Here is a 72,089-nt window from a genome sequence, read left to right as displayed (position 1 = left end):
TCCTATTGAGTCAGCCCTTTCGGTCTCGTTTCATGCCAATTTTGCCGTCTTCCCTTTCTCTCTATCTTCCCATCCTCCCTCCAGTCAAGAGTTGCCAACACACTCTCCCGTGTCCACCTGATTTAATTAGCTCACTCTTCATCAGTATCTCTCTCCCCCCACTGACCAGTCCCTTTCATGTCTGATGAGTTGTCTTCGGGGATGGTTCCTGTCCTGTGCCATCAGAAGGTCTGGGGAGCATTGCCTCAGGGATTCCTCTAGTCGCAGTCATACCATTAAGTATGGTCTTTTTATGAGAATTTGGGGTCTGTATCCCATTTTTTTTTTTATCCCATTGGTCTCCTGCTCCCTCAGGAGTTGTCTGCTGTGCTCCCTGACAGGGCAGACATCAATTGTGGCCGGGCACCAACTAGTTCTTCTGGTCTCAGGATAATGTAGGTCTCTGGTTCATGTGGCCCTTTCTGTCTCTTGGGTTCTTAGTTGTCGTGTGACCTTGGTGTTCTTCCTTTGCCTTTGCGCCAGGTGGGTTGAGATCAATTGATGTATCTTAGATGGCCGCTTGTTGGCATTTAGGACCCCAGACGCCACATTTCAGAGTGGGATGCAGAATGTTTTCATAATAGAATTATTTTGCCCATTGACTTAGAAGTCCCCTCAAACCATGTTCCCCAGACCCCCGCCCCTGCTCCGCTGACATTTGAAGCATTCATTTTATCCCGGAAACCTCTTTGCTTTTAGTCCAGTCCAATTAGGCTGACCTTCCTTGTATTGAGTGTTGTCTTTCCCTTCACCCAAAGCAGTTCTTATCTACAGATTGATCAATAAAAAGCCCTCTCCCTCCCTCCCTCCCTCCCCCCTTTGTAACCACATAAGTATGTGTTCTTCTCCGTTTTTTCTATTTCTCAAGATCTTATACTAGTGGTCTTATACAATATTTGTCCTTTTGCCTCTGACTCATTTCGCTCAGCATAATGCCTTCCAGATTCCTCCATGTTATGAAATGTTTCAGAGATTCGTCACTGTTCTTTATCGATGCGTAGTATTCCATTGTGTGAATATACCACAATTTATTTACCCATTCATCCGTTGACGGACATCTTGGTTGCTTCCAGCTTTTTGCTATTGTAAACAGAGCTGCAATAAACATGGGTGTGCATATATCTGTTTGTGTGAAGGCTCTTGTATCTCTAGGGTATATTCCGAGGAGTGGGATTTCTGGGTTGTATGGTAGTTCTATTTCTAACTGTTTAAGATAATGCCAGATGGATTTCCAAAGTGGTTGTACCATTTTACAACCCCACCAGCAGTGTATGAGAGTTCCAATCTCTCCGCAGCCTCTCCAACATTTATTATTTTGTGTTTTTTGGATAAATGCCAGTCTAGTTCTTGTGAGATGGAATCTCATCGTAGTTTTAATTTGCATTTCTCTAATGGCTAATGATCGGGAGCATTTTCTCATGTATCTGTTGGCTGCCTGAATATCTTCTTTAGTGAAATGTGTGTTCATATCCTTTGCCCACTTCTTGATTGGGTTGTTTGTCTTTTTGTGGTTGAGTTTTGACAGAATCATGTAGATTTCAGAGATCAGGCGCTGGTCTGAGACGTCATAGCTGAAAATTCTTTCCCAGTCTGTAGGTGGTCTTTTTACTCTTTTGGTGAAGTCTTTAGATGAGCATAGGTGTTTGATTTTTAGAAGCTCCCAGTTATCTGGTTTCTCTTCATCATTTTTGGGAACGTTTTGTATTCTGTTTATGCCCTGTGTTAGGGCTCCTAGGGTTGTCCCTATTTTTTCTTCCATGATCTTTATTGTTTTAGTCTTTATGTTTAGGTCTTTGATCCACTTGGAGTTAGTTTTTGTGCCTGGTGTGAGGTGTGGGTCCTGTTTCATTCTTTTGCAAATGGATATCCAGTTATGCCAGCACCATTTGTTACAAAGACTATCTTTTCCTCAATTGACTGACACTGGGCCTTTGTCAAATATCAGCTGCTCATACATGGATGGATTTATATCTGGGTTCTCAATTCTGTCCATTGGTCTATGTGCCTGTTGTTGTACCAGTACCAGGCTGTTTTGACTGCTGTAGCTGTATAATAGGTTCTGAAATCAGGTAGAGTGAGGCCTCCCACTTTCTTCTTCTTTTTCAGTAATGCTTTGCTTATCCGGGGGTTCTTTCCCTTCCATATGAAATTGGTGATTTGTTTCTCTATCCCCTTAAAATATGACATTGGAATTTGGATTGAAAGTGCGTTATATGTATAGATGACTTTTGGTAGAATAGACATTTTTACTATGTTAAGTCTTCCTATCCATGAGCAGGGTATGTTTTTCCACTTAAGTATGTCCTTTTGAATTTCTTGTAGCAGTGTTTTATAGTTTTCTTTGTATAAGTCTTTTACATCCTTGGTAAGATTTATTCCTAAGTATTTTATCTTCTTGGGGGCTACTGTGAATGGTGTTGATTTGGTTATTTCCTCTTCGGTGTTCTTTTTGTTGATGTAGAGGAATCCAAGTGATTTTTGTATGTTTTTTTTTTTTTTATTTTATAACCTGAGACTCTTCCAAACTCTTCTATTAGTTTCAGTAGTTTTCTGGAGGATTCCTTAGGGTTTTCCGTGTATAAGATCATGTCATCTGCAAATAGTGATAGCTTTACTTCCTCCTTGCCAATCTGGATACCTTTATTTCTTTGTCTAGCCTAATTGCCCTGGCTAGGACTTCAAGTACGATGTTGAATAAGAGCGGTGATAAAGGGCATCCTTGTCTGGTTCCCGTTTTCAAGGGAAATGCTTTCAGGTTCTCTCCATTTAGAGTGATATTGGCCGTTGGCTTTGCATAGATGCCCTTTTTTATATGGAGGAATTTTCCTTCAATTCCTATTTTGGTAAGAGTTTTTATCATAAATGGGTGTTGAACTTTGTCAAATGCCTTTTCTGCATCTATTGATAAGATCATGTGGTTTTTATCTTTTGTTTTATTTATGTGATGGATTACATTAATGGTTTTTCTGATATTAAACCAGCCTTGCATACCTGGTATAAATCCCACTTGATCAGGGTGAATTATTTTTTTGATGTGTTGTTGGATTCTATTGGCTAGAATTTTGTTGAGGATTTTTGCATCTATGTTCATGAGGGATATAGGTCTATAATTTTCTTTTTTTGTAATGTCTTTACCTGGTTTTGGTATCAGGGAGATGGTAGCTTCATAGAATGAGTTGGGTAGTATTCCGTCTTTTTCTATGCTTTGAAATACCTTCAGTAGTAGTGGTGTTAAGTCTTCTCTGAAGGTTTTGGTAGAACTCTGCAGTGAAGCCGTCCGGGCCAGGACCTTTTTTTGTTGGAAGTTTTTTGATTACCGTTTCAATCTCTTTTTTTGTTATGGGTCTATTTAGTTGTTCTACTTCTGAATGTGTTAGTTTAGGTAGGTAGTATTTTTCCAAGAATTTATCCATTTCTTCTAGGTTTTCAAATTTGTTAGAGTACAATTTTACATAGTAATGTGAAATGATTCTTTTAATTTCATTTGGCTCTGTTGTGATGTGGTCCTTCTCGTTTCTTATTCGGGTTATTTGTTTCCTTTCCTGTTTTTCTTCAGTCAGTCTAGCCAATGGTTTATCAATTTTGTTATTTTTTTCAAAGAACCAGCTTTTGGCTTTGTTAATTCTTTCACTTGTTTTTCTGTTCTCTAATTCATTTAGTTCAGCTCTAATTTTTATTATTTGTTTTCTTCTGGTGCCTGATGGATTCTTTTGTTGCTCACTTTCTATTTGTTCAAGTTGTCGGGACAGTTCTCTGATTTTGGCTCTTTCTTCTTTTTGTATGTGTGCATTTATCGATACAAATTGGCCTCTGAGCACTGCTTTTGCTGTGTCCCAGAGGTTTTGATAGGAAGTATTTTCATTCTCGTTGCTTTCTAAGAATTTCCTTATTCCCTCCTTGATGTCTTCTATAACCCAGTCTTTTTTCAGGAGGGTATTGTTCATTTTCCAAGTATTTGATTTCTTTTCCCTAGTTTTTCTGTTATTGATTTCTAGTTTCATTGCCTTGTGGTCTGAGAAGATGTTTTGTAATATTTCGATGTTTTGGATTCTGGAAAGATTTGTTTTATGACCTAATATGTGGTCTATTCTAGAGAATGTTCCATGTGCACTAGAAAAAAAAGTATATTTTGCAGCCGTTGGGTGGAGAGTTGTGTATAAGTCAATGAGGTCAGGTTGGTTGATTGTTGTAAGTAGGTCTTTCGTGTCTCTATTGAGCTTCTTACTGGATGTCCTGTCCTTCTCCGAAAGTGGTGTGTTGAAGTCTCCTACTATAATTGTGGAGGTGTCTATCTCACTTTTCAATTCTGTTAAAATTTGATTTATGTATCTTGCAGCCCTGTCATTGGGTGCATGAATATTTAATATGGTTATGTCTTCATGATCAATTGTCCCTTTTATCATTATATAGTGTCCTTCTTTGTCTTTTTTGGCGGATTTAAGTGTAAAGTCTATTTTGTCAGAAATTAATATTGCTACTCCTCTTCTTTTTTGCTTATTGTTTGCTTGATATATTTTTTTCCATCCTTTGAGTTTTAGTTTGTTTGTGTCTCTAAGTCTGAGGTGTGTCTCTTGTAGGCAGCATATAGATGGATCGTGTTTCTTTATCCAGTCCGTGACTCTCTGTCTCTTTATTGGTGCATTTAGTCCATTTACATTCAGCGTAATTATAGATAAATAAGTTTTTAGTGCTGTCATTTTGATGCCTTTTCATGTGTGTTGTTGGCCATTTCATTTTTCCACATACGTTTTTTTGCTGAGACGTTTTTCTTAGTAGTTTGTGAGATCCTCATTTTCATAATGTTTAACTTTATGTTAGTTGAGTCGTTACGTTTTTCTTGGCTTTTTTCTTGAGTTACGGAATTGATATTCCTTTTTGTGGTTACCTTATTATTTACCCCTATTTTTCTAAGTAAAAACCTAACTTGTATCCTTCTATATTGCCTTGTATCACTCTCCATCTGGCAGTTCAATGCCTCCTATATTTAGTCCCTCTTTTTGATTATTGTGATCGTTTATCTATTGATTTCCATGATTCCCTGTTATGTGTATTATTTTGTTTATTTATTTATTTTTTAGAATTAGTCTTAATTTGTTTGTTTTTGTGCTTTCCCTATTTGAGTTGTGTTGATATCAGGATGTTCTGTTTTGTGACCTTGTATTGTGCTGGTACCTGATATTATTGGTCATCCGGCCAAACAATCTCCTTTAACATTTCTTGCAGTCTTGGTTTAGTTTTTGCAAATTCTCTAAACTTGTGTTTATCTGTAAATATCTTAATTTCTCCTTCATATTTCAGAGAGAGTTTTGCTGGATATATGATCCTTGGTTGGCAGTTTTTCTCTTTCAGTGCTCTGTATATGTCGTCCCATTCCCTTCTTGCCTGCATGGTTTCTGCTGAGTAGTTGATTCTCCCTTGAAGGAAACCTTTCTTTTCTCCCTGGCTGCTTTTAAAATTTTCTGTTTGTCTTTGGTTTTGGCAAGTTTGATGATAATATGTCTTGGTGTTTTTCTTTTTGGATCAATCTTAAATGGGGTTCGATGAGCATCTTGGATAGATATCCTTTTGTCTTTCATGATGTCAGGGAAGTTTTGTGTCAGGAATTCTTCAACTATTTTCTCTGTGTTTTCTGTCCCCCCTCCCTGTTCTGGGACTCCAATTACTCGCAAGTTATCCTTCTTGATAGAGTCCCACATGATTCTTAGGGTTTCTTCATTTTTTTAAATTCTTTTATCTGATTTTTTTTCAGCTATGTTGGTGTTGATTCCCTGGTCCTCCAGAAGTCCCAGTCTACATTCTAATTGCTTGAGTCTTCTCCTCTGACTTCCTATTGCGTTGTCTAATTCTGTAATTTTATTGTTAATCTTTTGGATTTCTACATGCTGTCTCTCTATAGATTCTTGCAACTTATTAATTTTTCCACTATGTTCTTGAATAATCTTTTTGAGTTCTTCAACAGTTTTATCAGTGTGTTCCTTGGCTTTTTCTGCAGTTAGCCTAATTTCATTTGTTATATCTTTAAGCATTCTGTAAATTAGTTTTTTATATTCTGTATCTGATAATTCCAGGATTGTATCTTCATTTGGGAAATATTTTGATTCTTTTGTTTGGGGGGTTGGAGAAGCTGTCATGGTCTGTTTCTTTATGTGGTTTGATATGGACTGCTGTCTCCGAGCCATCACTGGGAAACTAGTTTTTCCAGGTAATCAGCTAAAAAAAAAAATGCAGTCAAATCCCTATCTGAATTCTCCCTCTGCCTCAGGGTATTCAGATGTTAATGGAGCCGCCTGGGGAGGGTGGGGGAGGGATCAGAGAGCTAGGAGTGTAGCACCTCAGAATATAGAGCTGATCCCTGCATTCACACCCCGCCCGTGCCCGCCAAAATCCCGGCAGGACGGCTCCCCGGCTGGGACGCTGCTCTCCCCGGTCTAAGACCAGTCACTTCCTCTTGGGGACTTCTCCCTCCAGCGCGCCGCTCCGCTCGCGCGAACTGGGTAGGCGTCACCCGCACGAACGTCTGGGCTCCCCCCTAGGGTCGCTTTAGGGAAATGTAGCTGATCCCCACGCTTGCGCCACGTCCGCTCCCTGCCAAACTCCCGGAGGGATGCTCCCCAGCTGGGACGCTGCTCTCCCCACTCCAAGATCAGTCACTGCCTCCCGGGGACTTCTCCCACCAGCTGCGCCGCTACGCCGCCCGCGCCAACCTGCTAGGCTCCCTCCCGGGATGAGTTCGGGGGCTAGGGCTGGGCCCCTTGTCTGTACCGTCTGCTCCCCTGGGCTCTGCCCCAAATCGGGCTCCGAAGGTCACCTGCCTGGTACGCTGGCTCCTGGTTCTGAAAATGATCGCTGTCTGCCCGTATTTGTTCGTTCTCTGTCTCTAAGTCTGTGTTTGTTGTTCAGAGTTCATAGATTGTTATGTATGTAATCGATTCACTTGTTTTTCTGAGTCTTTGTTGCAAGAGGGATCTGCCATAGCGTCCACCTAGTCCGCCATCTTTGCCCCGCCTCCTATTTCTAGATTTTTTAAGGAAGCGCCAAATCAATTTCTAAAGTGGTTGTACCATTTTACATTCCCACCAGCATTGTATAAGTGTTCCAATCTCTCAACAACCTTTCCAACATTTATTATTTTGTGTTTTTTGGATCTTGCTAGCCTTGTTGGGGTGAGATGGTATCTCTTTGTAGTTTTGATTTGCATTTCTCTAATGGCTAATGATCGTGAGCATTTCCTCATGTATATGCTAGCTGCCCAAATGTCTTCTTTGGTGAAATGCCTATTCATATTCTTTGCCCACTTTTTAATTGAGTCATTTGTCTTTCTGTGGTTGAAGTTTTGCAGTATCTTGTAGATTTTAGAGATTAGATATGGTGTAGCCAAAAGTTTTTTCTTAGTCTGTAGGTTGTCTTTTTACTCTTTTGGTGAAGTCTTTGGATGAGATTAATTGTTTGGTTTTTAGGAGCTTCCAGTTATCTAGTTTCTCTTCTGGTGTTTGTGCATTGTTAATTTTGTTTTGTATTTTGCTTATGCCCTGTATTAGGGCTCCTAGAATGTCCCTATTTTTTCTCCCATGATCTTTATTGTTTTAGATTTTATATTTAGGCCTTTGATCTATTTTAAGTTAGATTTTGTGCATGGTGTGAGGTATGGGTCTTGTTTCATTTTTTTTGCATATGGATATCCAGTTATGCCAGCACCATTTGTTAAATGGACTGTCTTTTCCACTAATTAACTGACTTGGGGCCTTTGTCAAATATCAACTGCTCATAGGTAGATAAATTTACATCTGGATTCTTAATTCTGTTCCATTGGCCTATGTATCCCTTGTACTGGTATCAGGCTTTTTTTGACTACCATGAAAATATAATAGGTTCTAAAATCAGGTAGTGTAGGCCTCCCACTTTGTTCTTCAGTAGTGCTTTACTTATCAGGGACCTCTTCCCTTTCCAAATTAATCTGATGATTTGCTTCTCCATCTCATTAAAAAATGCTGTTGGAATTTTGATCAGGCTTGCATAGTATCTGTAGATCGTTTTGGGTAGAACTGACAAATTCATAATTTTGAGTCTTTCTATCCATAAGCATGGTATGTTTTTTCATTTATGTATGTCTCTTTTGGTTTGTTGCAGTAGCGTCTTGTGGTTTTCTTTGTATATGTCTTTTACATCTCTGTTTAGATTTATTCCCAAGTATTTTATCTTCTTGGGGACTATTGTAAATGGTATTGATTTGGTAATTTCCTCTTTGATGTTCTTTTTGTTGGTGTAGAGGAATCCAACTGATTTTTGTGTTTATCTTGTATCCTAGTACTTTACTGAACTCTTCTATTAGTTCCAGTAGTTTTCTTGTGGATTCTTTGGGGTTATCTGTGTATTATCTGCAAATAGGGATACTATTATTTCTTCCTTACTAATTTGGATACCCTTTATTTCTTTTTCCAGCCTAATTGCTCTGGCTAGGACCTCCATCACAATGTTGAATAAGAGTGGTAATAAAGGTCATACTTGTCTGGCTCCCATTCTCAAGGAGAATGTTTTCTGACTCTCTCCATCTAGGATGATGTTGGCTGTTGGCTTTGCATAAATGTCCTTTATTATGTTGAGGCATTTCCCTTCTATTCCTATTTTTCTGAGAGTTTTTATCATGAACAGGTGTTGGACTTTGTCAAATATCTTTTCTGCATCAATTGATAAGATCATGTGGTTCTTGTCTTTTTTTTTTTTATGTGATGGATTACAGTGTTTTTCTAATGCTGAACCATCCTTGCACACCTGGTATGAATCCCACCTGGTCATGATGACTTGTTTTCCTGATACGCTGTTGTATTCTACTGGCTAGAATTTTGTTGAGGATTTTTGTGTCTAAGTTCATGAGCATTATTGGTCTGTAATTTTTTTTTTTTTTTTTTTTTTGGTGTCTACCTGGTTTTGGTATCAGAGTTATGCTGGCTTCATAGAATGAGTTTGGGAGCATTCCTCCTGTTCTATGCTGTGAAATAGTTTTAGTAGTAGTGGTTTTAACTCTTCTCTGAATGTTTGGTAGAATTCATCAGTGAAGCCATCAGGGCCAGACCTTTTTTTTTTGTTGTTATTGTTGTTGGGAGTTTTTAAATTACCTTTTCAAACTCTTCTTTTGTAATAGGTATACTTAGTAGTTCTACCTCTATTTGTGTTAGTTTAGGTAGATGGTGTGTTTCTAGAAATTTTTTCAATTTTGTCTAGGTTTTCAAATTTGTTGGAGTATGATTTTTCATATTATTCTTTTAATTTCAGTTGGGTCTGTTGTGATATTACCCATTATTTGGATAATTTGGATAATTTGCTTCTTCTCCTGTTTTTCTTTTGTCAGTTTGACCAATGGTTTATCAATTTTGTTGATCTTTTTAAAGAACTAGCTTTTGGTCTTGTTAACGCTTTCAGTTGTTTTTCTACTCTTTATTTCATTTAATTTTGCTCTAATTTTCATTATTTCCTGTCTTCTGGTACCAGACGGCTTCTTTTGCTGGTCTCCGTCTATTTGTTGGAGTTGTAGGTTTACTGTTTTGATTTTGGCCCTTTCTTCTTTTTGGATGTGTGCATTGATTGCTTTAATTGACCTCTGAGCACTGCTTTTGCTGCTTCCCAAAGGTTCTGGTAGGATACGTTTTCATTCTCATTTGGTTCTGTGAATTTCTTTATTCTGTCCTTAATATCTTCCATAACCCATTAGTTTTTGAGCAAGGTGTTGTTCAGTTTCTATATATTTGATTTTTTTTCCTTGTTTTTCCCACTATCGATTTCTACTTTTATGGCTTTATGGTCAGAAAAGATGCTTTGTAATATTTCAATGTTTTGGATTCTGTTAAGGCTTGCTTTGTGGCCTAATACGTAGTCTATTCTGGAGAATGTTCCATGTGTGTTGGAAAAGAAAGTACACTTGGGTGCTCTTGGGTAAGGTGTTCTGTATATGAATGTCATTCTTTTGTTAAAAAAGCTTTTGACCAAACCATACTCATTGACATTGGCCATGCTAGAATGTTTACTGGAAAAGGCACCAGATAAAGGACTTACTTGAACGATGCTGAGGAGGGCCATACTCAGTCTTTCTAACAAATTCTTGTGCTGCAGAATTGCAGGGAACTAAAACCTGGATACATTTTTCACAGTTAAAGTTGGCCTCTATGATGGAGTGGACAGTAATTCCCAGTGAAGGACTGAAATTAAAGCTTCTCAAAATCCAGGAAAAGCAGCAGAACACATCTGAGTAGATAGCTTTCCCGAGATCATTGAACCTAACCTGAAATTACTTAAGTAACCTGCAGTAAAATTTGAGCTCTTTGCCCTTTGCTTTAACTTTTTTGGCATCTTAGTACCGTTAGCAGTTATGCATAACTGTGGGATTATATCCTGGAGGTTTTGGTGATTAACTTATGTTAATTATTTCCATAATTGTCTTGTACTTAACTAGTAGTCTTAGGAATATCTATATTTTATCAGCTAGGACTTTACAATAAAAAAAAAATAGATTGTTTAAATGAGAGCTTTAACACTTTTTGAATTTTTCTTAGTCACAGTAATCGTAATTTTTAATTGTGGGTATTTCTATAACTTTAATGATCTAACTTGCGTGTGGTGCCATCTTTTAGCCATTGTCGTTATTTTTGCTTGATTTGAGTTCATGACTTGTCTGGAATTAGAATCTATATTAGCTCTTTTTGTTTTAAGTTTTCTTATTATTGAATTCTTTATAATTATTTTCTTTCATTTTCCATCAACTCCATGTTACTAAATGAATTACTTTGTTGCTTGACTGCCTTAGTGTACTATTTTGGGGCAATATTTCTTTACTATGAAGCTTATTTTAGGTACAGCTGTTGTACTTCAAACTTCATCTTAACACATGGCATGAAAATGTTTTTGTTACATTGGCCCACGCAGTTGCATGATTCACAAATCTCACTGAGTGCTGAATATGTCATATTTTTCCATGGACAGTACATAAAATTTCAGATCCATTAGCTTCTCCTGTACTGAACTACAATTTTGTACTCCCTTCTACCATCAATTTTAACACCAACTTCAGACAAGCCATGTGTGTGAAACTATGGCATCTCCCTGGTGTGCCAGCCCAACTCCAGGTTCCATGTTTCAATCTAACCTAGATTAAAGGATTGATCTTAGGTGGTACCTAGAACACTTCAGACTGTAAAAAAGAGCACTTAGTTTCATGTAATGTCCCTCCCAGATTTTGGAAAACAGATTTTTCATGTAATTTGAGAGCATGCCTACAGGGAAAGAAGTCCTTCTGTATTCAAATGTGGAATTGGCTAAGACTAGGGTGATTGCCCATTTGTAAAAACTCCTTGATAGAAAATTGGCTTGAACAGATAAATCAAACCATCTCTGTCCCAAATAAACGTACTGGGACAAGCATAATACATCCCCCATGTGGATACATATTGGAGGGTGAAAGATCAAGATACCCAAACTGAAATGACAAATTCCATACCTGGATGTTTGGAATATTACAGGCCAATGTACCCTATGCCATATGGAAGTCCCTTTAGACATCTATTGTTACAATAAATGTTTACATGTAACTAACTCATTAAATCTGCTGACAAAAGAGAGGCATAGGCTATGAATACAACCCAGTATAACCCAGAAGCTGATTTTTTTCTTTGTAAGGGCATTCCTACAATAGTGGGGAGTTGCAGATTTGGAACTCTATTAGAAGTGTCTCAGACAATGTGGAATAGATAGCAGACGATGTGGCTAATCCTATGACTACTCAAGAAAAATCATTAAATTCACTTTTTAGAGTGGTTTTGGATCTTAGAATTTCCCACATTTCTTGCTGGCTCAGCAAAGAAGAGTCTGTAGTATAGCTAACATTTCATGCTGCACCTAGATTCATACTTAGGGGGAAGTAGAACATGACTTTGTAAAAATATGTCAAAAAGCCACCTGGCTACATGTACCTGAACAAACAGTTTTACATTTTCTGATATTTTTAGGTGGCTACCCAAAGGAGTGGGTGCCTGGATTAGGTCAATTCTGTTCTCTGGTGTCATGATTTTGACATTAAAAGTCATTTTAAAGCACTGTCAAATGAGGTATGAATGTTAACATTGATGCCTTGACCCAGAGGAGCAACTTAATGCCCATGCATAGGCTAATGTACATGAAGCTATTAGCATTCCCAATGCATTGGATGAACCCCAGGTTTAGCTCTTTCATTTGAAATAGCCAATATGCACTTAAGAACAAGTCATCCTTCCTAACATCATTGAGATGACCATCATAACATAGTGAAGACCCCTGAAGCTGCCCAGCACCTAAGTTACCAGTGGTTCCCAGCTACCAAAACTAATAAGTGTCTGGGGTCTTAAATGCTTGCTGGATCAAGCAGCCACTAGGCAGCAGCATAACCATCATCACGACTTAAAATCCATGCAAAAGATAGCTTCTTGAGTTGATCAGAGACTGTTTAACAAATTCATGATCAAAAGGTGGAAATTGTAAAAGAGAAACCATGAAGCCCTTTGACCAAAGTAAAATGATTGAATCAAATGAGGCACTACTGCATTCAGCAAAATTGAATTGGACTTTTAACAATGTCTAACCTTTGGACATCCTAACTGGCTAACAACCAAGGATAGTTACAAAAATACTTTTCCTCTGCGGCTATGTCAGTAGGTGGAAAGAAGGTACCTGAGGAGGGATCTTGGTGTCAGCTCTTAGAGCAAACCCCCCAAAATTCCCTAGAATTTTTCTACCTCAAGCAAGACATTTTTATGATCTATTCTGGAAAATATACATTGTAAGAATCTTGTCATCATGATATGTAAATTTTGATAACACACATACTTCTGCAACTATGATTTACAATCAACCATGTAATGCTATTTAAAGATAAGTAACCAGTCATGAACCTAGCCCTGCTTCTCTAAACCCACCCACTAATGTGATTAATACAGCTTGCTTCCAGTTGTCTATACTGATAGTTTCTAATCTAATATCCTGCCAAAACAGTATAATTCAGCTGCTTTGACAGCCATTTTATGGAACAGTCAGGTTCATTTCAGTGAGCTGACTTTTCCCCCATTCAAATGGTTTTCTCTCCTGTAATAAATCACCTTTAAAACTTTCTCTTAAAGCGTTGGAGTTTTTCTCTGAAACATATAAATACTGTGTAGAACTAAATTTGGCAGGGAATACAAATGCTTAGGATGAGTAAAGCAAAACAGGAACACGCTGTAGATTTTGCAGCTGAAATGGGACAGACAAGTATAAAAGCAAGCTTTTTGGGGGGAAGGTAGTTCACATGATATTTCAATAATTCTCTTTTGAACATGATAAAACTGAGAAGACTACTGGTTACCCAAAAGAAATTTTAAGTAGAAATTTTTATATACAAATCAGGGATTATAGTAAAAGTCCAGGCGGAAAAATAAATTTGACAGAGAGACATGTAGACGGTTTCTAAAGCTATGGGCTTGTGTGAGATTACTGGTTGGAGTTTTAGACAGACCCTGGGGTACTCCAAAGCTAGAGAATTGAGAAGAAACAGAAGAGCAAGCAATGGAGTCTGAGAAGAAAAGAAAACAAGGAGAAGTCAAAGGCCAACATTGAATTTGATCTTGAAAAGGACAAGCTCAGTTTAATGCAAGTAAATAAGCCAAAATCTTTTTTCATTCATTTGATTAGTAATTGTTTGTACTTTAAGTTTTTTTTTTTTTTTTTAAGAAAGTTTAACATATGGAAATATACTAATAAGTTATTATTTTCATAGAAGATTTTTACCATTTGGGAACTTTGGTCAGTTTTTCAAAATGTCCAACTTTTATCTAATGCATATTATTTACTTAGTTGATCAATTTCACATAAATATTTGATACCTTAAATTATCATTAACCAAATACCTATTTCAGTGGAGTTTATTAAAATCTATTTAACAAATATTTGATTATCTTCTTAATATTTGCTTTTTAATCAATATTTTATTTCAATGAACAATTACCAAATGCATACTGTTCTAGGTATTGTTCCCAGAAGTAAGAAGATTCTAGGGGCTTGTTCTATAGCAAGAAGTATATTTGAGAAGTATAAAAGTTGCATAACAGTCACAAATATATTTGGCTGTAGTGCCCAAAATAATTGTTACTGTTGTTATCAGGTGCCATTGAGGCAGTTCGAACTCACAGTGACCTTGTGTACAGCAGAACAAAACCCTGTCTGGGCCTGCACCATCCTCAGAATCATTGCTATGTTAGAGCCTATTGTTCAAGCCACTGTGTCAATCCCTCTTGTCAAGGGTCTTTCTCTTTTTTGCTGACCCTCTACCAAGCATGATTTTCTTCTCCAGGAGCTAGTCCCTCCTGACAACATATCCAGAGTTCCTGAGGAGAAGTTTCACCTTTCTTACTTTCAAGGAACATTCTGGCTGTACTTCCTCCAAGAAAGACTTGTTTGTTCTTCTGGCAATGCATGGTATATTCAATATTCTTCGCCAAGACAACAATTCAAAGGCATCAATTCTTCTCTGATCTTCCTTGTTCATTGTTCAGCTTTCACATGCATATGAGGTGACTGAAAATGTCATGGCTTAGGTCAGTCACACCTTAGTCCTCAAAGTGACATCTTTGCTTTTTAACACTTTAAAGAAGTTTTTTGCAGTCAATCTGTCTCATGCAATATGTCATTTGATTTCTTGACTGCTGCTTCCATGGGCTTTGATTGTGGATCCAAGTAAAATGAAATCCTTGACAACTTCAATAATTTCTCTGTTTGTTATGATGTTGTTTACTGGTCCAGTTGTGAGGACTTTTGTTTTCTTTATGTTGAGGTGTAATCCACAATGAAGGCTGTAGTCTTTGATTTTCATCAGTAGGTGCTTCATGTCCTCTTTGCTTTCAACAAGCAAGGTTGTGTCATCTGAATATCACAGATTATTAATGAGTCTTCCTCCAAACCTGATGCTTCATCCTTCTTCTTCCTACAGTCCAGTCTTTCGGATTCTTTGCTCACTATACAGATTGAATAAGTATGATGAAAGGATACAACCCTGACACACACCTTTTCTGATTTTATATAATGCAGTATCCTCTTGTTCTGTTTAAACCAAAATAATATCTCCCTCACAAACAGAATTTTATTACTCCCTTCTATCAAAAATATATTGGAGGTAGTTTTTGGTCCAAGGCTGATAGTACAATTATTATACTGAAACAGTTCTTCCATGGGTCATTCCACCCCCTCTACATATATGGCTTTCACTTCATGGTGACTCCATTCTGCATATTCTCACTTGTGGCAGTAGGAAGGAAGAAAATAAAAGATGAGAGCAGGCCTTTCCATTAAGAACATTTCTCGGACGTCTTAGCACTTCTGCTTACATTCCTTAGGTCAGAACTTAATCACGTGGTCATAATCATCTAAAAAATGAGGCTAGGAAATATAGTCTAATAAATAATAAGTGGGAAGCCATAATGGCCATCTGAAAGTTGGTTTTTATTTACTAAGAAGGAAGTAGAGGACAAACATCTGGGGCCATGTGCAGTTTATACATTCACATAAATAGATTTTCTTAAAACAGAAAATAATTTGTCAGAGTTTCAGGAGAATGTAAAAGGAGGGTACCTCACCTAACCTGAGTAGAACAAGAAAGATTTTATTTCACCTATTCTGAATGAGTTATTAAGACAATTATGGGTAGATGGGAAAAAAAAAAAAAAAAAAACTTCTGAAGAAGAAAATAGCAAGAACAAAAACACCCACAGGAGAAATAGCAGTGATGTTAGTACAGACTTACAAGTATATCAGTTTTTGTTTTTTCCCCAAAGAGAAAAAATAATTTGAACTGTGCATAAGATTAGAGAACCAGACAGGTAAAGTTTATAAATGGTTTTGCACCTTATGCATAGGAACCTAGATTTGCTTTGTAGAATTCAGGGCATCAAGCAGAGTACTGACATTGTTTTGATTGTATTTTAGCGAGATTATTCTAGAAGCATTGCAAAGCATTGAAGCAGAACCTTGTTGGAAGCAGGAATGTAATTTGGAGAATAAGGCAACTCTTTGGAAAGATGAGAGTCTGAAATAAGGGGAGGCACACATGGGGTTGCCATGAGTCAGAATCAACTCCACAGCAAGTTTTTTTTTTTTTTTTTTTTTTAATAGGGAGCAAAGAAGTCCCTGGGAGGTGGAAACGGTTAACACACTTAGCTGCTAATGGAAAGGTCAAGGTCTGAACCCACCCAGAGGTGCCTCAGAAGAAAAAAACAAACAAACAAAAACCCATTGTCGTGGAGTCGATTCTGACTCATAGTGACCCTATAGGACAGGGTTGAACTACCCCAAAGTATTTCCAAGGAGTGGCTGGTGGATTCAAACTGTCAACATTTTGGTTAGCAGCCAAGCTCTTAACCATTGCACCTCAGAAGAAAGACTTGGCAATCTATTGACAAATCAACCAATGAAAACACTATGGAGCACAGCTCTACTATGACAAACATGGAGGTGCCATGAGTTGGAAATGACTTGACAGCAACTGGTTAAAAGAGAAAAGAAAAAAAAGACAGGGAAGGAGACGTAAGGTATTTCAGGTCTCAGGCATAACAGAAGCTAGGCTTGGTGATTGGTAAAGTTCCAAACAAAAGAAATTGTAATCGTACCTTAGGTTAAGCGTTAGTTGAATTTCATGTAAGTTGGAGTTAGATATTCACTTCAACGATTTTAAGCATACTTACTACCATGAATATCTGGTGAAACTATAAAGTTGTGCACGATGTGCGTCATTTTCCGTTCACTGCAGGACATCTAGCATACCTGGTCTCTGCCTGCTAAACACAACCCCAATCACGTAACAACCAAAGAGACCCAACAAATTTTCAAAGTATATTATATGTATAATATTTGAGAAACACTGACTGACACAGAGTGAGAAAAGATTGTGGCCAAGAGTGAAAGGCTGAGGAAAAACAAATTTAAGAAACAGGCGGTGAAAAAGCAGGCAATGCAGGGGGCTGGGAGGAAACAGTAGAACACAGAAGAATAAAGACTGCATGATTGGTGGGAGCCAAGGGAGTTTGTTCAATTAACTAACAACCAGCAACACATTGAAAATTCAGAATAGTTTTTGAAAAAGAGAGATAAAGAAATAGAGGTGGCTTTTACATAACCCACCCGGTAAGGCGGTTTTCAGTAACAAGAAGCAGGAACATTTTCGTACTTTGTACATTGACTTATTGTCTGGTTTTCAGGAATAGTATATGTTTTGGCTAAATAATGTCTAAACATTTGGATGAAATGAGAAATTCTGTCATCTGAAAATTTACAAAAAACAGATATCTAAAATTAAATTCTTGATGCAGGGAGTATAAACACCTCGAACGCCGTCATGTCTATCTTGTTTATTTTTAATAATCAGACTTCAGAACATATTGTGATTTATGTAATTAACTAGGGTAACTGGGTGATTGCTTATAATGTTTTTTACTCTCCTCCCAGATATTTGGTGTACATTTATGCAGAGTATAAAAGTACATTTTTAATTTATTACAAATATAATCTGAGATATTATTTCTTCAGGTATGTCAGATTTAGGTAATACTAAGTTAAACTTTACAACTTAATTTTACTAGCTCTGAACTTAAAAATATTCATTTATCCTCTAATGCTATTTTTATTGGCAACTTTTACAAAAGTTAATTTGCTTGTTAATTATTTTAATTAGGTGAAAAATCAAATAAAAGGCAAGAGGTAAGCTAACATTTGTAAAATTTTCCTCTAAGTTAGTTGAGAAGATTTTGGAAGACAATTTATAATATATTCTTTGACTGGTGGGAGGCACTTATTTGGAAAACTAGATTAAAATGACATTTTTTGTAATGGTTTATAGTTTAAAAAGATGACACTAAATATTATTGCTACATATGTGTATATGTGACAAAAGAAAAATGCATCCCTTGTAATTATTAGTGGCTATCTGTTTTTTTTTTTTTTTAATCTGTTACATGATTTTGTTTGCTTCTGGTGTATGTTATTTGGAGAATAAAGCTCTGTTAAGATTGCATTTGTTATTATGATTATGCGGGATTATCAGATTAATTCTCTTGACAAAGAAAAATAAATAGAAATAAATGAATTTATGAAATTATAGATATTTTAATTAAATTGACTGACTTGACCCATCATTTCAATTAAAATTAGTTAATTAGATTGAGTTGTTTTTGCCTGTGGACTTTATAATGAATTAGATGATATTCATCTATATCAATCGGCCTTCTGCACAGTTGGTCCCAATGTAACTTTAATAATTTTTTTCAACTTATTAAAGTATTTTCTATTTTTAGCTTATCATGTGGTAATATCCTAAATTTTGTAGGCTCATAACTCACCTTTCGAAAAACAGCATATATTAAAGGAAAATTTTTTGTTTGTTTTAGTAGATGTAATTTTTCAGTGTCTAAAGGAGCTTAAACTTTACTAAATATATGTAGTAAAGTAGTAGTATCTCTAATATGCTAGATTAGAAAATATACACTTAAACTTTTTACGCATCATGTAGATTTTAATTAGTATTTCTCCCACTCATTTTCTGATATATCCTTCAAGAATTCCAGCAAGAAACAAACAACAAAAAAGATGCATTTGATAAACTTCTGTTAGCGTAACTTATTTGTTGATTTTCCTAAAAAAACTCACCACCAGACAGTAATCTGAACTTGCTCTCCTGAACAGAAACAACATCATTTTTTTTAACTTGAGATAATTTTAACTGAGTTGATCTTCTCACCCCCTCCACCCCCCGCAATACACAGCAGCAGCGCATTCACACACAGGCTCGTGCTCAGAGAAGGGGGAGGGAAAAAGAAAGTTAGTGTTGGTGAAACACTTCACGAGACGATTGCTTTCCTCATTTTTCTTGTAATTCTGTTGTGTATTTGCCAGGCCTAATCTCATCTTTATGCAAAGACTTGCATGCCATAGTTTTACTTTTTTGGAATGATGAATATTTCTCCTTACTCTTGATAAACTTATTTTTCCATGATAAGGAAATGCTTTTTGGGTTTCTACAGAATGGGACACAGATTCTAGCCCATTGAAACCAAAATTCTGATATCAGGAGGGATCTTTCAGAGTGAGAAAGTCCCACATTTCTCTGGTTAAAACAAGGGGAGGAACAAATGCTTCATCTGTGCAACTTTGACCTCCGATTTTCTTAATTCGTTCACAAGGATTTTTGCAATTTTTTTTTTTTTATAGTGTTCTAGGAATATAAAGACAAAGCAGGGCAGAGTCCTGCTCTCCGGGAACTTATTTTTGGCTGGTGTTATTTCTGACCATGTCCAGCTAAAGCTTCCTCTGCTTTTTAACTTCTGCACTTTGGCTGATTGCCTTGTTCAAGTCTGGCCAAAGAAACCAAACCAAAGCCATTGCCATCAAGTCGATCCCGACTTATAGTGGCCCTATGTTTTTTTTGGGTTTATGTTTTTGGTTTAAGGGACTTCTAAGACCTCCCCTTGCCCACCCTCTGTGTGCTTCCTCTAGAAGGCTGTCATTCTTGGTCATCTGATCATTCCTGAGCCTGGTTTACTCATCTGGATTATTAGGTATTAGCACCTTCAACAGAGACCAAGTCTGAAATTCAGTCCTGATAAGGAGGACATCCTAACCACCTCCTGTGCCTGGCCAGGTTGAATAACAATAGCTTTTTACAATAAAAAAAAAAAAAAATTAACTAAGTTTCAATGTGAGCGTATTGGCCCATGTTTTTGTTGTTAGTTGCCATCAAGTCAATTCCAACTCATGGTGAAAAAAATTCTCATAGTCACTGGAAACTTCAGGAGCAGACACAGACTGTATTGATTCAGTATTTAATCTAAGGGGTAGAGAGTTCATACTCACAATTTTACTTTGACTTTCTTGTAATTGGCATTTTCTCCCATTTTCTAGTTTTCAGAGTATGAGTTTGATCCACTTCCCCAATAATTTTCGTAGGGTCTCACGAAGGCTAGAGGAAATGCACTTGGAATAAAAGTTCATTACTTCCCAACTGACTGGTTGAGAATAAGCATTACCTGTGAACTGCATGTCATGATCTCAAGTGGTCCATGTGAACATCTTCCACATGAGAATTGCCAATTTTTGTGACCACATAAACAGCATTCCTGCCACCTTCAAAATATGCCCACTACATTTCCTGATTCTTATTTTTCTCACTAAACTTGAAACCACAATTTATCTGTACACAAGAATCTTATCCTCATGGAAGTAAATGGTATGAAAGAATCTGAAGATTATATCATCTTAGAAGTCTGTAATTTTGAATGGAAAATTATAGCACACTGAAAAGAAAGTATACAGTACAGAATAATTTACTCAGGAGTTGTCATTTGTTTTCAAACTTCTGTTTTTACTACTATAAAAACTATATTATTCTAGGTAGATTTCTCAAAAAGGTGAAAAAGTATAATATTTGCCAATAAAAAAGTACTTGAAATAAATTCACGTTTTCCTCATAAAAAATATTTTATAGAGGGACCTACCCCTGTAATCCATTAAAAAAACAAAAAAAAGGTAGAGAATGGAAATTTTAAAAAAATTACTCAAAATTTTGATAGCTATGCAGTTTTGGGAAAATGTAGGACAGACATTTAAAAATAGGGGTAAATTACAATTTGTGTTCTTTCAGAGTAATCATAGAGCTTGGCCAGAAATATACTCATGACTAAGTATGACACATAGAAATTTGTCATGTGTTGGCACTAAAAAGAACATGGATTGTTGTAGTAAGTATAATTGGAGAATTCAACTTCAGTATTAGTCTTAACATCTAAATTCAGGATTCCTCATGAGGAATTAATGATTTTGTTTCTTGACAGAAAAAGAATTTTGTTAAATACTTAAACTAAATAAGTTCCAGAGATGTTTTATCTCTGTTTCACTTGACCTGATACTACTGTGATCTTGAATTTTTTTCCCCCAGACATTACCACACCAAAAGCTAAGAAGCTAATCAGTTTTGTCTAAATATTGGACAGGCAATACTGATTTTGGCATTTTCCTAAAATCATTGGAACAGAGAAAAGTGTTCTTCTGTTTCAGATCTTAACCTTCTAATTCTTCTGAACTCACCATTTCAGTGTAATGAAGTGTAGAATATGTTAGTTACCTTAGCAGATTCTGCCACAGAGTATATATTTTGGAAGATAATTTAAAAGTGCTTAGTGTAAGAGCTAAGCCCTTGGAGTGCCCTCAGGGAACTCCTAGTCAAGTGTTGGTCAAAAATAATAAAATAATAAAGATGAAAATAATAATAATACCCACACCAGAGAAAGGTTGATATTATAATAGATACATGCAGTATTTCAATGACAAGCATAATTTTTTTTTTTTTTAATCATTTTAGTAATAGTCTAGTTTCTGTTTAGGCAATTCTCCTGAACATGTAGAGCTGTTTTCTCCAGTTTCTATCTGTCAACCAGTGCCTTAGTTGTCTTCCATCTTTGTCTCTGTCAAAGAGCTTTGGAACTCTTTGCTTCCAGCCTGAGAAAGTAAAGAATGATTGGAGTCTTTTTTAAAACATAAACCTGTTGTTGCTCTTAGTTGCCCTGTAGTCTATTCCTTCCACCTTTCTACCTTTGTTGCATTGGTCAAAACTCAATCTCATGGCACCAGCTAACTTCTAAAAACACTGGGAAATACACTCTAATTGTGTGCCCAGAAGAAAATGATAAAATGTTTCAAATCTGGCCAGTCTCTGCCACAGTATGCCAATCTGCTCACCAAATATCCATCACACTCCTCCTCTGTACATGGGGCACAGTCACTCCAAGAGCGGTAACTCAAAACCCTATCCAATAACTTCATTAAATTACTTGTCCACATTCTCTAGGTTATGTGCAGTTCTTTCTGTCTAATCCAGATGTTGATCATTGTATGAACTGAAAGCACATGTTATTTAAAATTACATGCACTCCTCACTGAATATTTACCTGTGTTTTTTGACTATGCAAAAGTATTTGACTGTGTGGATCGTAACAATTTATGGATAATAGACGGAATAAACTCAACAGCAACAGGTTTGGTTTTTGGTTTCTTGTAAAGAATGGGAATTCCGGAACACTTAACTGTGCTCTGAGGAATCTGTATATAGACCAAGAAGCAGTCGTTCGAACTGAACAAGGGGATTCTGCATGGTTTAAAATCAGGAAAGTGGTGTGTCAGGCTTGTATCCTCTCACCACACTTATTTAATCTGTATACTGAGCAAATAATCTGGGAAGCTGGACTGTATGAAGAAGAATGGGGCATCAAGATTGGAGGGAGACTCCTTAAAAATCCGCTATATGCAGATGACACAACCTTGCTTGCTTGAAGCACTTACTGATGAAAATCAAAGACCACAACCTTCAATATGGATTAACCTCAATATAAAGAAAACAAAAGTCCTCATAACTGGACCCATAAGCAACATCATGATAAATGGGGAAAATTTTGAAGTTGTCAAGGATTTTATTTTACTTGGATCTGCAATCAACACCCATGGAAGCAGCAGTCAAAGAATCAGACGATGTATTGCATTGGGCAAATCTGCTGCAAAAGATCTTTTTAAAGCATTCAAAAGCAAAGATGTCACTTTGAGGACCAAGTTGCAGCTGACTCAAGCTATGATATTTTCAATTGTCTCATATACATGCTAAAGCTGGACAATGAATAAGGAAAACTGAAGAAGAATTGATGCCTTTGAATTACAGTGTTGGTGTGGAATATTGAATAAACCATGCCCTGCCAGAAGAATGAACAAATCTGTCTTGGAAGAAGTACAGCCAGAATGCTCCTTAGAAGCAAGGATGGCAAGACTTCTTCTCACATAATTTGGACAAATTATCAGGAGGGACCAGTCCCTGGAGAAGGCATCATGCTTGGTAAAGTACAGGGTCAGTGAAAAGGAGAAAGACTTTCAACGAGATGGATTGACACAGTGGCTGTAACAATGGGCTCAAACATAGCAGTGATTGTGAGGATGGCACAGGCCCAGGCAGCCTTTCCTTCTGTTGTATACAGGGTTGATATGAGTCAGAACCTACTCAACAGCACCTAACAACAAAAACATCACCCAATGCATGATGGTAAAACAGCGGCATAATTGTAACAAAATCTACCCAGAAAAGGCAGAATAGAAGACCAAAGCAGTCACTCATTCATTGTAGTTATTAGAATCTTTTGGGCATGAGTTATAAAAGCTTCCTAACCTAGTGCTATGGATTGAATTGTGTCCTCCAAAAATGCATATCAAATTGATTAGGCCATGATTCTCAGTATTGTGTGACTGTCCACTATTTTGTGATCTAAAGTGATTATCCTAAGTGTTATAAATCCTAACCTCTATGATATTAATGAGGCAGGACCTACAGGATTAGGTTCTATCTTGACTGCATCTCTTTTGAGATATAAAAGAGAGAATTGGGCAGAGAGAAGAGGTACCTCATGCCACCGAGAAAGAAACCCGGAGAACAGAGTGCCTCCTTTGGACTCAGGGTTCCTGCACTGAGAAGTAGGAGAAGATTGATGACAAGGACCATCCGCCAGAATCGACAGAGAGAAAGCCTTCCCCTGGAGCTGATGCTCTGAATTCGGATTTCTAGCCTCCTAGACTGTGAGTGAATAAATTTATTTGTTAAAGCCATCTATTTGTGATATTTCTGCTATACCAGCACTAGATAACTAAGACACTTAGCATGAATAAAAGTCCTATAGACCCTTTAGACCCTGGTTCTCTTCTCTGATAAAACTTTCTTCAACAATGTTTTTGTGGTTTCTTTCTGTGCCTTTTGGAAAGTGCGTTTTTGTCTCTCGCCCTCCACGGGCATACCTACATGGAAGATGGGGAGTATGTCCTCTCTGAGGCAGCATAGCTGTAGCAACTGCTTCCCGCCGGAGGCGCCTCGGATTGCGTTGGGTTATTTCAGGAGAGGTTTCTGAGTCTCGGAAAATAGTAATAGACTAGGTTAGACCGGACTTGCCGTTTCTTTGGCAACACAATTTCTTCAAAAACTTAAGCTTTTTTCCTATTCGCTTCCAGACAGTTTCATGTACCAGTAAACACAAATTTATACCTAAAATTATTTTCCAAGCCTGATTTTTTCCTTTCTTATCTCCCCTCGCCTCCCTGCTTGATGACAGTCACCTTGAGGCTACCTGGAAGAAGATTCTTAAGTAATACCCAACTTGATTTTTTTTGCGACAAAAATGAATCACTTTAGTTTAATTGAAAAACTTCATTAGGCATTTATTGCTCAAGGGTTTTTTTTTTTTCTTTCTTTCTATATTTCTTTCATTCTTCCTTCCTTCCTTTTAATTATCTTTGTTATTTAGCATTCAGAGCAGTTAGCTTTTCCAAATCTATAATGTTCTTGATCAAAAGCCTTTTTCCATTTTCTTCAATCTGTCTCTGAAAATCATCCATTTCTCTCATAAGCACCACTATTTCTTGTAGTGTGTTCTTAAAGCAACTCATAATAGCTGATGGATATTATCATTCTGAGTCTTTCCAGGCACTGCTCTAAAATTGCAGGCTCAGCAAACATGTGGTCCACCTTTCAAGTTATGGTAGGCCAATTGCTACTAAATATTTTGCCACTTTTTTTTTTTGTTGTTTGCCACAGCACGACATGGCTATCCAGGCTTCAAGCCTGTTTTTTGTTTTGTTTTTATTTACTTATTTTCAGTTTCTTTACCTCTCGCTACCTAATCACTAATCTAATAGCAAATAATCAATTTGGAGTTTTTGATGTTATTGAAATGTAATATCACGTGTCAAAGTGGGAATTATTGTATTATAAAGTTTTCATAAAAATGTGGAACAAACAACACCAGCATTTCAGTACCTTAACCCAATAAACGTTCACTCAAAAATTTTTATCCCTCAAGAGTCTAATATGTTTGCACTTATTGGGTGTCCCTCATGAAGATTTTCTTCCAAGTCAGTGATTCAGAAACCGAAGTGTCTTCAAATCCTGTTGCTCTCACACTCAGTCCTCAGTGTCTTTCATCTCCAGCTTGGCAAATATGGAAGGTGAGAAAGAAAGTGAAGGATCCCATTGCTGTTTTTAATAATCTAGGCCTAAAAAAAACCTAGTACCTATTATTTCACTGGCTTAAGAGAGAAGTAGAGAGGTCAATGTAACTCTAAGGTTCTTGTCCTGAACAACAGGGGGAGTTGTGGCACCATTTAATGAAATGAAAAATGCTGACTGAAGCTCAATAAGTTTGGAGAGTAGGGATTCAACTTCGATTTCCACATGTTAAATGTGAGGTCTTTGAAAGACATCCAAGTAAAGATGTGCAGTAGGTAGATGGATATACAAGTTTGGATGTTAAGGCTAATGTCAATTTTAGCAATATAAATTTAAGAGACATCAGGAAATAGAAGGTATTTAAAGTTACAGAACCAGGTGAGTTCCTTCAGGCAGTGAATGCAGCTAGAGAGAAGAGAGAAAAAGAGTTCTGGGGAACTCCAAAATTTAGAAAGAATTTGGGAGAATCCAGCAAAAAAGTCTAAGAAGTATTACCTAAGGGAGAGGAAAACCTGAGAGATTGGCAAGTCCTGAATTTCAGGTAAAGAATGAAGGGATCAATGCTCTATTAGGTCAAATAAGATGAAGGTCAAGCGTAGACTACTGAATTTGGTTGAGTGAAGCCCACTGGTAACCTGAGCAGGAGCAGTGTCTTGAACTGGTGTGGAGAAAAACTCAAATGAATTAGGTTTCAAAGAAATGTAACAAATGGGCCATTAAATGGAGGCAGATGAGGACGAGCTGTATTAAGAGATGGAGTATGATAGCATATCCGTAAGTGAACAATAGAGTGAGAAAAGCTGAAGAGACAAGAGAGAAACAATTACGTATATATCTACGTGTGTGTATATACATATATATATATATGTAAGGAAACCCTGGTGGCGTAGTGGTTAAATGCTATGGCTGCTAACCAAAGGGTCAGCAGTTTGAATCCACCAGGTGCTCCTTGGAAACTCTATGGGGCAGTTTTACTCTGTCCTGTAGGGTCGCTATGAGTCGGAATTGACTGCACTGGGTTTTTTTTTTTTTTTTTTTATGTATATATAAATATATATATATGTAATATACTGTCATGGATTGAATTGTGTCCCCCAAAAATATGTGTATCAATTTGGCTTGGCCTTGATTCCCAGTATTGTGTGATTGTCCACCATTTTGTCATCTGCTGTGATTTTTCTATGTGTTGTAAATTCTTTATGATGTCGATGAGATGCGATTAGTGGCAGTTATGTTAGTGAGGCAGGACCCAATCTACAAGATTGTATTCTGTCTTGAGCCAATCTCTTTTGAGATATAAAAGAGAGAAGTGAGCAGAGAGAGATGGGGACCTCAAACCACCAAGAAACAAGAGCCAGGATAATAATGTGTCCTTTGGACCCAGGGCTCCTCAGGTGGGGAAGATTGATGACAAGGACTTTCCTCCAGAGCTGACAGAGAAAGAAAGCCTTCCCCTGGAGCTGATGCCCTGAATTTGGATTTGTCACCTTTTAGACTGTGAGAGAATAAATTTCTCTTTGTTAAAGCCATACACGTGTGGTGTTTCTGTTATATCAGCCCTAGATAACTAAGATATATATATATATATATATTTGAGAGGAGAGAAGGAATGATATCTTTACACACACAAGGAAAAAGAAGGGCTGGCCCTAGAAAGTCTATTCTGAAGAGGAAAATGTGGGTTGATGGATTTGTGGTAGGATCATGAGGGCATTGTCTTTTGGTTCCTTCTTTTTTTTTTTCCCAAGAAAAAGAAATAAGGTAACCAATTTAGGATGAAGAGAGGACATTTAAAATCAGGGGAGAGAAAAAAAAAAGATACTTCTCAGAAATGGTTACACTGTTGCCGTGTAATGGATCCCTTCTGTGTGGCTTTTGTTGCCATGGTCTTGTAACTCCGACTGAAGAGATTGAGTGGGACTGAGTGGTAGGGTAATAACTGTAGTACATCAAAGGGATTGGTCAGTTTTGCCATCCTGCTAGGCCTCAACGAGCCACCCCAGAGGCAGGAAAGAGAGGATTCTACCACCATGAAGGAAAAAGGGCCAGTGTGTCCTTCGGACTGAGGATCCCTGTGCTCAGAAGCTCCTGGAATCAGAAGACCCAGAAAGAGCGACTGAGCTATAACACTGAAAACATCCAGGCCTGGCTTCAGAGACCAGGCATCAGGAGATGGCATGGTAGGCTTCCCAGCCCATGAAATTAGAAAGCTGAGTATCTTTGGGCAGAGGCTGAGAGCCAAGGAGACGCAAGCCTGCAAGCATGGCTGCAAAGAGGCTGTGCTGATGGAAGAACTGTATCCTGAGTGTTCCTGAGCCTGAATTGTAATTGTTACTTCCCTAATAAACCTCATAATCGTAAGCATTGTCTGTAAGTTGTGTGTGGCCATTGCAATGAGTTATCGAACCCAGCAGAGAAGTAGAGAGTGCCATGGGGAGGATGGCTAGTGTCAGAATTGGTAAAGATGCCAGAGAGAAGAGGCATGTCTGATCTCTGCCTCATGGGAGTCAGCCTTGAGCTGTTGATCTTGATTCTCCTTCCGCTTGTGAAGTTAAAGCAGGTCAGACACCTCCCACACACCATTTTTACAGCTGTTCTCAATAATGGCCCAAGGATTTGTGTGCTTCAGCAGAAGCATGACGGTCAATGGAGCATCAGTAAAGACACAGGCCTCAGTGGGGTAGTGGAGGGTGGACATTAGCTGGGTGCTTACTGCAAGGAGTGGGAGGGTGCTCAGCCTGTGCAGCTGGCCTAAGCAAAAGCAAAGGTCTTGGTTAGGCTTGGACAGATTCAGGGTATAATCTGCTATAGCACAGGCACATCTGAAGCAAAGACTGAACAATAGAGAAAGGAGTCTTTCTTTATACCGGCCTTTTAGACATGAAGCCGCTTTTTATCATCAAGGAGGCTGAGTCCCAAATGCCTTATACAGCAATCCTTTTCAAAAGAGATTTAGTAAAAGAACAAGTTTATGTTTTGTTTCTTTTTACTTTCCATTCATCTTGGACACATAATTTTGTAAAATACAGTATAAGTACATTATTTTTAAAAAAATTTTAAAAAATCATACAAAATAAAAGCCTCAATTTTTTTATTATTAAGTCCAACAGATGAAATTTCACTTCAATAAACACAATCATAGCAAACATAAAACAGTGAAAAAATTAAGTAAAATAAATTTAAACACATTATTCATTGAAAGTATTTGTGTAGATGATTGATATGGAGAATCATCCTTATAGTCATAAACCCTAGTTATTCAACTATAACTAAAAAAATTACATATGAAATAGTGATTCCCCATTTTAAGTGCCTAAAGACCTCTTTGAACAAATGCTATCAATATCAATATGTAAAACTTTTATTATGATAAATAAACTTTTCTTTTTGTTAACTTATCTAATATAGGCTTAATGAATACTGCTTAAAGGAGATAATGATATCTAAACCGGCTCAATATTTTGTTTTTTGTCCCTTCCTTCCTTCCTTTCTTCCTTATTGTACAGAAACCAGTCTCACAGAAATCTTGGTATAGTCACTTTTAACTTTGATTCAGAAAGAAGCAAGTGATGCTATATTTTTAAAATTCATTTCCAGTCCTTTATCAATAGCTAGTTTCAGCAATGTGCCCTGTAAAGTTATGGTTATATTTAAATTATCTTTTGGTAGAAGAAATAGATTCTGTGTTCATTAATTTCCTATTCATATATTTCCTTCATTTGATGGAATATGAAATTCAATATATTCCATCCAGTCTTTTAGGTGTTCAGTGATAGCTTTTCACAGATGTGCCGTATTAAAATCATCACTTACGTCATGAATAACTGTTATTTATGGAGTATGTCGTTAGCAATCAGTAGAAACTCTGTTCTTCCAAACTTCTAGCTTGTGTCTATCCTTTGTAGTAGATACTTCCGGTGCTCCATCCAGCTCTCCTTTTGCAGATTTCCTTACTACTGAGGATACTGGCTGCTTATAGCTCAGCTTTGTACTCTTACTTGTTTGCCCTTGGGGAAGGAAAAAGCCCATCATCACATTATTTCCTCCCTCAGACATGCAAAAGCTTTAACCTATCTCTGTTCCAAGGCATTTCTAATTGTGTGGTGCCATTCACACTCAAGAGTGCTCCACAGGATCAGGCTAAGGATAGATTTCAGCTGAAGCTGGAGGTTTACCTAGCTTCTGCCCCTGATCTATTCTGCTTTCTTCATTATCTTACAGTTTTGCCTCAGTAAATCATGGGATCAAGAATCTGCCTTTCTTGTCTTGCTTATAGGAAAACTGACCTAAAACCAGATGAAAAGAACTGTCTTTTTTCTGCATTTCTAAACTTTGCAAGAAGTCAGCAAGGTTTAATATCTTAGAGAAAATTTATGAAAAAAATAGATTTTCCTCTCAAAAATGGTTTTTGCATGTTGCAAAAAATTTGACTTCTGTTAAAAGTTTTCTCTCAAACTGAATTTAAGCTCTGAAGTGTCAGTCTGAAAATGTCCTGGAGAAGATTAACATGATATTTTATTCTCTGAAACTTCTTTGCCTCAGAAACTATGGAATTTCTGCCATGTCTTTGGCAATGGCAGGTACTAGATTATAAGTCGCTGTCAGAATTGACTCCAGGACAATTGATTTGGTTTTGAAATTTAGCCTAAGGAACTGCTTTGGGGGAAAGGATTGGCTTATTTTCAAATTTGGTGAGAGTGGGATTGGTTATGTATTTATTTTGCACATGTATGTTCTTTAAGTGTTCTTTAAAAGTCAGGCACATCAGAAACTTGAAACTAATTCAGTTTGTGAGTCCATACAAATTTGGGGCGTCTCAATCCAGTGAGAGATAGCCTAATAAGTCCACTCAAGCACTGACTGAGAGCTGCCTCCTGGCTGAGAGAGAGCAAAGTTTGAAATTGAAGAGAAAAAAATTGACTTTAATTCCTTTGGATGTTTAACTCATGGGAGAAACAGATTTGATTTTGCTAACTGTTTTAGGCTCTGACTTGTGAACGGTTTCATTTGTGGATTTGCTGCCATATTCCAGGACTAAGTGAGTGAGTGGTAGAGAGAGATTAGGGATATTATGTACAATATAATTTGGCGATGGGAGTAGACATACATATATACATTTTGGCCATCTTTATCAAGATGCTATTTTATTGCAGTTTTTCTTTTTCAATTTTGGCATTTGATTTCATGCAGACTACATTGGGCTAAGTGGAATATCAAATGGGATAAGTAATAAAATGGATAAACAGTCAAACAGAGTGATAAGTAATAAAAAATAGCGGATTCTAGTTTATCTATTTAATATTCTATCTGACTTATTTCAGAGGTTTCTAGTGGCAAATATGATCTTTACACCCATGGTCCCCGGAGGTTCCCACCCAAAAGAGAGTGATTGGCACTGTAGAGTTGATCATATAATGGAAGGGGACTTTTTTTGTTATTGGGAGCTGTTGAGTAATTTTAATTCAAAGTGGCCCCATGTGACAGAGTAGAACTGCCCCATAGGATTTTCTTGGCTGTAATCTTTACAGAAGCAGATTGCCAGGTCTTTCTCCTGCAGAAGCTGCTGGGTGGGTTCGAACTGCAAACATTTCCATTAGCAGTAAAGTGCTTAAGGATTTGCACCACCAGGGCAACTTAGGGCTTTCCTATGAGACTGTATATCTCCTTCACGTGGTGGGAGTGTGAGCCACAGCTCTAGATGACAAAATACTTACGGGATATATCCATTAGGTTAAGAGAACTATAGCCCGTCATCCAAAATCTGTGGTCATAATAACTGGTCATTTTAATTTACAAAGTTTTGAGGTAATGTTCTTATATAACATTAGGTAACTGGAACCCCCCTGTGTCAGTTGTGAGGCCTGGCACCTGCCAGATAATCAGTGGATATCTGGGATTCAGTAGTAGGGAGCTCTCTTGCTCAGGGTTATAAGTCATATGCTTTAACTAAGTCTTTATCACAATAAAGGCCTCATTTTGGGTCCCATTATTTTAACTTTTTTTTTTTTTTTTTTCGTTTAAGTCAGAAGTCAGGGAAAAGGAATGCTATTTGTTGGGAAGTCCTTAAAGATTTCAACAATGTAATTGAATTAAGAAAAAAAAAAATACATGAAACTATATGTTTAGCCAAATAGGAAATGCAGATGAAACCCTTTTTTTATTTCTATACCTCAAAATTACATAGTCAGTCTGAAAGCATCTAAACTATTCAATATCATGCAAGCACTTTATGAAAAGCCACTTGTCACAATTTTGTAATGGAAAACCACTGAGCTCATGTGTGATTTTGCAGAATGTTTAGGTTCTAAAAAGCTAAAATGTCTTAAGTTTAAACTTTCATTGTGATGGTAAAGGGGAAAAGTGATATAAAATCACATGAAACAACATGTATACAATTTTTGGTTATCGAAAGTAAAAAAAAAAAAAAAGCAGCTTATTTTTCCAAAAAAGCTATTATTAAATATATGATGCAGTAATTGAATGACTGGTTCCACAGAATATGCAGTTAAAAAAAAAAAGAACAAATAACATTGCCATGGAATTGATTTTGACCCATGGCAATCCCAAGCATTACAGTGTAGAACTGTTTCATAGGGTTTTTTGGCTGATCACCAAGTCTTTCCTGGAAGGTCATTTCTTTCTCCTATAATGATGTTGGGTGGGTTAGAACCACCGACCTTTAGATTAGCAGTAGAGCACAAACTGTGCTTCCCAGGGACCTCGGATGTGTAGTAGTTTGGGATAAATTGCTATTTGCACCTTTTATGTTTAGGTTTATAAGGACCCTTGTACATGGAAAAGCCCTGTATAGTAGCTCCAGAGTTGGACAGGCTTAGTTCAACTCGTATAAAATAACAGCAAAGCTGATAAATTTATTTTCTTGAAGTACTGTAGTGGGGACCTTCAGATATATGGTTACTTGAAGAAAGAGGGGAGAAATTGGACAATGAAAATCTAAGAAGCAAACAAGTTAGTAAAATACATCAGGATGAAAATACCCTTGTGCTCAACCTAACTAGCAGGAATCACATAGGATGTTGCTATCAGACACTGACATAAAGAAATGGGAAAACTCTGGAGAGACAGTTAAAAATTGTGTGGAAAATTTATACTCCAGAGTGGAATCCCCAGAGAGATAATGTGAGAGCAGCCTTGGCTTCGTGGACGTACAGCCTGTGCAGTTGCAGAGAGCCCCACGCTTAGTAGTACGCTGTTGTCACTGTCTTGAAATTCTTAACTTTTGAACAAGGAGCCCCACATATCATTTTGCACTAAGCTTTGCAAATTATATAGCTAGTCCTGTGTGCGAGTGTGTTTTGGTGGTGGTGGTGAGGCAGGTTCTCTCTATGCCATCCTCTCATACAGACACACATTTCATTGGGCAAATCATTGTCATCACTGTATTTTGAGGTGGGATAGGGAAGCAGCAGTATTTCTGAGTGATGCAAACAGTTAACACACTCGAATGCTAACGGAAAGGTTGGAGGTTCAAGTCCACCCAGAGGCACTTTGAAGAAAGGCTTAGCAATCTATTTTTTGAAAAATCTGCTATTGAAACCCCTATGCAGCACAGTTCTATTCTGACACACATAAGATCGCCATGAGTTGGAATCCTTCTGTGACAATGGTTTAGGAAAGCAGCAGTCTGCTGAAAGCAGTGCAGCAACATCAGATGATGTTTGAATCAGGCTGGGGAGAGGAGCACATAACAATGGAAGCAGGTGAGCTGGATGGTCCTTTAGCATTGCTGCTTTGACTTTGCCCACTCCAGGGGCTAAATGGTTACTAATGAGACCCATGAGCAAGGAGGTTCCTGAATGACAGAGTTACCACTTATGGAGTGGGAAGGCAAGGAGCCATAAACCTGAGCTGTACTCTGGAGCCTATCTGTCCTCAGACTTATTCTCTATCTCATGCTTAACTTCCTAAGCTCACCAAGAGAGGCAGAGGTCAGGATCTTATATCTTCTGTCCCTTCTATTTCCTTCCTTTGTCCCATGGTGCTTATTTCTAACAAATGTAGCTTTACTCCCAAGGGTATATGTTTCCAGGAGAAAATAATATTTCTGAGGAACAAAACCATTATAACCATTATGAAAAGGAAACAGTCTAAAAAACTTGAATAAGGGAACAAACCAAAGTAGACCAATAAGACTTTAAAATATATATAACAAATGTTTTCAAAGAGATGGGACAGGGAGGTATTAGAAACCTGAAAAAATAAAGGAACGATTCTAAAGAAAACCAAAAGGATAACCTGGGGATTAAAAATATAGTAGTTAAAATAAGAAACTCAATAGATTGGCCAAAAAGAAGTTGCAAGCATCTTGAAGCATGAAATTTGGAAAATTCATTCAATATATTCCCCTAGAAGACATCAAGAAAGGATAAAGCGATGGAAAATATAGAAGAAAAGTGAAAAGATATGGAGAGTAGAAATAAATGAGTTAGTGTTCAAATAGAAGGATTCCCAGAGGGAATGGAAGATAAACCTTGGTGAGGAAATATTTGAAGAAATAATAATATGCCCCTAAAATAAAGATACAATACATCCTATTGCAAGGATACATACAGGCAATTTAGAATACTTGAGGGAAAAAAAAAAAAAAGCCCTAAATACAGTACAGTGAAATTTAAAGCAATAATGACAAAGGGAATATTCTAAACAAATCTCCGGAGATAAAAAGCAGATCTTCTTCAAGGGAACAAATATCAGAGGGATATTTAAATATCATAATTTAAATGAGAGTGCAAAAAACTTATATTCAGTCATATATGAATTCAGAAGGTTTGTAATACAAATGCTCTTTTGAAAACTTATTCTAGCAAGAAGAAAAATAATTCCAGGATGAAGCTGTTATGTATAGAAATCAAGTAAACAATTTAATAGTTTATTGCTTAATAAATAACCAGATAACTAATAAGTCCATACTACCTGGATACTGCATGGTTTAAATTCAGGAAATGTATGCGCCAGGGCTGTATCCTTTCACTGTGTCTATTCAATTTGTATGCTGAGCGAATAATGCGAGAAACTGGACTATATAGAGAAGAATGCAACACCAATACTGGAGGAAGGCTCATTAACAACTTGCCTTACGCAGATGACACAGCCTTGGTTGCTGAAAGTGAAGAAGACTTAAAGCACTTACAGCCTTCAGTATGGATCACACCTCAGTGTAAAGAAAACAAAAGTCCTCATAACTGGACCCATAAGAAACATCATGATAAACAGAAAATTTTGAAATTGTCAAGAATTTCATTTTACTTGGATCTACAATCAATGTCCATGGAAGCAGCAGTCAAGAAATCAGATGATATATTGCATTGGGCAAATCTGCTGCCAAAGATCTCCGTAAAGTGTTCAAAAACAAAGATGTCACTTTGAGGACCAAGGTGCATCTGACTCAAGCCATAGTATTTTCACTTGTCTCATATGCATGTAAAAGTTGGACAATGCCTAAAGAATAATGAAGAAGAATTGATGCCTACGAATTGTGGTGTTGGCAAAGAATACCTCATATGTCATGGGCTGCTAAAAGAACAAATAAATCTGTCTTGGAAGAGGTACAACGAGAATGCTCCTTCAAAGCAAGGACAGTGAGACTATATCTCACACATTTTGGACATGTTGTCAGGCGGAATCAGTCCCTGGAGAAGAACATCAAGCTTGGTAAACTAGAGGATCAGGGAAAAAGAGGAGGACCTTGAATGAGATAGACTGACACAGTGGCTGTAACAATGAGCTCAAGCATAACAATGTTTGTGAGAATGGCACAGGACTGGGCAGTGTTTCATTCTGTTGTCCATAGGGTAGCTATGAGTCGGAACAACAACAACAACAATGAATTGATAGACATTTATTCTATAAAATATGGATCTAAACCCCTAGATGATATCAGCATGCTGGTTGTTGATTAAGAGAAAGGTTAGAGGGAATTAAAAGCTTGCCAAGTTAGACTGGGGGAAGATACAGATACTCATTGGAGAGAATTTAAAGAAATTTAAGTTTAAAGGAAAAAAGCACATCTATGCTTACTGGTCATAGTATTGTTTTTATACGAAACTTTGGCTTTGCTCTGTATATCTATTTAGGGAAAACTAATAAGCTTGTGGAGCACTGGTAGCACAGTGGTTAAGAGTTTGGCTGCTAACCAAAAGGTTGGCAGTTTGAATCTACCAGCCACTCCTTGGAAAACATATAGGGGAGTCCTACTCTGTCCTATACATATATATTGCCCACGTGTCTGTCAGTTTGTCTTACTGTGGGGGCTTTCATCCTGCTATGATGCTGGAAGCTGTGCTAAGTAAAAAATTTTATTTTTTTTGTGCTACTGGTATTCAAATACAAGGAGGGTCACCCAGGGCAGACAGATTTCAGCTGAGCTTTCAGACTAAGACAGACTAGGAAGAAGGACCTGGCAGTCTACTTCTGAATAGAATTAGCCAGTGAAAACCTTACAAATAGCAGCAGAATATTGTCTGATATAGAGCCAGAAGATGAGACCCCAGGTTGGGAGGCACTCAAAAGACGGCCAGGGAAGAGCTGCCTCCTCAAAGTAGAGTCGACCTTGATGAGTGGATGGAGGCAAGCTTTGGGATCTTCATTTGCTGATGTGGCACAACTCAGAATGAGAAGAAATAGCTGCAAACATCCATTAATAATCAGGATGTTGAATATACAACGTATGAATCTAGGAAAGCTGAGAACTGTCAAAAATGAAATGGAACACATAAACATCAGTATCCTAGGCATTAGTGAGCTGAAATGGACTGGTATTGGCCATTTTGAGTCAGACAACCATATGCTCTACTATGCTAGGACTGACAACTTGAAGAGTAATAGCATTTCTTTCATCGTCAAAAAGAACATTTCAAGATCTGTCCTGAAGTACAATGCTGTCAGTGATAGCATAATATCCATACACCTACAAGGAAGAACACTTAATATGGCTATTATTCAAATTAACCCACCAACCACTAAGGCCAAAGTTGAAGAAATTGAAAAATTTTCCTAACTTCTGTAATCTGAAATTGAGTAAACATGCAATCAGGATGCATTGATAATTACTGATGATTGGAATGTGAAACTTGGAAACAAAGAGGAAGACTCCGTAGTTGGAAAATATGGCCTTGGTGATAGAAATGATGCTGGAGATAACATGATAGAATTTTACAAGACCAATGACTTCTTCATTGCAAATACCTTTTTTCACCAACATAAATGGTGATTATACACATGGATCTCATCAGGTGAGTACACAGGAATCAAACCGACAACATCTGTGGAAAAAGAAGATGGAAAAGCTCAATATCCTCAGTCAGAACAAGACCGGGGTCGAATGTGGAACAGATTGTCAATTGCTCATAAGCAAGTTCAAGTTGAAACTGAAGAAAATTAGAACAAGCCCACAAGAGCCAAAGTACGACCTTGAGTGTATCCCACCTGAATTTAGACACCATTTCAAGGATAGATTTGATGCGTTGAACACGAATGACCAAAGACCAGATTTCTTGCAGAATGACATCACGGACATCATACATGAAGAAAGCAAGAGGTCATTAAAAAGACAGGAGTGAAAGAAAAAACCAAAATGGATGTCAGGAGGGACTCTGAAACTTGCTTGTGAACATAGAAAGGAAGAAGTGATGAAGTAAAAGAACTGAACAGAAGATTTCAAAGGGCAGCTCGAGAAGACAAAGTATTATAATGACATGTGCAAAGAGTTGAAGATAGAAAACCAAAAGGGAAGAACATGCTCAGCATTTCTTGAGCTGAAAGAACTGAAGAAAAATTCAAGTCTCGAGTTGTGATACTGAAGGATTCTGCAGGGAAAATATTAAAGGACGCAGGAAGGATCAAAAGAAGATGAAAGAAACACACAGAGTCACTACACCAAAAAGGGATGTTTGACGTTTAACCATTTCAAGAGGTAATATATGATCAGGAACCAATGGTACTGAAGGAATAAGTCCAAGCTGCACTGAAGGCACTGGCAAAAAACAAGGCTCTGGGAATTGACATAGATGACACAACTTTGCTTGCTGAAGGTAAAGTGGACTTGAAGCACCTACTGATGAAGATCAAAGACTACAGCCTTCAGTATGGATTATACCTCAACATAAAGAAAACAGAAATCCTCACAACTGGACCAATAAACAATATCATGATAAACAAAGAAAAGATTGAGATTGTCAAGGATTTCATCTTACTTGGATCCACAATCAACACCCATGGAAGCAGTAGTCAAGAAATCAAAAGACACATTACGTTGAACAAATCGGCTGCAAAAGACCTCTTTAAAGTATTGAGAAGCAAAGATGTCACCTTGAGGACTAAGGTGCGACTGACCCAGGCCGTGGTGCTTTTCAGTTGCCTCATATGCATGTGAAAGCTGGACAATAAATAAGGAAGACTGAAGAAGAATTGATGCCTTTGAATTGTGGTGTTGGTGAAAAATACTGAATATACCATGTACTGCCAAAAGAGTGAACAAACCTGCCTTGGAGGAAATACAGCCAGGATGCTCCTTAGAAGCAAGGATGGTGAAACTAAGTCTCACATACTTCGGACATGTTATCAGTATTGATCTGTCCCTGAAGAAGGATATCATACTTGGTAAAGCAGAGCGTCAGCAAAAAAGAAGACCCTCAACAAGATGGATTGACATAATGGCTGCAACAATGGGCTCCAGCATAGTAACAATTGTGAAGATGTCACAGCACCTGGCTGTGTTTCGCTGTCTTGTGTAAATAGCATAGCTATGAGTCAGAACTGACTCAAAGGCCCCTAGCAACAACAACAATAACACAATGGAATACCGTGCAATGATAAAGAGCAACGATGAATCCACAAAACATCTCAGAACATGGATGAATCTGGAAGACATTAGGCTAAGTGATATTAGTCAGTCACAAAAAGACAAGTATTGTTTGAGGCCACTACTATAAGAACTCTAGAAAACTGGTTTAAACACAGAAGAAAACATTCTTTGATGGTTACAAGGATGGGGAGGGTGGTGGAGGGGAATTCACTAACTAGATAGTAAAAAAAAAAAAAAGTAGACAAGAATTATCTTAGGTGAAGGGAAGGACAACACATAATACAGAGGAAGTCAGCACCACTGGACTAGACCAAAAACTAAGACGTGTCCTAAGCAAAACCAAACACTTTGAGAGACAGAGTAGCAGGGGCAGGGGTCTGGGGACCATGGTTTTGGGGGACATCTAGGTTAATTAACATAACAAAGTTTATTAAGAAATTGTTCTGCATTCTACTTTGGTGAATGGTGTCTGGGGACTTAAAAGCGTGCAAGTGGCCATCTAAGGTGCATCAATTTGTCCCAACTCAAGTGGAGCAAAGGAGAATGAAGACCACCAAAGATACAAGGAAAGTATTAGCCCAAGAAACAAAAGGGCTACATAAACCAGAGACTCCATCAGCCTGAGACCAGAAGAACTAGACGGTGCCTGACTAGCACCAATGACCACCCTGACAGGGAAAACAATAGATAGCCCTACAAGGACAACTTTTAAGTACCAATTTAAAAACAAAAAACAACTTGTTGCCGTTGAGTTGATTCTGACTCACAGTGACCCTACAACACAGAGTTAGAACTGTCCCATAGGGTTTCCAAGGAGTAGCTCGTGGATTTGAGCTGCTGATATTTTGGGTTAGTAGCCAAGCTGTGCCACTTAAGATTTTAATTTTTACCCACATTTTATGACATTTGCTTCAGAGTTAGGAAGATTAAAAATCACCTGGGAAGGTGATATAATCGAATCATGGACCAGAATCAATTCGAGGGCTGGCTAAAACACAGATTGTTGGGCTCCAACACCGATGGTATGAAGTTTCTGACTCTGTAAGCCTGTGGTAGGAGTCTGAAAAGGAGTCTCTGGGTGGCATAAACAGTTAAGCTTTTGACTACTAGCCAAAAAGTTGGCCATCTGCTTCCAAAAGGTCACAACCCTAAAAACCCTATGGAGCAATTCCTCCCTGCATACATAGGGTCATTGTGAGTTGGAACTGACTCAAGTGCAACTAACAACAATAGGAGTCTAAAATTTTGTATTTCTAACAAGTTTCCTGATAATACTTTTAAGGCTTGTCCAGGAATCACATTTTTAGGAGTACTGTTCCACATCATTAGTCATTAAAATCACAATGAAGTACTATTTTCACCCATTCGAATGGCTAAAATTAAAAGGACTGATGGCAGCAAATGTTAGTGACAATGTGGAAAAAATAAAACATTTCACAACCATTTCTGGGAAAGCTATCTGGCAATTTCTTATATTGTTGAGCCTTCACCTATCTATGCCCAGCAATTTTACTCCTTTTTTATTTTACCCAAAAGAGGTTTAAACACATGTAGTCAAAAAGACTTGTTGAAGAATGGTCATTTCAGATTTATTCATAATAACCAAAAACTGTAAACTATTATAAGGTTAAGAAAAAAAAATGGATAAATACATTATTTTTGTAGAATGGAGCACTACTTAGCTAAGTGCATGTTATTGGGTTCTGACTCATAGCACTCCTATGAACAATAGAACAAAACAATGCCCAGTCCTGCACCATTCTTAAAATTGTTGCTATTTCTGAGCCCATTGTTGCAGCCACTGTGTCAATCCATCTCCTTGAAGGTCTTCCTCCGTTTTGCTGACCCTTTAATTTACTGACAGTGATGTTCTTCTCCAGGAACTGGTCCCTCCTGATAACATGTCCAAAGTATATAAGAAGTGTTGCCATCCTTGCTTCTAAGGAGCATTCTGGCTGTATTTCTTCCAAGACAGATTTGTTCATTATTTTGACACTCCATGGTATATTCAATATTCTTCCCCAACACTATAATTCAACTGTATCAATTTTTCTTCTTCATTGTCCAGTTTTCACATGCATATGAGGCAGTTGAAAATACCATGGCTTGGGTCAGGCACACTTTAGTCCTGAAAGTGACATCTTTGTTTTTGAACACTTTAAAACGGTCTTTTGCAGCAGATTTGCCCAATGCTATTGTTTTTGGAAACCCTGGTGGCGTAGTGGTTAAGTGCTACGTATGGCTGCTAACCAAAGGGTCGGCAGTTGAATCCACCAGGCACTCCTTGGAAACTCTATGGGGCAGTTCTACTCCGTCCTATAGGGTTGCTATGAGTTGGAATCGACTCGACGGCACTGGGCTCGGTTTCGGTTTTGGCTTTGGTTTTTATGTATTGTTTGATTTCTTAGCTGCTGCTTCCATGGGTGTGGATTGTGAATCAAGTAAAATGAAATCCTTGATAACTTCAATCTTTATCTATCATGATGTTGTTTATTGGTCCAACTGTAAGGATTTTCATTTCCTTTCTGTTGAGGTGTAATCCATACTGAAGGCTGTAGTCTTTGATCTTCATCAGTGAGTGCTTCAAGTTCTCTTCACTTTCAGCAAGTAAGGTTGTGGCATCTGCATATGGCAGATTATTAATGAGTCTTCCTCCAATCCCGATGCCCTGTTCTTCTTCGTACAGTCCGCCTTCTCAGATGGTTTGCTCAGCATACAGATTGAATAAGTATGGTGAAAGGATACAATCCTGATGTACACTTTTCCTGGTTTTAAGCCACACCGTGTAATTACTATTATACAGTGTTCAAGAACAAATGGGATTAAGCTATGGTAAGAAAATGAGTTGCCTGTGAGACATGTTGATTAAATGGGTGATGACATAAGGGTGATAAAATCTGAGGTAATGGAAAGTTGCTATCTATTGATTGTGTTGGCAGTTACTGTATATATTCATTTATCAAATCTCATTGGTCTGTACAATTAAGATCTGTGTCTTTCATTATACGTGAATTTTATCTCATTAATTAACAAACATCACATTTTTTGTGTAGCCTTAGAATATGGAAATAGCAGAAATACGAGTAAAGAAATTCAATGATTCTATAATGAACTCAAAAGCTCCGAATGCTGGTCAGCAATTCCATTTCAGAGGGCTCCAAGTTTGATTATGGGCATCCTTCCACACCTGAGCCTAGTTGGAAATACCTAAAACAAGGATAGGGTATCCAGGAAAGAGAAAGAAAGGGTATAAATTCAAGGACCCAACAAGTTGGATTGCCATTAACCTAAATTTTTCAGTGAAGATCTATTAGTGGCTTTTTCTGTGAATAACCATAACTAACCTGGAAACAATTCTGGCCATTTTTCATATCCAAGTTTGCTCATTATGTATTTTGTCTTATACAACTGCTTCTCAACTCGCAGCAATTTAAAATTACCCAGGGTTATTTTAAAAAATCCATAGTGGGGAGCGGCGGGGGGGAGGACTATTGTAATAGAGTAATGACACATGCTCTATGTAACATGAAATCAAGAGAGAGTTATTGGAAGGAGCAGCAACTTGAGCTGGGGAGTCACTGAGTCTCACAATAGGAAATACAGCCTACTCTGAGGAGTTACGGATGCCCAGGCAACATTTATATTGTTAAAACGAGAACTAATGTAATATTCTGATCAGCTAACTAGTGATTTGTACAAGTCAAAGGCAGGTTAACAAAAGTGAGGAATTTATAGTGATTGGTGAATACAACATATGTGGGTTTGCATAATTGGTTTAAAGAGTCTTTGTTGACTAGTTACTTCTTGGTGATATGTGTGCTTTGTTGATTAGTCACCACTTGATGACTACAGGGGATTTTACAGGGAGGTTACAGGACAAATCGTAAGACATTCATTCTGCTAACATAACTGTCTTGTACAATGTGGTTCCCAGCAGTGGCTTGCACAGCTTGGTTATAGAGAAAACTTTTCCTTAGATACAGGATTAAGTCTGTTTGAAGTTACAAGTTAATAAAAGCATTAAATTATTGATCCCAAATCCAAACTAGCAGTCTTCACCATCAAGCATCCCAAAATTTAGGATTTTCACACTATTTAAAAAATTACCTAAACACAAGACATATCCTAGAGTAATTATTAAAAATCTATGCTGGTGAAATCTAAGTACTGGTATCTTCTAAATGATCTCCTTCCCCATACTGAATATACTTAATTGAGGACAGATTTCAGCATCATGGCTTTGGATGTTGTGTTGCTTAATGTTGTATGTCAACTTGGCTGGACCATGATTCACAGTGGTTTGGCAGTCATATGATCTGATCAAGTTTATGATAAGATTTGATATAATGTGATGACTTCCATGATGGGATCTGCTGTGAGAAACCAATCAGTTGAAAGGGAGTTTCCTTGGGCTTGTGGCCTACATCAAATATAAGTGGACATTCTGGCAGGGCAGGTGGACTTTTTTGCTCATTCTGGATCCTCCAGTTCTTGGGACTTGAGCTAGCAGCTTACCTGCCATCTTGCCCGCTAATCATGGGATTTGTCGATTTTTGCAGCATGTGAGCAAGAGCTCTGCTCTCTGACCCATCAATCTTGGGTTCATCAACCCCTGTGGGTATGTGAATCAGGAGACACCTGACCCTGACCCATGGACTTGGGACGTTCCAGGCTGTACAACAGCATGAGCCATTTCCTTTGATATAAACCTTTGTCTATATACGTTTTTATACTTTACTGGTTTTGCTTCTCTAGAGAACCCAGCCTCAGACAGATGTCAATCTGATATCAAATTCCTCTTTTTTCCTCTGTATACTGAGGTTCACATGTAGTCATTGCTTATGTTGTTGAAAAAAGTATTTCCAATTAATAAGCCATTGGTATTATAAAATTCTATCACGTGATCTCCAGCATCATTTTTTATCACCAAGGCCATATTTTCCAATTACTGATCCTTCTTTGTTTTCAACTTTCCCATTCCAATCACCAGTAATTATCAATGCATGTTGATTGTATGGCTGATCAATTTTAGACTGCAGAAGTTGGTAAAAAGCGTCAATTTCTTCTTGCATTAATGGTCCATGAGTAAATTTGAATAATAGTCATATTAACAGGTCTTCCAAGTAAGCAAGAGGCAAAAAGCAAAGATGTCACTTTGAGGACTAAAATGTGCCTGACCAAAGCTATATTTTCAATCACTTATGCTTGCCAAAACTGAACAATGAATAAGGAAGACTGAAGAAAAAATGATGCATTTGAATCATAGTGTTGATGAAGAATATTGAATACACCGTGGACTTCCAGAAAGACAAACATATCTGCCCTGGAAGAAGTACAACCAGAATGCTCCTTAGAAGTGAGAATGGTGAGACTTTGTCTGACTTTACTTAGGATCAGGGCTTTGAACCAGTTCTTTCCTTCCAATTCAGTCATGGTTGACAAAGTCAAACCAGAAAATACCTGAATTTTTTAAAATTTGGGTGAAACAAAATGATAACTGGAAGGGGAAAAATTACCAGTTGAAACCTTGAAGAAATCTAGTCTCCCTCTTAGAAAACAAGGGCAGCATATGTGTTGCTAGTAACCAAATCTCTTGCCCATCTGATTTTGAGCAGAGTCAGAAACAAAGGTGTCCCACTCAAAGATGGCGGTTGACTGAGCCACTGTGAATGCATGTCGCTCTCCACAGTCCTGCCAATAATCCAGTCTCACACATCCGGCTCTAGAAAGGGCTCATCATGCCTCTTCCAAGTCTTCCATTCCAGGGCTTCAACCTGTAATTTTTCCCATTCTGGTTATCATGCCAGATCACCCAAATTATAAAAATTTGGAACTGTTCTGGTTTCACTTCATCAGTCATGACTGAATTGGTTCAAATCAGTTCAAAGCCCTGCTTTGGGCATATTATCAAGAGGGACCAGTCCCTGGAGAAGGACATTACACTTGGTAAAGTAGAGGGTCAATGAAAAAGAGGAAGACATTCAGCCAGATAAATTGACATAGTGGCTGCAACAATGGGCTCAAACATAGCAATGATTTTAAGAATGGATAGGATCGAGCATTAGTTCCTTCTGTTATACATAAGGTCACTGTGAATCAGAACTGACTCAATGACACCCAACAACAACAACCAACAACAACAACTTTATACTGAATTTGTTCTCTGTGATGTCTGCTACTCTGCTTGTTTTTGGTAATAATTATGTTTAGATTATAGCTGTTGCACACTTGAGCAACCGCAGCCTATTTCTCCATGGGTAATTACTGAGCTATTTATAGAACTGCCCCATAGGGTTTCCAAGGAGTCGCTGGTGGATTTGAACTGCCAACATTTTGGTTAGTAGCTAAGTGCTTAACCACTGCACCACCAGCAAGTTGTCATACTTCCTAGTCTTTCCCCGCCTAGGTCCAACTCAACTGGAATCATTGAGGCTCTATTCCTGGTACTTCCCTGGTTTGATACCTGCTGACTCTCTATAAACAAGCTCTTCAAATGTAAAGTTGCCTGGAAGATCATCACCAAATATTTTATCTGTACCTTTTCCTGATTTTCATCACCCAAAAAGAAAATGGAGAAAAGTGTCGCGGTAATTTTGCTGAATATATGTTTTGGAAATTAACAGGAAAAGAAAGTTTTCTGTCTCACATAATAGGACTCTAAACCAGCTTGAAAATCACCTGCCAGTGCTCATTAAGCCAAAACCATATTTGAAATAGTCAGTTGAGTAGGAATGTGGGATGACATGCCAAGCCTATTCTTTTATAATGCTGTTTAGAATACTTACACAGTTATTGCATTTAGGAAGGATAGTTCTATAAAAGAATTCATTCTAAGAGTTTGCCAAAACCTCCTCTTGTCTCTTAATTTTTTAAATTAATACTTAGCATTCTATTATGTGTGTAATTTGAATATAACCACCAAGTTAAATGAGAATAGTTTTCTTTGGTGTCACTGTAAATCAGGAGAAGGAACTTCAGATCACAGTGTAAAGGAAGTCACCTATGTCACCTGGAAGTGGGAAGAACCTGACTGTTTATAAAAGAGGGGTTTGTTAAATATAGCATACTACTGTGCCAGACTTTAGACAATTTCCTTCCACTCATGGCAATGAAGGCTTAGACACCTTAACAGAATTATGTGAATTGACAAGCATTCACTCTTAATTCAACTTAAACCTTTGATAAGATTGAGTTAATACTGAGATACAATCTGTTTTGATGATTTCCCACCTGTTTAGGAATCAAAAGGCCATAAGGAGTGGAATGAAACAAGAAATTTGTTTGGCATCTCCATGTGTCCTTTTCTTCATTGTCATTGCCACCTAACACAAATCTGATTTATTCAGGTTTAAATCTGCATTCCCAGCACTATTTACATTGGGAAATTGTAATTTGCATGTCACCATCTGTGAAGAAAGATTATTAAACAATAAAGGATTAAGAGATAAACAGCAAAGCCTTGTAGCAATACAATGAGTCCAAAATATAAATGCTGAGAATCTCGAAGATTTGTTTTAGGGCCTCTGAATTGTTTTAGGGTGCTGACTCTGTTCTTGGAACAGAAAGAAGTAGAAATTTATGCAAAAAGGCTTTGTTTTAGACTACCAACTCTAGGAGTTTAGCTTATTTTCTGATTAATGTGATTACATTCTAAGTTTTAATTCATGCTATGCTGATTTCATTTTCTCTCTCAATTTGATGATGGAAATATTTTTATAAATATTCAATGTGTTTCATATGGGAAAATTTGCATCTTCTATAATGCTGGAGAAGCCCAGGTGGCATAGTGGTTAAGAGTTTAACTGCTAACCAAAAAAGTTCCACAGTTCGAATCCCCCAGCTGCTCATTGGAAACCCTATGGAACAGTTCTACTTTGTCCTATACGGTCACTATTCGACTTGATATCAATGGGTTTGATTTTTTTTTTTTTTTAATAATACTGAAAGGACTCCCTAGGTGATACCGTAAGTTAAAGCACTTGGCTGCTAAACAAAACGGTTGGAGGATCCAGTCCACCCACAGGCGCCTTGTAAGGAAAGTTTAGTGATCTACTTCTAAAAAATTAGCCATTGACATCTTTATCCTTATGAAGCACAGCTCCACTCTGACACACAAGGGTTCGCCATGAGTTAGAGTCAGCTCAAAGGCAACTGGTATAATGCTCCAAAAGAATTACGTCTCACTTTAACACTTATCCTCAAGGGCAATAATCTCTCTCCAATATTGATATATAATTAAATATGAATAATATTTAAAGTTGGAACAACAAGCATCAAGGCCGTTAATGTTTCTTTTTAATTTCTGTTTTCAAAGTTAGTAATTTGCTTGCCTAAACATCCATTTTCACATTCAGGAAAACCATTTATAAAAAAAGGAACATTTTTGTGTTTCAAACAAGTATTGACATTTCACAAACACTTTTATATCACTGATATCCTGTTACTCAAGATGCCTATCCTACACAAACTTTTTTGAGATATTTCCCAACAAAGTTAGGTGAGCATTTTAGAGACAGAAAAAACTTAATGTACCAACATAATCTGTGAATAGAGTGCTATTGGCTCTACTAGCAATAGATATAATTAGATATAATATTTTTATTATTAGATATCATTCTAGATTTTTGTGACTAAGGTCAGTAAAATTCATTCTCTGTAATGAAAATTAATTAAAAATTAACACAAAATGACTAAGATAAAAAGAAAACATCAAAAAGGGACTTGATAAATATAATGTATAGGCAGGGAAAGTATCCTCCTGGTCTGAAAAATGGATCACGATGTAGCTGACTGAGGTTAAAATGGTTCTGTAAAATCTCAAAGTCATATTGATATAAGGTTTATGTCCTAATTTTATAATTACCAAACAAAAGAAGGATACCCAGTATTAATGACCCATTGTTCTTTTTCTTTTTTATTAACAAGGTCTCTAATTGTATACTTTCATTTTTAAAATATTCCTATTGTTGAGTTTGGTTAGTGTAAATTGATCAACTATGAATAAAACTGAGAGATTTCCTACTCTATTTCTATGCTAAAGAATTACAAGTGAAATAGAAGACAAATTGTTTTCAGTCTCCGATGAGTATAAATAATTCAAATGCCACTTCCCAGTCCCCCACCCCCCAAAATTTACATGGTTATCATTAGGGATGCAAATGTGTGTTTGGAGAATGCTAATAACATTCATAAATTTGATTAATATGTAGCAAGACATTAAGAGTAGATGTCTCTTAGCACTAAATACTAAGACACAATTGGGGAAAAGAGTCACCAAAAGGATGAGGAAGATGTAAAGGAAAATATGTGATTGTTGGGTGCCATTGAGTTGATTTTGACTCATGGCAACCCCGTGAAGAATATAAAGAAGGAGTTGCCAATAGTGATGATGCAAATAAGATGGCCATTTAAGCTTAAATATTCTTGTCACACCCATCTTCAGATATAGGTTTGATGGTAAATATTTCTACAAACATAAAAAAAAATTATTTATTTGCTTATTAATATAAACAATAGAGCACACAAGGGCCACAGTCAGGACAACTTCTTAGACACAATCAAACACCTCATGGAACAAAGTTCCTAGGTTCAAAGGTGAAGGACCACAGATTCAGGAGACATTTGTGTCAATTGGGACAACATAGTTCATAAAGACAAAGTTCTGCACCCGTCTTTGGTGAGTAGCATTGGGGTTCTTAAAACCTTACAAGTGACCATCTAAGATACCGCTATTGGTTTCCTCTCATCCAGAGCAAAGGGGAGCAAAGAAAACTCAAGGGAACAATTAGTCCAAAGGACTAATGGACCACATGAACCACAGCCTACATGAACCCATGACCAGAAGACTTAGATGGTGCCTGGCTACTACTACCGACCTCTCTGGCAGTGATTACAACAGAGGGCCCCAGACAGAGCAGGAGAAAAATTGTGGAACAAAAAATCTAATTCAGAAAAAAGACCAGACTTACTGGTTTGACAGAGACTGGAGGAACTCCCAAGACTACAGCTCTAAGACACCCTTCCGAACTGGAACTGAAGCTGTTCCTAGAGACTACCTTTCACCCAAACCATGAACAGACCCATAAAATAAACAATAACACCCAAGCAGAAAGTGCTCCTTAGAACAATCAATTATACGAGATCAAAAGAGCAACTTTTGCCCCCAAAGCAAAGATGAGAAGGCAGGAAAGGGTAGAAAATCAGGACAAAAGAAAATGGGGAAACGAAGATGGAAATAGGGAGAGTGCTGACACACTGTGAGGAATTAAACCAATGTCAAGGAACACATTATGTACAAGGTAGCAAAAGAGAAACTTTCACCTAATGTACAATAAATAATAATAAAAATATTCTTGACAGAAGGATTCTGGGAGTTGTATCTAATGTCCATTAATAAAGGATGCTCTTTTTGATATTCTAGGCTAAGGGTCAGTGAAGATCACACTATCAACTTATTCTAGAAGACTGTAGCTTTTATAAAGAGAGGAACTGGAAAAGGGCTCTAAGCAGATTAATTTATAACTTTCCTTTAAAACATGGAGTTTTTCAAGCCAAAAAAAAAAAAAAAAAAAAACTCTAATAGGTTAAGCTATAAAAATGTCAGCTTCCCTGGAGAAAAGAAAGATGAACTGCAGACTTGATACTTTATGTGCTGTACTTCATAACTAGTCTTACAAATGTTGCTTTTTATATCATCTGTCCAAGGAAGACATTAAGGAGGTATGTGAAATACAATCTTAATAGTAAGACATTCTTAATACTTTTTATATGTTTTCTCAAATATTAGAGATTAAAGTCAAAGAGTTTGGTTAATATTTAGTATTAGTTTTATTTTTCCATATGAATAACATTGAGCTAAAAACAAAATAATCCACTGTTTATGTTCACATCATTGCAAAAAACACCAGGCTTAACAAAACACTTTTATAGGTGTGATGTTTAAGACTACTTTTGGAGGAAATGATGCACATAATATTAATATCTGTCCAGGCACTTTCATGCACACTGCCACTAAGTGATGGATTATGTATAGGTTATTGTTCTCAAGATGTTAATGGGAATTAAACATAACTGAACGATGGAATAAATAAAATGATAAGACAGCAACAAAAGCATATCACATCCGTAGGACATGGTGGAATAAATGGACTGGACTGCTATGTTTTGAGGAGATAGGAAAGGGATATAAGTACAGGGTGTAAAGATATATGAGTACATATTGCACTGTGCATAAGAAATGTAGCATTGCAGGATGTGATTGGTTTAGGGTATAATATCTGGTCCATCAAAGAAGGTGCAGCTGACTTGGAAGGACTTAGTTTTGAAACAAAAACACCAAATCTGAACCTGAATTTATACAGGTCAATGTCACACCACTTCCCTCAAACTAGAATCATTATCTTCTCAAGTCAACTTGGAAAGAGATTTTAAACAAGAATATATGACTATCAATGATTAACACTACCACACTGTCTCATAAATTTCTGTGATAGCTGTTATTAAACAATACAATTAAACATATAGATCTTTAAAATAGGTTCAGTATTCCTACCCAAGTCGGATATGTTCAGTTCAAGTAGCCTTTTAAAATATTAGCCAACAAGAAGTTATTTACTCAAATGAAATCTTTCATGGAAATGCAATATTTAAAACAGGAAAATGTGAAATTGGCCAGACGGAAGTGTTAGATCGGTTCAGAGTGCAATCACTCATCATTCCCACCAGCCCACCTCTGTCATCTTAGGGGAATACCTAGTCTCCTTGTTATTCATTGCCCACAATTTTAAAACTACTGATTACAATTCAGTGACAATCTGAGATAAGAATCTAATAATCATGTGCCTGTCTGGTCAACCAATCACATTACAGAACTATTGAACTTGTCATCAACAGCCTATTAGGTTTCTGACCAAGAGAATCATGAAGTTAATATAATTTCAGACAAAACTTAAGGCATTTGATGTTGTAGGTCTTATAACAAAATAGACATTTTTCCTCAAAAAAAAAAAAAAAGCCACATTCATAACTCAATGTATTTTATGATATCTTTACAAACTTCCAGTTGACAGTTGCTCTTCAAGTTCTAATATTCTAAAATTATGCATCCTGAAAATATCAGCGATAATTTTAGGGGAAACACAGTATTACATTTCCTAAAGAATGAAGTTAAGAAGAGTTGATGGCAAAGATCTCTTTTTGGTTTGGGATCAAACATCTTTCCAACGTGGTCAATGGAAGTACTCATGGGTGGAAGTTTAAAACAATATACTTGGTACTTTGTGTTTATTCTTACACAAGAGTGAATACCTGTATGTTTGTAGATAATAATACAATTAATCATTTAATGTTGTACCCCTTCCTCAGTTATGTGGCCGTATGCTGTCTAGATACAAGTGAATGGAGAATTTCTCAGGATTCAGTTTTTTCAATGTCTGTTGTTGTTAGATGCTGTTGAGTCGGTTCCGACTCATAGCATCCCTATGCACATCAGAACGAAACACCGCTAGGTCCTGAGCCATCCTTACAATCGTTGGTATGCTTGAGCTCATTGTTGCAGCCACTGTGTCAATCCACCTCGTTAAGGGTCTTCCTCTTTTCTGGTGACCCTGTATTCTGCCAAGCAAGATGTTCTTCTCCAGGGACTGATCCCTCCTGACAACATGTCCAAAGCATGTAAGATGCAGTCTCGCCATCCTTGCCTCTAAGAAGCATTCTGGCCGCACTTCTTCCAAGACGGATTTGTTCGTTCTTTTGGCAGTCTGTGGTATATTCAATATTCTTCACCAACACCACAATTCAAAGGTATCAATTCTTCTTTGGTCTTCCTTATTCATTGTCCAGCTTTCACATGCATATGATGTGATTGAAATACCATGGCTTGGGTCAGGCGCACCTTAGTCTTCAGGGTGACGTCTTTGCTCTTCAACACTTTGAAGAGGTACTTTGCAGCAGATTTACCCAATGCAATGCATCTTTTGATTTCTTGACTGCTGCTTCCATGGCTGTTGATTGTGGATCCAAGTAAAATGAAATCCTTGACAACTTCAATCTTTTCTCCATTTATCATCATGTTGCTCATTGGTCCAGTCAGGATTTTTGTTTTCTTTATGTTGAAGTACAGTCCATACTGAAGTCTGTGGTCTTTGATCTTCATTAGTAAGTGCTTCAAGTCCTCTTCACTTTCAGCAAGCAAGGTTGTGTCATCTGCATAACACAGGTTGTTAATTAGTGTTCCTCCAATCCTGATGTCCATTCTTCTTCATATAGTCCAGCTTCTCGGATTATTTGCTCAGCATACAGATTGAATAGGTATGGAGAAAGAATACAACCCTGAGGCACACCTTTTCTGACTTTAAACCAATCAGCATTCCCTTGTTCTGTCCAAACAACTGCCTCTTGATCTATGTAAAGGTTCCTCATGAGCACAATTAAGTGTTCTGGAATTCCGACTCTTCGCAATGTTATCCATAGTTTGTTATGAACCACACAGTCGAATGCCTTTGCATAGTCAATAAAACACAGGTAAACATCCTTCTGGTATTCTCTGCTTTCAGCCAGGATCCATCTGACATCAGCAATGATATCCCTGGTTCCATGTCCTCTTCTGAAACCAGGCTGAATTTCTGGCAGTTCCCTGTCAATATACTGCTGCAGCCATTTTTGAATGATCTTCAGCAAAATTTTGCTTGCATGTGATATTAATGATATTGTCGTATAATTTCCACATTCTGTTGGTTCACCTTTCTTGGGAATAGGCATAAATATGGATCCCTTCCAGACAGTTGGCCAGGAAGGTGTCTTCCGTATTTCTTGGCATAGATGATTGAGCACCTCCAACGCTGCCTCTGTTTGTTTAAACACCTCAACAGATATTGCATTGATTCCTGGAGCCTTGTTTTTCACCAATGTCTTCAGAGCACCTTGGACTCCTTCCTTCAGTACCATCGGTTCCTGATCATATGCCATCTCCTGAAATGGTTGAACATCGACTAATTCTTTTTGGTATAATGACTCTGTGTATTCCTTCCATCTTCTTTTGATGCTTCCTGCATTGTTTAATATTTTCCCCATGGAATCCTTCACTATTACAACTTGAGGCTTGAATTTTTTCTTCAGTTCTTTCAGCTTGAAAAACACCGAACGTGTTCTTTCCTTTTCGTTTTCCATCTCCAGCTTTTGCACACGTCTTTATAATACTTTACTTTGTCTTCTTGAGATGCCCTTTGAAATCTTCTGTTCAGTTCTTTTACTTCATCAATTCTTCCTTTTGATTTTTTTTTTTCTGGGCTCGATGTTCGAGAGCAAGTTTCAGAGTCTCCTCTGACATCCATCTTGGTCCTTTCTTTCTTCCTGTCTTTTCAATGACCTCTTGCTTTCTTCATGGATGATGTCCTTGATGTCATTTCACAACTCGTCTGGTCTTCGGTCACCAGTGTTCAATGGGTCAAATCTATTCCTGAGATGGTCTCTAAGTTCAGGTGGGATATACTCAAGGCCATATTTTGGCTCTGGTGGAATTGCTCTGATTTTCTTCAGTTTCAGCTTGAACTTGCATAGGAGCAATTAATGGTCTGTTCCACAGTCAGCCCCTAGCCTTGTTCTGACTGATGATATCGAGCTTTTCCATCATCTCTTTCCACAGATGTAGTCAATTTGATTTCTGTGTGTTCCATCTGGCGAGGTCCATGTGTTTAAGTTACTGAAAGAAGGTATTTGCAGTGAAGTCATTGGTCTTGCAAAATTCTATCATTCGATCTCTGAAATTGTTTCTATCACCAAGGCCATATGTTCCAACTACTGATCCTTCTTCTTTGTTTCCAACTTTTGCATTCCAATCACCAGTAATTATTAATGCATCTTGATTGCATGTTCGATCAATTTCAGACTGTATTAGCTGATAAAAACTTCTATTTCTTCATCTTTGGCCCTAGTGGTTGGTGCATAAATTTGAATAATAGTCTTATTAACTGGTCTTCCTTGTAGGCATATGGATGTTATCCTATCACTGACAGCGTTGTACTTCAGGATACATCTTGCAATGCTCTTTTTGACAATGAATGCAACATCATTCCTCTTCAAGTTGTCATTCCCAGCATTGTAGACTGTATGATTGTCTGATTCAAAATGGCCAATACCAGTCCATTTCAGCTCACTAATGCTTAGGATATTGGTGTTTATGCATCCCATTTCATTTATGAGGATTTCCAGTTTTCCTAGATTCATATTTTGTACATTCCAGGTTCCAGTTATTAATGGATGTTTGCAGCTGTTTCTTCTCATTTTGAGTTGTGCCACATCAGCAAATGAAGGTCCCGAAAGCTTTACTCCATCCATGTCATTAAGGCTGACTCTACTTTGAGGAGGCAGCTCTTCCCCAGTCATCTTTTAAGTGCCTTCCAACCTGGGGGGCTCATCTTCCAGCACTGTATCAGACAATGTTCCACTGGTATTCATAAGGTTTTCACTGGCTAATGCTTTTCAGAACTAGATTGCTGGGTCCTTCTTCCTAGTCTTTCTTAGTCTGGAAGCTCAGCTGAAACCTGTCCTCCAAGGGTGACCCTGCTAATATCTGAATACCTATGGCATAGCTTCCAGCATCACAGCAACATGGAAGCCCCCACAGTACGAAAAACTGACAGACACGTGGGGGTTCTATGTCTACGGAATTAAAATTATTGTACATTGGGATGACGTAAGAGGAATTGAGATTCTGAACTGTCATTCAATTAACTGTGCCATTTAAAAGATCTTCCTGACTCTTGTCACCAAAAACATAGCAATTGCACTAATTACAAATAGAGGAAGGTTATATCCTTTTTTATTGGCCTATTAAGGTAGTTCTTTCTGGTGCATAAACTATCTCAAAGAAAAATGAGGTTTTTTTTGGAGTAGGCTAAAATAACTTTTTCAAGCCACTAGGGTGCAGTTTAATATAATGAAGGAGTAATTTACAAAATCGTGAACTGACTCATTAATTTACTAAATGATATCCATTGACTCAAAAGAATAAACAAAACTTCCCAAAGATCTTAACTTATTCCCATGGCATAGTTTGTGTCTTAATAGACCTTAGCTTTTTGCGCACGTTTTGAGAGATCGTTATGACATGCCTAAATTTGTTTATCTCTGTTAAAAAAATACTATACTGCAGGGCTATAGAAAAGAGAAAGGATTATGTGTTTAAATTTGAAAACTGCTTTACTGTCATTTTCATTATTATGACTATGCAAGTTTGTATTAATCTCCTAATTTTGCTGTTGAATAAGCTGAGACACAAAGAAGCTAAGTTACTTTTCCAAGGTCACATAGTCAATTAGTAGCAAAACTGAAATTACTGCTTGGAGTCCTCAGTCCAGTTCTTTGCTAACTAAATCACTTTGCCTTTCTGCTCTGTGTGAGGATTGTTTTACATTAATTAAAGAGCCTGGCCATAAACACTCATTTACTCATTTTTGCTTTTTATAGTGAAAAATGTTGTTGAATTGAATTCAAAAAGGAAAAAGAAAAAAATATTTTGGCATTTATTTTAGCTTAAAACAGCTGAACTGGATGTTTGTCAAACTTGGCAGAGACTGAAGTCTGACAGAGAGTAAACTCATGCCAACTTTCATTTGAAATGAAATGTTCTGCCAAAGTTATAAGCTACTGAAAATTGGGGCTTTACATTAAATTGTCATTTCAATACACTCTGCCACTGTCTCATAAATACTCTTACTCCAATAAGTAAAGATTGATATCATCATAAAACTTATGGGATATTCTTTGTGCTAGACTTCCTAGGTTAAAGGACCCTCATCAGTTCAGTCATTTGGAGGCTCATTAGATACTTCATTTCTATTTTACATATTTTATTACATTCTTTTCTCATATATAGTTTTCCATTCCCATGCATGTTCTGATCTTATTTAAATCTACTTTTACTAATGCTCTGTTTTCATTTTATTTTTTAGAAGGAATGCTCTGGGAATATTTGGGTATGTCACTCTTTCGAACAGTTCCAAATATGTGTGCATGTATGGCATAAGTCTTGCTGTCCACCAAAGTTTAACCACAAGAGGCCTGTACGCCTGACTGCTTTCTTCTCCTTCTCTTCCCTTCACTAGAGGGGAGAGCCTATTTTTCACCTGAAAATTCCCTTAGAAATGATGAAGGGCCTATTAGGTCTGTGAAATGTATTTGCCAGAAATCTTTTTTTTAAATATTGTTGTTTTTTAGGTAAAAGTTTACCGTGCAAATTAGTTTTTCATTCAAAAATTTATACACAAATTGTTTTGTGATATGGGTTGCAATCCCCACAATGTGTCAGCACTCTCCCCTTTTCCACCTTGGGTTCTCTGTGTCTGTTTGTCCAGTTTTCCTGTCCCTTTTTGCCTTCTCATCTTTGCTTTTGGGCAGGTGTTACCCATTTGGTCTCCTATACTTGATTGAACTAAGAAGCACGTTTTTCACACGTGTTACTGTTTGCTTTATAGGCCTGTCTGATTTTTGGCTGAAAGGTGGACCTCAGGAGCGGCTTCAGTTCCGAGTTAGCAGGGTGTCCAGGGGCCATAGTCTTGGGGGTTCCTCCAGTCTCTGTAAGACCAATATGTTGTCTTTTTTTGTGAATTTCAATTTTCTTCTACATTTTTTTCCCACTCTGTCCGGGACCCTCTATTGTGATCCCTATCAGAGTGGTCAGTGATGGTAGGGAGGCACCATCTATTTCTTCTGGGCTCAGGCTGGTGGAGGTGGAGGTTCATGTCTTTTAGACATATTTTCCTCGTGTCTTTGATTTTTTCACTCTGTTTTGCTCTAGACATGATGGGACAAATAGATGTATCTTAGATGGCTGCTCACAAGTTTTTAAGACCCTAGACACTACTCACCAAAGTAGGATGTAAAACTCTTTCTTATGAACTGTGTCATGTCAACCGACCTAGATGTCACCCAAAACCTTGGTCCCCAGGCCTCAGCCCCAGTAACTCAGTCCCTCAAGGTATATGGTTGTGTCTAGGAAGCTTCTATGGCTTTGCTTTGGTCAATTGAGCTGACTTCCCCTATATTGTGTGTTGTCTTTCCCTTCACCAAAGTTAACACTGATCTACTATCTAGCTAGTGATTTTGCCTCCTCACCCCTCCCCCGTCATAACCATCAAAGTTTTTTTTTTTTTCTATGTGTCTACCTTTACTTTGTTTTTATAATAGTGGTCTCATACAATATTTGTCCTTTTGTGATTGACTTATTTCACTCAGCATAATGCCCCTCGGATTCATGCAGGTTGTGAGATGTCTTGCAGATTCATCATTGTTCTTTATCATTATGTAGCATTCCATTGTGTGCGTGTACTATGATTTGTTTATCCACTCCTCTATTGATGAGTACTTATATTGTTTTCATCTTTTTGCTATTGTGAATAATGCTGCAATGAACATGAGTGTGCATATGTCTAGTCATGTGACAGCTATTTCCCTAGGATATGTTCTTAGGAGTGGGATTGCTTTGCTTATCCAGGGCCTCTTTCCTTTCCATACAAATTTAGTGATCAGTTTTTCCACCCCTTTAAGGAATGTTTTTGGTGTTTGGATTGGGATTGCATTATATTTGTAGATCTCATAGGGTAGAATTGAACATTTAAGAAGTAGAACTAGCAAGGCTAGAATGAGAAGGATGAAGGAAGGTGACAATCAATTATAACTCCCAAGTGTCTGCTTTAGGACACAGGTAGGCATAATAAGGGCTCACAATGTTGAATTTTCCTCTCCAATAGCATGGTATGTTTTTCCATGTATGTAGTTCTCTTTTGGTTTTTTGCAATAGTGTTCTGTAGTTTTCTTTGTATTCTCTTATGTCCCTGGTTAGATTTATTCCTCAATATTTTATCTTTTTAAGGGCTATTATAAATGGTGTTATTCTTGCCAGGAACTTTTAAAGCAGAATATACTACATTTGGAGCCCTGGTGGCACAGCAGTTAAGAGCTATGGTAGGCTATGGCTGCTAACCAAAAAGTTGGTAGTTTGAATCCACCAGCCACTCCTTGGAAACCCTATGGAGCAGTTCTACTCTGTCCTATAGGGTTGCTATGAGTCAGAATCTACTTGACAGCAATGGATTTGATTTGGTTTTTTATACTACATTTGGGATTTCAAAAATATTAAGTGTCTAACAGATGAGAATACACTGAAATGGTGTTTTCCTAATACTGATTAAATGCTACATGATTAGCTTTATGGGGTTTCTGGCTAATGCTGACAGTTTCCTAATGACTTAAATAAGCTGAAATGCCCTGCTGTTCTTTTAGCCTTTATATGCCTACCTGTGTCCAAAAGCAGACACTTGGAAGTGATCATGGATTATCCATTCCTTTATCCCTGACATTTCAGCCCTGCTAATTCGACCTCCTTCCCTCCTCCCTATCTCTACTGCCATTTTCACTTTCTTAATTCAGAACCTCACCTTGATTACTGCAACAGATGTGGTCTATCTGAGGCTATACACATTTCCCTCAGACACAATATTTTTATGTTTACAGAATGATCTTTTAAAAAGGAAAAGCCTCATTATACCTCTCCCTTGATTAAAACCCTTCCACAGTCTTTTATTGTCTTTGTGATAAAATCTAAATACTGTTCTCTGTTACACATGACTTTCGAAGACCTGGTAGTTGTTTTTGGCAATATAAAACATTCTCAAAACTCTGAAATTCAGGAAAACATCAGTGGCTAGAGAAATCCCCCCACCCTTAGTGTTCCAGAAAACACCTTAACTGAAAAGAGCCAGCCTTCCCACATAAGACTTAGAGAAGACTCCCACATGCCTTCTTATTTACCTATGACAAGGCCAGACAGAGACCATCTAAATGCTGTGTCTCCTAAAAGATTACTTGAACTTCCAGTTGGCACTGATCAATCAAAATAAAATGTGAGTAAATAACATTTTAGTTAAAATTCTTTCCTTCCTGAACTTTTACCCACCCTCAGCCTGACCCAGCAGCATACAGCTGGCTTCAGGATAAAACATTTTCTGATCTACTATCTCATCGTCCCACCCATTCATCATGCTTCCTCACACCCAATTCTTTCTAGCCTCGTTTACCTCTGTCTATAAAAGAAGAATCTTTTTTGCCTAACCCTTGAGATATGTGCTGATCTTATGGTTAGAGCATTTTCCCAACTGAAATAATCTCCCTTCCTCAGTTATAATAATCTCATCCAGCACTTTTCAAAAATCCTTTTGAATAAAGTTTCTCCGTTCTAATTCTGGATTTATTTATTTTTTTAAATTTGGCACCTTCCACTACACATTAATATCCTGACACTGTTGTGTTATACTTCACTTTGTAGTGCTGGTAATTCTTATAGATCCCTGTACATACTATGCTACAGTGAAAATCCAAGCTTTTGTTATGTTGTAAAAATCTGTCTTTAGATCATCTTCCTTCTTGTATCTGAGAAATTCATGTGTATCTTTCAAGAATGAACAAAGATATTTGTACTCAAGGAGGCCTCCTTCTCTGTATGCCACAGGCTTTGGTAAGTATCTCTTACAACCTGAGAGCATTTGTATCACTGCATTCAACGCACTATAAAATAGTGTCTTGCACCTTGGCTTTTTCCCTCAATTGATTGTGAGGTCTTTGACAACATGGAGAATCTTATGAAGCTTTATAACCTCAGTCCCCCATAGTGCTTGGCATATAGTAGGTACACAGTATAAATTTGCTGAACAAATGAGTGAATGAGCAAATATTTCTTTTTCTGTGTGCTCTCTTAATTTCAATGTTCCTTGTTTTCTCCTTACCTGTCCCTCACCTTGTAACTGATGCTGTCTGGTCAGGTTGTTTTTTGTGACTTGATTGTTGCCCTTGATTAACAGGCAGCAGTGACATACGCAGAGCACTCTAGACTGCTGAGTTCTTTACTGACATTACTTTGATAGATCTAGGTATGATTTTAGTTCCCTTACCAAGGAAAGACTCTTACCTCTCTACCACTCCCCTTCAGTTTATAACAACAGATTATTCACTATTCAGTGAATATTCCTTGTCTTTTCATAAAGAAGCACTTTGCATGTTTCTGTAAGCCAATTTGTGAAATAATATCCTCAGGAAAAAAAAATCACAAGTAATAATTTGTTTTAGAGCAAATTATTTGATGGACCCTATTCCAAGAACTTTATGTACATTACCTCATTTAATCCTAGTTATCATCTATTTGATTCCAACTCATAGCAACCTCCTGTGTGTCAGAGTAGAACTCTGCTCCACAAGGTTTTCGATGGGTGAATTTTTTGGAAGTAGAACAGCAGACCTGTCTTCCAAGGTACCTCTACGTGAACTCAAACCTCTACCGTTTTGGTCTGCACCACCCAAGGACTCCCAGTCCTGACACAGGCCCCATTCAGTAAGTACTGATATTAACACCCATTTACAAATGAGGAAACTGGAGCTTCAGGTGGTTAAGTAGTTTACCTGACCAAAATCCTACAGCCGATAAGGAGCAAAACCATATTGATTTCGGATTGCCTGATTCCAAAGACTATGATCTTAACAGCAATACTATACTTATTTTATCCTAAAATCTCCTACTATCATCTTCCTATACCTAAAACTATTACAGTCATGTGTCGTTTAATGTCCACCAAACATTCTGTGAAATAGGACATTATAGTGATTTGGATGTTGTATGAACACCAAGTTACGGATGAAGGTCCTTTTGGGCATTCACTTGTCCATATTAAAAACTTGCTGGGGCAAATAACCTCCCTCTATAATTTTTTTTTTTTTTTTTAAATTATAGAGGGAAATAACCTCCAAACTAATTTTTTATAATTAGTTTGGAAACCCTGGTGGCTTACTGGTTAAGTGCTACGGCTGCTAACCAAAGGGCTGGCAGCTCAAATCCTCCAAGCGCTCCTTGGAAACCCTATGGCGCAATTCTACTCTGTCCTATAGGGTCGCTATGAGTTGGAATTGACTCCACAGCACTGGGTATGGCTTTTTTTTTTTTTTTTTGGTTATAGTTAATCTAAGGTTTTAACAAAGTCTTTTGTTGCCTTCTTATCCAAACTCGCAGACTCCTCACTCGCTTTCACATTGTGCAGTGAAAAATGTTTGTAGCGCTTGAATCACCCAGAGCTAGCAGTATGCTTCATATCGTAGCCTGGTCCTTCTTTTTCCGTAAGCGTCTGGAACAAGCTTCTTGTTTGTTCATCAAGTTGCTGAAAGGGATTAGTTTTTGTGTTTGGTCCTCAATCCACATCATTGGCAGTTTCTCCACAGCAGATACAGGTCTGTCCCACTTTTTCGTTAGCCTTGTAGCTTTCAGTGGAGCTGATCCTTTAACAGCTTGGAGAATTTTTTCTTTGTTTTTGAGGATCATCATGATTGTCCAGTGAGACATGCCTAAATCCATTATGTCTGGTTCTCTGATTGGGATTTCTGAACTCTATTATAACCTGATGGTATCACGGATATATATGCAGCTGGACGTTGCCTGAACAGACATTATGCTTGCATGACAGTAGTGTCAACACAAATGATGTAGTTGAAAAATTACTAATGAGCCATAAAATATTACAGATGATTTTTATTTTATATAGTTTTTTTTTTTTTTTTTAAATGGGGCATGGGAGAGAATGCTTAAAACCAACTTACTCATTTGACTGGTTATATATATATTTTTTAGCTTTTCTTTGATCTATTTACTTTATAAGGAGCCTTGGTGAAGCAACAGTTAAGCTGTTGGCTGCTATCCAAAACGTCAGTGGTTCAAACTCACTAGTGGGTCCATGAGAGAAAAGACCTGGTGGTCTGCTCCCATAGATATGACAGCCTAGGAAACACTATGGTATAGTTTTACTCTGTCCTACAGGGTTGCTATGAGTCAGACTCGACTCCGTGACACACAACAATAACAGCAATTTATTTTTGTAGCTATAGACTTTATCAGGTTATTATCTTTTATCCACTCCCATCCCCAACATTTCTTTAAAAGTTAAACTCTGAAAATTCTGAAAGAGGAAAGAAACTGTTGAAAGCACTAGAATGGGATCAGTTGCAGCTTTAACATTCTTTCTATTTTTGTATCTTTGAGGTTGCAACAGCCCTTCCTTCCTCCCTTGATGGTTTGAAAGATTACTTTTTCAGCTAGCTATGTCACCACAGTGTATAATAAAAAAAGCAGAAGCACTTTTATGACAACAGAATCTTTTTTGTTCCTTTTTGACATTAGCAGCTGGGATTGTTACTAAGAAGCATTGGGAGAAAAGGGAAAGAAGATAGATGATCAACACTTACTTGGGGAATGGGAGAAATATGCAGTCAATGTAGTTCATTTTTATTGACCTAGGGAGACTCTTCAGGGTACAGCAGCTAGAAGAATAACATAGCTCTGAGATGGAGTGGGAGTCAAGGGGATTCCTCCCCCACATGAAAATTGACCCATGGTCTCCAAGAAGATTGTAGCCTTCTAATAGCTTTCCCTAACATTCCCACATGGGGAGAGTTCATGTAAATCAGATAAGCATTCTTGATATTAATTTTCTACCATATGCTCGGGGTAGGATTGTTGGATTCATCAAATAAAAATACAGGACACCCATTTAAATTTGAATTTCAGATAATACTTTCTATTTTTAGTATAACTATGTCCCATGCAATATTGCATGTCTCATGTAATATTTATACTACTATAACATTCACTGTTTATCTGAAGCTTAACTGGGTGTCTTGAATTGTATCTGGTTCAAGGGCTCTTTCAGTTTGTTAACGTAGAATTTTTTTTTCTTTTTTTAGCTTCTATGAGGATACAGAATATGTAAGGGGAAGAGAAATATAGAATGGAATTAAAACATTTAAATTATCACTAATCAATTTTTGGATTCTAAATAAAATTATTAAAGACAGCATTTCACCACTAGGTTATGTGTATTTAAAATTGAAAGATCAATTTCCTTCACATTTTCTATAGTTCTCTATGAGGTTTAGTCTTCAAATATGGTTTAAGGTTCCTGGCTAACTTACCATAAATCAAATTGTTAATTCTATTAGATGTGCAAAGTTCGTCACGTCCGGAGAATGGGCTTTATGGAGAATTTATTTTAGAAGGGGTGCTGCTAGCCTGGTATTCTCAGACTACCTACCAGGAAGATATCTTTAGAAGATAACTAGATTTAGTCTGGTAAGATTTTACTTTTTAAATCCTAAAAGGGTTTGTTTTACTTTGGAATTTTGTGTAAACAATCAAGCTATTGTTTAATAATTGTAGAACTCAGGATTAGCTTAAGCACTTTGTAGGTATTAAGCACTGACGAAGTAATGGTGAGCTACTGTCCATTCTGTAATACACAATTCAACATAAAACAATACCAAGAAATAAAATAACAATAAAAACATCCAATAACTTTACATTTTTTCATATCTTTAGAAATATCAAGTTATTTGAAATTTGTTCAAAATAATTAATTTTGGTCCCTCTGCTTTGCTGGCATCTTAAGCAAACACGACAATCATAAAATCAGCATTGCTATTACTCTCTTTCACACTATGAAATAACCAATAAAGTATTTACTAAGTAGTTCATACATAAAATTAAAATGATAGAGGACAAATTATAAGTGATGTTCACTCATAATTAATTACTCTCTCTAGTAATGTAATATGTCAGATTTGCTAAACTAAAACTACATTTTTAATTTACCTGTTCAATCTGTATGCTGAGCAGAAGCTGAACTATGTGAAGAAGAATGCAGTATGAGAATTGGAGGAAGGCTTATTAACGACCTCCAATATGCAGATGATGTAACCTGGCTTGCTGAAAGTGAAGAGGACTTGAAGCACTTACTGATGAAGATTAACGACTACAGCTTCAGTATGGATTGCACTTTAACATAAAGAAAACAAAAATCCCCACAACTGGACAAATAAGTAATATCATGATTAACCGAGGAACTATTGAAGGTGTAATGGATTCATTTTACTTGGATCCACAATCAATGCCCATGGAAGCAGCAGTCAAGAAATCAAATGATGTATTGCATTGTACAAACAGCTACAAAGGGCCTCTTTAAAGTGTTGAAAAGCAAAGACGTCACTCTGAGGACAAAGGTCCTCCTGACCCAAGCCATGATGTTTTCAATTGCCCCATATCCATGTGAAAGCTGGACAATTAGTAAGGAAGCCTAAAGAAGAATTGACACCTTTGAATCATAGTGTTGGTGAAGAATATTTAATATACCATGGACTGCCAGAAAAAGGAACAAATCTGCCTTGAAAAAGTACAGCCGGAATGCTCCTTAGAAGCAAGGATGGTGAGACTGTCTCACGTACTTTCAACATGTTATCAGGAGGGACCATTCCCTGGAGAAGGACATCACGTTAGGTAAAGCAGAGGGTCAGAGAAAAAGAAGACGCTTAATGAGGTGGATTGACACAGTGGTTCCAACAACGGCTCAAGCATAGCAATGATTATGAGGATGAGTGCAGGATAGGGCAGCGTTTCATTCTGTTGTACGTATGGACTCTTAGGAGTCAGAACTGACTCAGTGGCACCTAACGACAAAACTACATCTCCCAGAATTCTCTTTCCTGTAGGGTTAACATTGATCTTAAGCCATTTTAAAGAAGACCTGGGAGGCAGATCATAAGCTCTGAAAATTGATTTTGAGCACCAGACCCTGTAGCAGCTCACATACTATGTTGTAGCTGATCAGACAACTCCCTTGATAGAGTGCAGCAGCACTGGACCTCAGTTCTTTTGGCTCCCATGAGATTTCCTGTATCTTGTCCAAGTCCTAGGACAAGTGCAATGCCTTTCTGTGGAAAAGGCTGTCACCTCCTACAGCCACTATGGCATCAATTATGTAGGTGGTGACAGACAGAGTCTACTTCATCCTTATGGGCACCAGTAGCCAACCCTCTTAAGTGTTCCAGGGTGCCCTCGCATGTCCCAGTTTTTCCACTTTCCTCCTCAAATGCCCCTCTGGCCAACCTGTAGACTGAGCATGGATTGATCCACCATCTCCCACAACTGTTTGAGGTCTAACTCATAAGTAATCAGTATTCTACTTCACTCATACTGTATCTGTTTCTGTAACTGACCCCTGATTGATACATTGTCCTTATAAGACTATTGTTGAAAACGTAGACCAGGTTTGTGACGGCGAAGTCCATCCCAAGCCAGCTTCTCTATACCTCATCTTGGTCCTGCACATTTTTTTCTAGATTCCTAAGCTCCATGATGATCCATTTCCAATGTTACTGTAGGACAGTCGGTAACAAATTACCAGTTTTTCGTCAGAACTGATGATAATCAATCACGTTCTATTCTAATTTCACTGTGCGTAATGTCTCTCTCTTTTTTTTTAATGTCTCTAGTTCATTTGTTGAAGGATTCATTTAAACTCTGCTATCATCTTCTATGTCTACCTTCCATAGTCCTGGAATTAATCTACTTGAAAATTTGAAAAGAAAGCACAAGTATGATTTGAAAATAATATGAGCTGCACATAAAATGAACTACATATTATTTGCTCCCCAGACAATGTATGTATATTCACCAAGCTACAAATAATAGGGATAAATACAGGAAATAATAATTATACATATTTCAAGCAAAGTTTTTTTTTTTTTTTTCCCCTAGCAAGACACCAAGAAGCACTTTTCTAATTTTTCCCTCACTCATCTGGCTGCAGCAATGGAGAGAAAACTTGTTACTCATCTTGTCACAACTGCTGTCTATTCAGGGTATTGTTTGTGACCTGACCCTTGCCCTTGGTTAAGGCAGCAGTGACATATGCAGAGCCCTGCAAACTGCTAAGTTCTTCACCGATTTTAATAGATCTAGATCTGATTTTAGTTCCTTTACTAAGGGGAGACTCTTCTCTCTCTACCACTCCCCCCTCAGTTTATAGTAACAGATCATTCACTATTATGTGACTACTCCTTGCATTTTCATATTATGGAAGCTTAATACATTAAAATGTTAACTTCTTTTTTTTTTCTTTTAATTTTCTTCTATACATACACATTTCTACTCCAGCTAAGCGCTTTGGGAGGCTTTGCCTCTGGAAAATTAGGCCACACCAACTGGAAGCTATGAGAAGGGAATCCTTTTCTTAGCTTTTGCATTTCAAAAGTATGATACAAGAAACTAGATGTGTCAATGAATGCCAGTGAGGACACATGAAACAAATAATCAGATGTTCCAATTCCCCCACGACCTGTTAGGAATGCATAAATCCCTTGAATTTGGACATAACCTTGGACAAAGTCAGGAGCCCCAAATTAGCTCAGATTAACTTCTGCTACTTCTGTTAGAATGAAGACTCAAAATTTAAAGTGTATTCCTTAAACACCTTAACTATTATTATACCATTAATATCTTACTCCCTTTGCTCATGCTGCTGATTGTCCCATGTGGGGATGTTATCATCCGTATTCCCGTCCACTTGTACATCTGAATGACTGATCTCTCAAAGCATGTCTTGGATTCCACCTCTTACTTCCACGTACAGCCTCTGCATTCAGCTGAACCCAGTACCACTTTATCAATTGCCTTCAAGTTAATTCTGACTCATGGTGACCTCACAATGTTTGTGAAAATAGAACTGTGTTCTATAGAGTTTTCTGTGCCTGATTTTCAGAAGTAGATTGCCAGGCTTTTCTTCTGAGGTGCCTCTGTATGGACTTGAACCTCCAATCTTTTGCTTAGCAGTGAACTCATTAACTGTACCATGCAGAGACTACCTCCCCCCAGTAACAGAGTATCTTAGTTATCTAGTGCTGCTGTAACAGAAATACCACAATAGGTGACTTTAACAAATAGAAATTTATTTTCTTACTGTTTAGGAGGCTAGAAGTCCAAATCCATGTTGCTGGCTCTAGGGGAAGGCTTTCTCTCTCTGTTGGCTCTGGAGGCAGGTCCTTGTCTCTTTTCAGCCTCTGTTTCTTGGTTTCTTGGAGGCCTCATGTGGTATGGCATCTATCTTCTTCCATCTCTGCTTGCTTTCTTGATCGGTTGCTCAATCTGCTCTTTTGTATGTCTCAAAAGAGATTGGCTTAAAACACATCCTACAGTAATACTGGTTCATTAACATAACAAAGAAACCAGTTTCCAAATAAGATTATAACCACACGTATAAATCAAAAACCAAACCCATTGCTGTCGAGTTGATTCTAACTCATTGCAACCCTGAAAGATAGAGCAGAACTGCCACATAGGGTTTCCAAGGAAAGGCTAGTGGATTCAAACTGCCAACCTTTAAGATAGCAGCTGAGCTCTTACCCTCTGTTCCACCAGGGGCTTCAACCACATGTATACAGGTTAGAATTTACAACATATATTGAATTGAGGTACACAATCCAGTCCATAACAGGGTGGCAAAACTTCTCAAATCCAATAACATTTTGTTTGAACTTTAATTTTAGCACATACTGTAACTTGAGTTTTTTAGAGTCAGATGTAAGGGTTTTTTTTTGTTGTTGTTAATAATTAATTTCACATACATTTACTGAAATCTACTCTTTGTTGAGGACCCCTGCTCTAAGTATTCATTTCAAAGGAATGAACTAGCAGGAATAACATCTTTATCTACTAGTGAAAGAGAGGATTAGAAGAAGCTTGTTGTCGTGTCTGTCTAGTGGATTTTGACTCATAGTGACCCTATAAGAAAGAATAGGACTGTCCTATAGAGTTTTCTGTGTTGTAATCTTCATGCAGGCAGATTATCAGGTCTTTTCTGCCTCAGAGCCACTAGTGGGTTTGAACCACTGACCTTCTGGTTAGCAACCCAGTGTTTAATCATTGCACCTCCAAGGCTCCTTCAGAAGAAGCTTAAAAAAAAGTAAAGGGTAGGGGGAGGGTTTTACTGTTTCTGAATTTTAAGTCTTGCCCTCTTTTTAAATTCAATATAAACTAAATAATATGTTTTTTTTCCCTGACTTTATCTGAAGCTCCTTGAGAGCAGGAATGTTATTTTTCATACTTTCGCGTGGGCACATTAAAAGCAGAAGCGAAAATGCATTACTAAGGTAAGTAAAGATGGCAATAATGCCCATCAATAACTTAACAGAAGTTATTTTACTATTTTCCAATGAACAATAAAACCTTCTGGCTGTTATTTTAAACAGGAGGGGATTAAAAGTAAATGTGAACTGTGTGGGACAGTCTCCCACATGGAGCCCAGGTAAGCCCATCCTTTTTTGAGTAGCCACCTTATCAATAAGGGGCTGTCATCAGGAAACAGATTACTGGCAGGGCAAAGTAGAGAGGATATGAAAAGTGCAAAACTCATTGCCCTTGAGTCAATTCCAACTCATAGCAGCCCTGTAGGACAGAGTAGAACTGCCCCATAGGGTTTCCAAGGTACAGCTGGTGAATTCCAACTGCCTACCTTTTGGTTAGCAGCCAAGATCTTAACCATTGCACCACCAGAGCTCTGTGAAAAGTGCAAAGGAGTAGCAGATGAAGCTGAAATTAATTTTATTTATTTTGAAAATTTTTCCGGTCATGTATTAAGCTTGAGCAGTATAAAATCTTGTATTTGTAGAAAGGTAAAAAATAATAAGGAATAAATACAATTACTACCATTTATGAGTTATACCGTGTGTCAGACATATTAGCTGCTTTATGTACGTTGCCATTATTGCTTACACAACACTGTGGGTTACCCACTATTTGCATTATTTAGTTCCTATTTGCCTTAAAATATGCATGTGGGCACAAATTAACAATGAATTCTTCAGTGTTGTGTTGTACTAATAATCAAGATGAGGCTCTAAATTAACATATTTAACCCAATTACTCTGAGAATTAATCATTTCTCTCCTAGGCTCTTGGTCAATAATAATAATAATAATTTGTTTAGTTTTTTATTAAACTTTTTAAGTTAAAATGTTAAAATTTTATTTTTCTTCAAAAATGCTTTCTGTTGAATATAAACATTAACTAACAGTACTTCTAATAGAGTTTTCATAATTTGGAAATAACCTAATATTTGAGTTAGTTGCATCCTTTTAAAGTAATTGGAGACTGAAATTGTGATAAAATGAAACAAATATCAAAATATTCAGAAGTATTAAGAACGGAAATAACCTCATGAGGGTATAATCTAAGGATAGAATTCTTTAACCCGTGCTTTCATTCCATATTAGCTCATCTTCTTTTGAATATTTTTTTAAATGAAAATATTAAAAGAGACAATGCTGAAATATGTTAAGACTCCTCTACAATTAGAAGAATTCTTTGTCATTTTGTCAGAGCTGAAATAATCCTTCACATAACTGCTTAAACCCATGCCAAATTGTCAACTGCTTAAACCCATGCCAAATTGTCAACTGCTTAAACCCATGCCAAATTGTCAGCTGAAGTAAGGACTTCTTCTCCCCAGCGCCCCCGCCTCCCCCCGCCCCATAATCAGAATCCTATATAAATGTTAAACAGGGGCATTAAGCTAACTAAGAATATGACACAGGATAATTCTTGAAAGTGTTCAGCCTAGAGCAAAACCGTAACTTAAAAAGTGATTTCAGCACCTCCTAGAATCTAGCAGGAGCTACTGGCTAGTAAAAGGGGAGACACATTATGTTTTGGGTGGCCATTAACACTGAGGTGAACCATAGCAAGAAAGAGGCCAGGCAGTTCTGTTTTGAAGAGTTCTTGCCTGGGAGTTGAATGTTGCTCCAGCAGTTTGCTGAACTACTTTAGATAAACCCCTTGATCTCTCTTTATCTTGGCTGCTTTATAGTTAAAATTATGAGAGCACTGACCTTATCTTACACAGCAGTTGGGAGTAATAGCTAATAAATTCACAGTAAAATTCTCTAAAAACATTGAGTGCTTAAATCATACACAGAGATGATCCTTTACTCACTTTATATAATAGCATTTTTACTCACAACATTTTCAAAGCCATAATAAAAAAAAAAAATTGTTGGAAAATGAATTTCTTTAGGATGCTTTCATCTACAAGAAAATGAAAAGCCTGAATGGTTTAAACAATAAGAGGCTTTATTATCTCACACATCTAGCTGTCCGCAGAAGTGTTATTTGAAGCTTGGTCAATTGAATGACTTAATGATACCATCAAAAACGGGGTTCCGTTCATCTTTTCTCCTTACCATCTCCAATATATCTTTCTCCCTGTCAGAAAAGAGTGGCAGTATTTTTTGTCATCATGTGCAGATACCACAAAACAGAAAAGAAAGGCATCTTTTTTTTTTTTTAATAGGATAACATGATTGGTTTGGTCTATGTAGGATTTGGGTTGGTCTATGTTTTTTTTTTTTTTTTTATGTAGAAGTAGAGGTGAGGTTATGAGACCTGGGATGGAAGTTCAACTCTATCCCCCACTAGAGGAAACTGGCTATTTGCTAATCAGCCAAGAGCGTCTGCAATAATTTATTTGGCTTTATATCTTGTGTAATTGGCTTGAATTTAACGTAAACTAACAGTGATTTTAGGTTAACAGAACTTTATACTATTTCTTGTAAGGATCTCTCTGATTGCTGTGGTCTGATGTTTTCTCCATTCTACAGATGAACGGGGACTCTGTTGTTTGGAGACCTGTGTTTTCCCTCCGAAATATATTATTCCAGCTTTTGGCTGACTCTGCCAAAAAACCCATTCTCTCATTTACCACGGTGTGATGAAAACAATTTTCTTATTCTTCCATGTTGCTTTATATATGTTTTTTTCTTCTGTGGCTCAAATTGGTACGCAGCCTTTTCCCAGCACTTTTTCTATGTTCTTTTTGGAATCCTAAGGTAGTGGAAAGCATTTTTCTTTGTATTCTTTACACAGTCACAGAGTGCTCTATTTTCTTTTATCTGGTCTTAATTGAAAGTTTTCTTTCCCCAGAAGACATTGCTTTCCTTGTCACTGTTTTTTCCATACTGCTAGCAACTTGAATTTGACAGTAGAATTAATATCATTTTATCATTCAAAGTTACACATGAATCAATTACTCTTTAACCGTGTTAAAAATACTATTCCATACAAGTTAGAGAGACAAAAAGTAGATTAGTGGCTAGGATTTGGTGGAAGGGGAAATGAGTTATTTCTTAATGAGAACAGAGTTTCTATTTGAGGTGATGAAAATGTTTTGGAAATAAATAGTAATGACAGTTGAAGAAAAAATTAAAAAAAATGCATTTCAGATACTTGCCATATAGTGGTTTTCTGTACTTTATGTTTATTTGACTTACAAAATTCTGATGGATACTTTCTCTTATTCAGTGAAAATACTGACATCAGACATCAGAGTTTCCCTTTGTCCTTTAAGTCTTGCCATCACCCTAAGTAACTTAGTATGTGCCTATGAATTAATCCTATATCTTGATCTCTTACTCCAATGACATTCACTTGCACTCCGATTTAGCCATCTATTTCCATGGTTAAAAATTGTTATTAATCATAATTGTTTTCCTTCTGAACTACTAAAGTGCTGTCCTCTCTAATCACAACTTCTGATTTTTCCTGGTCTCTCATTTTACTCTGACCACTGCACTGATCTTCAACCTTATTCAGCATCTCATTCCTTTGATTGGTTCTTTCATCTCCAAATTTGTCAGTTTTCTCCTGTTTTCATTTTCTTCCCCATGAATACTGGTCCTTGTTCTCTGTCACATCCCCCACTCTCTTGTCAATGTTCTCTAACTGAATTTGGTGGTAAATTCTTCAGACATTATCTGTCTGGCATAACTGCATAACCACAATACTGGATTACTCCGATACTTCCTTTTTCTCTCCTACACTAACACACTGCTGAACATAACTGTCCGTTTTGTTAGTGAACCTGTAACTTCATGATCTTGAAAGGTAATTAGATCTTCAATGCTGTGCAGAAATTCTTCTAATTCCCTAATTAGACCTTTCTATATCTTATCAACAGCTGCTATTTCAAGCTATCTTTACTGTCATCAATATTTCTATCCCATTACCACCAACTCACTCTTAGTGGATGACCTGGACATATTTTATTTCATAGAGAAAATAAAACTCATGAATGACCTCAGCCTTCTGACTATAAGTTTACAAATTTGTCTATACTCACCTTGCATCAGATTACAATGGATGATTCTTCATATTACAACGGACAACTAAGCCTCCTCCTTTTTAAGTTCCGGTTCTCTACACAGGATCTTCAGTGGCTTTAAACACGGAAGAATATCTGTTGCTCATCATCATATGAACTTCAAAATAAATATATTGCCAACCTGAAAAAAAAAAAAGATCAAGAACATCTTGCAAAATGCTTTTTAGTCCCTACGGTATCTTTTGAATAAGAGTTCTGGAAGGTCTGGTCTGAGGCGGTATCTCCATTGGGCAAACACGCCTCCTCTTTGGAAGTTGTACAAAATTGTTCTTTCGAAATCTCATGGAGCTTGCTTTGGGGCTGGGCCGGAACCTGGGGTGGCGGAGGTTGGTGAGGGTCGGTGGCCGGCTTTGCTATGTGTGGCATGGGTCTGCGCGGCGGGCCCACGGGCAGACAAGCCGGCGCTCATTTCTGGGCAAGTGGAGAGAATGACAGCGCGAGTGAGGATTCGGGCCGTCTTCCAGAAATGGAAAATCCCACCGAGCACCCGTGCTTTCGTCAGTTGAGCGCCTCGTTGCAGTTTGTGGACGTCCGTGAAGTGTGGGCTGAGTTCTTTTGTAGTACGGTGTGTATTTTGTGTACATATACATAAATACAGTGTATACACACATGCAACATACTCTGTCTCACACACAGGTATCTGTTGCAAGACGCAGGGGGAAGGGAATTGGAACAAAACTGACCTTTAAATTGGAAAGCAAAAACCCTTGGTTGCCTACCATTCAAACTTTTTTTTTTTTTATGGTATCTTTTGAATAAGAGTACCTCACCCTAAAATTCTCTCTATATGTGAAATATAAAATATCAAATGTAAAATGGTGCAGGCAGTATGGAATGTAGTATGGAAGTTCCTAAAAAATGTTAAATATGGAATTTCCAAATGGCCCAGCAATTCCACCCCAAAGAATTGAAGGCAGCGACTGAAGCAGACACAGCACACCAATGCTCATTGTAGCATTTCACAACAGCCAAAAGCTGGAAACAACCCAAATGCCCATCAACAGATAAATGGATAAATAAAATGTGGTATACCTGTGCAATAGAATATTATTCACCCGTAAAGACAAATAAAGTTCTGATACATGCTACCACACAT

This window comes from Elephas maximus, chromosome 24 (genome assembly GCF_024166365.1).
Source record: "Elephas maximus indicus isolate mEleMax1 chromosome 24, mEleMax1 primary haplotype, whole genome shotgun sequence".
In the NCBI taxonomy this organism is placed as follows: Eukaryota; Metazoa; Chordata; class Mammalia; order Proboscidea; family Elephantidae; genus Elephas; species Elephas maximus.
The sequence above is the reverse complement of the archived record's forward strand: the minus strand, read 5'-3'. Positions refer to the sequence as shown.